General features: G+C 47.2%; 5 protein-coding genes across 6 annotated transcripts in view; 3 read left to right on the plus strand and 2 right to left on the minus strand.

The window, feature by feature from the left end:
- Nucleotides 1-22,167: 22,167 nt before the first annotated feature.
- On the plus strand, nt 22,168-23,129 carry LOC125545430 (putative glutathione S-transferase GSTU1). The gene has a single exon (XM_048709359.2). It carries the CDS (start codon nt 22,251-22,253, stop codon nt 22,926-22,928), a length of 678 nt encoding a protein of 225 aa, XP_048565316.1. The 5' UTR covers nt 22,168-22,250; the 3' UTR covers nt 22,929-23,129.
- An 11,235-nt stretch (nt 23,130-34,364) lies between these two features.
- LOC125545432 (protein EARLY RESPONSIVE TO DEHYDRATION 15) lies at nt 34,365-35,337 on the plus strand. Of its 2 annotated transcripts, none has more exons than XM_048709362.2 (2): nt 34,365-34,749; nt 34,858-35,337. In XM_048709362.2, exons 1-2 carry the CDS (start codon nt 34,488-34,490, stop codon nt 35,052-35,054), a joined length of 459 nt encoding a protein of 152 aa, XP_048565319.1. In that variant the 5' UTR covers nt 34,365-34,487; the 3' UTR covers nt 35,055-35,337. The 2 variants fall into 2 exon arrangements, with proteins under 2 accessions (XP_048565319.1, XP_048565320.1); XM_048709363.2 differs by having other exon boundaries at nt 34,367-34,749; nt 34,864-35,337.
- Nucleotides 34,937-41,937, minus strand: LOC125545431 (histone-lysine N-methyltransferase ASHR3). The gene is made up of 11 exons (XM_048709360.2): nt 41,261-41,937; nt 39,857-39,982; nt 39,498-39,653; nt 38,671-38,697; nt 38,375-38,489; nt 38,010-38,109; nt 37,630-37,723; nt 37,221-37,299; nt 36,757-36,928; nt 36,547-36,627; nt 34,937-35,763 (listed from the first exon to the last, which is right to left on the minus strand). Exons 1-11 carry the CDS (start codon nt 41,606-41,608, stop codon nt 35,694-35,696), a joined length of 1,368 nt encoding a protein of 455 aa, XP_048565317.1. The 5' UTR covers nt 41,609-41,937; the 3' UTR covers nt 34,937-35,693.
- Nucleotides 41,938-47,341: 5,404 nt separating this feature from the next.
- Nucleotides 47,342-51,499, plus strand: LOC147980771 (uncharacterized). Its single transcript, XM_087513555.1, has 3 exons — nt 47,342-48,146; nt 48,253-48,490; nt 48,660-51,499. The coding sequence occupies exon 3, from the start codon at nt 48,755-48,757 to the stop codon at nt 50,345-50,347; it is 1,593 nt and encodes a 530-aa protein (XP_087369681.1). The 5' UTR covers nt 47,342-48,146; nt 48,253-48,490; nt 48,660-48,754; the 3' UTR covers nt 50,348-51,499.
- Nucleotides 51,500-70,264: 18,765 nt separating this feature from the next.
- Nucleotides 70,265-71,656, minus strand: part of LOC125548884 (E3 ubiquitin-protein ligase PUB23) — a 1,733-nt gene continuing 341 nt past the window's right edge. The window contains exon 1 of the mRNA XM_048712408.2: nt 70,265-71,656. This exon is cut by the window's right edge and continues 341 nt beyond it. Within this exon, the coding sequence (XP_048568365.1) occupies nt 70,436-71,656 (1,221 nt within the window). The 3' untranslated portion in view covers nt 70,265-70,435.

Consider the following 71,656-nt stretch of genomic DNA (forward strand, 5'->3'; position numbering starts at 1 on the left):
TTTCTCTTCGTCTTCTCTTGTCATGAAGATCTGGTGGTAGCCGGAGTAGGCATCGAGGAATGACAGCAGATCACACCCAGCCGTGGAGTCAACAATCTGGTCGATGCGCGGCAACGGGAAGGGGTCTTTGGGACAAGCCTTATTGATATCTGTGTGTAATCGATACACAACCTCCACTTCCCATTTGCCTTGCGCACTACCACTGGATTGGCCAACCACGTTGGATGGAGCACTCCTCTTACCAAACCCGCTGCTTCTAGTTTCCGGATCTCCTCTGTGATGAACTCTTGCCGTTCCAAGGCTAGCTTTCTAACCTTCTGCTTGACGGGCCGCGCATGAGGACAGACAGCAAGGTGGTGCTCAATCACCTCCCTTGGAATGCCGGGGATGTCGGATGCTTGCCATGCAAACACATCGACATCCGCCCGCAGGAAGGTGACGAGCGCGTCTTCCTATTTGTCATCAAGGGTGGAGCTTATGGTGAAAGCCCCTCCTGTGCCGTCCTCCTTGACAGAAACCTTCTTGGTTCCTGGCGGTGTGGCCCTGGATTTCTTGTTTCTGCCGGTGGAGCTCTCTGGCACGTCCTCGATGGGAGCACTACACTCCGAAGAGGTGCGCGTGCCGGAGTGGGTGCCTGAGGTCTCACCGGTCTTCTTCTTTTTCTTTCCCGGGGCTCCAGCGGCAGGAGCAAGCGCCTTAGCAGTGGCGGCTGCTGCAACTGCTTGTTGGTAGAGTTGGTCAGCGCAAATTAGCGCATCCTTCTTGTCTGATGGGATGGTGATGATCGTCACAGGCCCCGGCATCTTCAGGGTGTTGTAGGCGTAATGTGACGCCGCCATGAACTTGGCCAGCGCTGGGCGGCCAAGGATCCCGTTGTAAGGCAAGGGGATCTTGGCAACGTCGAACACAATCCTTTTTGTCCTGTAGTTCAGATCACTCCCAAAAGTCACAGGCAACGTGACCTTTCCCTTTGGTTGACTTCTTCCCGGGTTGACCCCCTGAAACGTGTCCGTCTCTTCGAGGTCTTCATCAGGAATCTACAGTTTCTCGATCACGGCAGGCGAGATTAAGTTCAGACCGGCCCCGCCATCGACTAGCATCTTTGTCACCTTGAGGTTGCGTATTGTTGGTGAAACCAACAATGGCAAGCACCCGATTGTAGTAGTGCGATCAGGGTGATCCTCAGTGTCAAAAATGATAGGTGTGCCGGACCACTTCAGCGGCCTTTGGGCATCAAACGACGGCTCTGCCGCTGTAATCTCACGTGCCCACTGTTTAAGCTGGCGGTGAGAGGTATGCAGCGAGGTGCCGCCATCGACGCACATGGCCTCTGTAGCTTTCTGAAATTCTTGGTCACCAGACTCATCGTCCTCTTCGTGATCATCGTCTTCTGGCTTTTTGTCACGGCCCCGGGCGGGCCTCTCCTGCTGTTTATCTTTGCCGTGACGGCCCGCCTGGCCGTCATGCTTCTTCCCGAACCCTTCAGCACCATCCTGGCCTTTCTCCTTGTCCCGCCTCTCATATTTAGCCCTCTACTTCTCAGCAAGGAGCTCAACCTGTCGGCAGTTTTGGAGATCATGGCCTTTGGTGCGATGGATCTAGAAGTATTGGTTGTCGGAGTTTCCTGGCTTCTCGGCAGCCGCCAAGGCCCGGCAGGCGACACATCCGACAATTTCCTTGCCGGGGTCATCTGCCTTGGTTTTCTTGGTGGAGCCGGCATCGTCAGATCCCTCGACGGCAAGCACGGCTTTACCTGTTGTGGCGCCGGCCTTTCTTTGCCGGGGCGGCAGTATCCTCATCTGAGGAGTCGGTTTCCATGCCGGCATCTTCGCTGGGGTACTTCCTTCCCTCTTCAGCCCGGGCACATCTGTCAGCAAGAACATAGAGTTTTGCCACGTCTTTCACCTTGTTCATTGCCAGCTCTTCGCGCATCTTGCGGTTACGCACGTTCTGATGGAACGCGCTGATGATGGCGGCAGGGTGAACATCAGGGATATTGTACTGTACCTGGCTGAACCTCTGTATATACTTGCGCAGACTCTCGCCTCCCTTCTGGGGAATGACGTGCAGGTCGCTTGCTTGGCCATGGGCTTGGTGGCCTCCAGTAAAGGCGCCAACAAACTCATGGCACAAATCCGACCAGGAGGAAATAGAGTCTACCGGCAAGTGCATCAACCACGACATGGCGTTGGGTTTAAGAGCCAATGGAAAGTAATTCGCAAGCACCTTATCGTCGCGGGCTCCGGCAGCTTGCATCCCGATGGTGTAGATGCCGAGGAACTCAGACGGGTGGGTCTTGCCGTTGTACTTCTCGCCAACGTCAGGTTTGAAGGTGCAGCGAGTGGGCCACTGGAACTGCCGCAGCTCACGGGTAAAAGCCGGACAACCTACCTCGTAAGGTAGGCCTCCAGGGCTCTCCGGGGCCGGGTGGTTCGCAGCAGGCCCTGCTCGCCTGTCTGACTGGTGGCGCGCTCCGCGCCGGCGCTCAATAGTGGTTCGAGCGTCTTCATGGGCTTGTTCTCGAGGAACTTGGCGCTGGTCACAGTGGGTCCGTGGGTCAGACGATGCTATGGAGATGTCGTCGCTCGTGACTTCGCGACGAGCCGGCGTCCGCGGTACCGGATGGGGAAGAGGTGAATGCACCGTGGTCGCGGCGCCGCCGGCTTTTCCGCCACTGGTGCGTGGGACTCCATCGGAGCGTCGACCCGGGGGCCCCATCGGACTTGGTTCGTCTTTGTTGGTCACCGCAACAAGCTTTCGGATAGTGGCTCTCCATTCGTCGAGTTTCCCCGTAGTGGGAGGAAAGTCGAGGAGCAACTGCGCGCGCACCAGGGCCTCTGCTGGCGTCGGTGGCAGCGGAACCTGCACGGATCGCGACGCGCTTCGACTTCTGACCACGTCAGAAGGAGCTCTATCACGACCCCACGGTCGCAATGCCGTTTTCACCAGCACTTCGGCGAGCGGGCAGGTCTTCTATGTCCCGGGAGTGGCGCTCGGGGCTCTTCCTGCAGCGACGCCCGCGATCTTCGGCGTGATTACGCCGTTCGTCGCGCGCTGCCTGGGAGGAGCGTGCTGTTGGTGCCGGCGTGGGAGTCTTGGAGGCCCTTGCGTCGCCTTCGGGTGGGGCGGCGATGACCTTGGAAGGCCCCGCTCCGCCCGCGGAGGGCCCGGCTCCGCCTTTGGATTTGGCGATGTGTGGCCCATTACCAGGCACAGAAACATCGCCGCCTCCCAAACTTCGGCTGCTGGGATGGCGTTGGTGTTTGAAAGCAGCGCCCCGGGTCCTTTCTGCGACCGGTCCGTTGCTCGCCCGCGTCGGGACGGGCTGTCCGGCTTCCGACTGGCCAACCGCCACCGTCGTCTTCTTCTTGGGCGCCATGATGATGAAGAAGCGTCGAACTAACTGCTAAAGCCGATTCTCACAACTGCGCCCCTACCTGGCGCGCCAATGATGTCGGTGGGAACGACACCTATGGGATCACAAGAATCCCTACTACGGTTAGCAGGGCGCGGGGTCGTGAGAAGAGCGGATCAAACAGATAGTACATAGTTTGTTTATCCAGGTTCGGGCCATGAAGATGCGTAAAACCCTACTCCTAATTTGGTGGATGTATATTCCTGTTCTTGAGCTAGCTTTGGAGCATTAGGAGCTCCAAAAAAGCCGAATCCTCCTCCTGGTCACCTGGGCCTCCTTTTATAGAAAAAGGGGTTGCCACAGTGGCACGCAGGAGGTGGAAAGGATACAGTGATGCGAGGTTATCCCTCGCATTACATGACAAGGTGCATTTAATGTGTCTTGCTTAGGTGTCCTTGCTTTATCGGGGACGGGGGAGAAACCTGTCTCGTCCGTCGTCGCTCCTTCTTGTGTCGACACGCGCCCTGGCCAGCGATGCCTGTGATGCCATGTAGGTAGGCAGGCAGCTGAGGTGGCGCAGTGAAGGGTCTTCATGAAGATCTGCATGCCGCCACGTAGGTGCCTGCCCAGCTGGTTGGGTCGGCAGCCGCATGCGTACGGTGGTGGAGGTTTAGTCGGCGTGGGCCCGATGGTGGCCCTGCGGATGTCCTTGGCAAGGGCCTTGCTGGGGCCCCGGCAAGGGTCTTGCCGAGGCGCCTGCTGTCATCCCCGGCAAGGCGCTTGCCGGGGGTCTCGTGGTCTTCCCTGGCTGGTATCTCGCCAAAGGTCGTCGTCTTAGTGCGTATCTGATCTTGAATGTCTTCACAAAGATCTGCATGCCACCACGGGGATGTCCCCCAAATCCTTGCCCCTTGGGGGCAGTGGACTCAAGGGTAATTTGCTCCGTAGGCGTGGGGCGAGTCGCCGCGGCAAGGGTCTTGCCGGGGTTGCCAAAGCTGTCTCCCGGCAAGGATCTTGCCGGGGGAGTCCGCTTCGTCCCTTTTGCTCTTCGTGGTCTTGGCCTTGGCGTCGTCCTAGTTCCCTTGAGCTTCGGTCTTACCCTGGCTCACCTCCCTTGCCTTGCTTGGTGTGGTGGTGCCCGTGGCTCAGACTGTCCGTGCACAGTTATAGGGGTACAAAAAAGTGTACCCCTCTTTCTGTACACCGACAATGCCACTGTTGGGGATCGTTGCAGAAATTAAAAAAAATACGCATCACCAAGATCAATCTATGGAGTAACTAGCAACGAGAGGGGAGTGCATCTTCGTACCCTTGAAGATCGCGAGTCGGAAGCGTTGCAAGAACGCGGTTGGAGGAGTCGTACACGTAGCGATTCAGATCGCGGCCGAATCCGATCTAAGCACCGAACAACGGTGCCTCCGCGTTCAACACACGTGCAGCCTGGTGACGTCTCCCGCACCTTGATCCAGCAAGGAGGAGGGAGAGGTTGAGGAAGAAGGCTCCAACAGCAGCACGACGGCGTGGTGGTGATGGAGTGGCAGCTCTCCGGCAGGGCTTCGCCAAGCTCACGCGGAGGAGGAGAGGTGTTGGGGAGGGGAGGGGCTGCGCCTTGGATGTGGTGCTGCAGCCCTCCCCTCGCCCCTCTATTTATAGGGAGAAGGGGGAAGGGGGCCGCCCCTCTAGATGAGATCTAGAGGGGGGGCGGTGGCCAAGGGCGAGGGGACTTGCCCCCCCAAGTAAGGGGGGCGCCCCCCTTTAGGGTCCCCCCAAACCCTAGGCGCATGGGCCCTAGGGGGGAATGGCGCCCAGCCCACTAGGGGCTGGTTCCCTTCCACCTACAGCCCATAAGGCCCTCCGGGGCAGGTGGACCCTCCCGGTGGACCCCCGGAACCCCTCCGGTGGTCCCGGTACAATACCGGTATATCCCCGAATATTTCCTGTGACCGTATGATGACTTCCCATATATAAATCTTCACCTCCGGACTATTCCAGAACTCCTCGTGATGTCCGGGATCTCATCCGGGACTCCGAATAACATTCGGTAATCACATACAAATCTTCCTAATAACCCTAGCTTCATCGAACCTTAAGTGTGTAGACCCTACGGGTTCAGGAACCATGCAGACATGACCGAGACAACTCTCCGGCCAATAACTAACAGCGGGATCTGGATACCCATGTTGGCTCCCACATGTTCCACGATGATCTCATCGGATGAACCACGATGTCGAGAATTCAAGCAATCCCGTATACAATTCCCTTTGTCAATCGGTATGTTACTTGCCCGAGATTCGATCGTCGGTATCCCAATACCTTGTTCAATCTCGTTACCGGCAAGTCACTTTACTCGTTGCGTAACACATCATCCCGTGACCAACCCTTAGTCACATTGAGCTCATTACGATGATGTCTTACCGAGTGGGCCCAGAGATACCTCTTCGTCATACGGAGTGACAAATCCCAGTCTCGATTCGTGCCAACCCAGCAGACACTTTCAGAGATACCCGTAGTGCACTTTTATAGTCACCCAGTTACGTTGTGACGTTTAGCACACCTAAAGTATTCCTACCGTATCCGGGAGTTGCACAATCTCATGGTCTAAGGAAAAGATACTTGACATTAGAAAAGCTTTAGCAGACGAACTACACGATCTTGCGCTATGCTTAGGATTGGATCTTGTCCATCACATCATTCTCCTAATGATGTGATCCCGTTATCAATGGCATCCAATGTCCATGGTCAGGAAACCGTAACCATCTACTGATCAACGAGCTAGTCAACTAGAGGCTCACTATGGACATGTTGTGGTCTATTTATTCACACATGTATTACGATTTCTAGATAACACAATTATAGCATGAACAATAGACAATTATCATGAACAAGGAAATATAATAATAACCATTTTATTATTGCCTCTAGGGCATAATTTCCAACACTGACCTCCTCCCCAAGATGGTGTACTGGTATGCGACAGCTGGTGTCGAATGCCGTCGCGGACTGGCAGTGGCCATGGTGGCGGCGGTCTATTTCCCCATGAGCTGCACCTGACGTCTTCCAAGATCCAACCTAGCTGCGGCCAGTCGCAAATATGCCTCATGCATGGCGACCCTCGTTTCTGGTAGCGCCCACCTCCCTCGATCTATGATGGTCGCTCCAGCATGGCGGTCGTTGAGGCAACGGTGGTCTTGGCATTGCTCCGGCCACACGGTCTCTGGATTGTTGGGGCTGCGGTGATGTGCTCGATGGATGAGGTGATTTAGATCCGATTGGCCGGATGGTGGCGTATGTAGATTCTTCTGTAGTGACTTCATACGATCCACGACATCATCAAAAAGACTTCGGGAGGTTTTATCTCCTGATCCAGTGGATGACTTCAGTGGTGGGTTACAAATTATGGACAATGACTTGACGCAGAGGGTTGTTTCTGGAGTAGCGGCGATCCAATTGTAGCTGCTCGGATAGCGCGGTGGAGACAACACATGTGAGATTTGGATGGCGGTGCATGTGCACCCGGTCTCGAGCTACGGGGTGAAAGCCTAGGACAGACTTGAGTGGTTATTCCTGGCAATGGCGATGGTTTTTTACATTGTTACCTTGTTGGAGGCATTGCTCGGATATGTTCAGACTGATTCTTCAGGGTGAAAACTTTGATACTGACCTTTGTGGTTGGATCCGGTAACGGTGTCGCTTGAGTGTCGCTTCCTTCTTGAAGGCGTTGCTGTTGAAGATCCTTGTCATTCATGTGGTGTCAATGGTTGGTGCAGATATGGTCTTAGTTGTAGTTTGTCGATCGTTCATCTGATCGCTTTGGGGCTTATTTCTTGTTTCTTTTTCTTTTTTGCACACCTGCACATAGCTTTTGGTCTTATGACTTCGCTAGTTGCCGGTGTGTTTCTGTGTGTGTTGGATTGGCTGTGTGCATCTTAGTTATGCAGAGACCGGGTGTGTGCTCAGTGTGATGTATCATCTTGATGCTCCATTTAAGCTAAGAAAATCCACCATTTGTTGAAAAAAGAGTCCATATGACGTATGTCAAAGAGTAATACAGACCGTGAGCTAGGTACAACACCGTCCAGCCTGTCGCGGCCCCGACAGGAAGTTGGGGCCAAGTTTATAGGATTCTGTAAATTTATTTCACGTTTACGGGATTTGTTCGGAACATTTTTCACCAAAACTCGCCTTAAACGGTAGTTTTTTTTATGGATAGAGATCAGTTCGAGTTGCTCTTAATGATGTCCGACGTTGCCCCTCCCGCGCGGGGTGAGTCCACCTACCCTGGCATCGTCGTTGCCCTTCCGCCAAGCTGTTTCGCTTGCGCGGACGTTTGCCTGAGATTTTTGTCTGGCCGACTGGTCAACTGCTCTGCCCACATGCGTCGTCTCGAGCGGTCGTTCACGCGCGACGGGTGAAGCCGGGGTGCATTGTGTTAGCCCATGTGACGGTATGCCAATCGAAAATTACACCATGGCATACCATCGGAGGATGTCTGGCTCCTCACACGCAAGTTGCGTTCGTTAAAATCTATCTCATGAAGTCATCCTTGTTGGGGTAGTCCGTTAAGGTAACACCAAACCGGAGAAAGCAAGCAATAAGGCTTCGGCACGAACAAACTGACAACTAACCACCCCCCCCCCCCCCCCCCCCCCCCCACACACACACACACACAAGTGTTCAGAACCCAATCGAACAGCAATAAGAGCCGCTCGGAGTGTGTGGATCGGTGTCGAACTTCGTGGTGTGGGCTTGAACGCTTTGTAAGCTGTTTGGACGGGGGCAGTGCGTCGATGGATTCAGCGATATGGGACGCGCTCTCTTTTTTTTTTCCCTTTTTTCTCTCGTGTGTGTATTAGTAACTACTCCCTCCGGTCTTTTTTAGTTCGCATATAAGATTTGTTAGTCAAACCTCATAAAATTTGACCAACTTTATAAAAAAACGAACATTCACAATGTGAAATCAATATCATTAGATGCGTCATGACTTTAATTTTTATATCATATAATTTTAGCATGGTAGATGTTGATATCTTTTAATAACAATATGATCAAAGTTTATGATGTTTGACTTTAAACAATTCTTATATGTAGAATAAAAAAGACCAGAGAAAGTATTAAGATGCAGATGGTGGGGACAAGATGCTCCTGATTTGATGGTTGGCAGTAGGCGCGGTGGACGCGTGGGATGCGGCAGGAAATTTCGGCCGGCCGGTCGGCCTAGCGCGTGACCGAACTCACTAAGGCTGGTCACAATGGAAAATGATACTAGTATATGATTTTATCTTCACAATGCATAGCATAGTACTCCCTCCGTTTAGGTGTGTAAGTCATATAGGAGGAGCTCCGCAACCTAGGTGGCTAAGGATTGGACGAGACAAAAAAATCAACATGAAAACCATCCAATAGTTGTACCCCATGACCAGCCAAAAATTCAATAATTAATTCTTAATTGATAGGTATGCCCATGCAAGAATTAAATCCCTCGCATGCAAGCCGACTTGGTTCCTTTGACTATGCATGCATAAGTCGTTTATTTAGCAATTAATCCCTAATTAATAGCGAGAGAAGAGAAAGTGTGGGTGGTTAAATGAGGTGCGAAGAAAACAAGAAAACAATTAATGTTACGCATCTAGGTGATTTAGGAATACCTGGTTTTCGTAAGGGCATCTTCAATGGTTGTAAAATAGTTGTTGGTAGATTTTGCCACAGAATTTTTGATGATGTGTCATACAATAAATGAGGGAAGAGAGAAAGATTGTATGTACATGAACCAACACCCTTTGCAAAACTCCAATGTAGAATAAGAGAGCACCTTATTTATTATTTCACATCCTATTGGGCAAACTACATACAACCCATTGAAGTTGTTGTATGTTAAGGTGTTGGTTGATGACATGGCATATTTTACCAACAAGCTAACATACAAACTGTTGGAGATGCCCTAAAGTGACTTGGGGGTGTTTGTTTCCAGGGACTTCTTTGTGTAGGGACTAGAAAAAGTCCCTCTTAGAGATTTTTTTACCAAATGGGAGAGACTTTTTAGGGACTAAACTAGGCATTTGGGACTAAATGAAGAAGACTCTCAAGGAGAGTCTTTTTGGGACTTTTTCAACAATGCCCCTCCATGCATCCATCGGCCTGCCACCCCATGGTGTTGTTTGATTGTTATTTTTCTATATACTAGAGGCAACATGGTTATTTAATAACCTCTGGAAAGGGAGTAGGGACTTTTTAGTCTCTGGAACCAAACAGGGAGGGACTTTTTAGGGACTAAAAACTTTTTAGTTGGGACTAAAAAAGTCCTAGGACTAGAGAATCAAACACCACCTTACTCACCTAGACGAAAAGAGTAGTATCATATCTTGGTATCATAAAGACCTCATTTATTGATATGCATGACACAAACTAGTACGTTATTTAATATGATATGCTATCATATCATGATACTCAACCTCCTCTTACCTCATTTATTTATGTGACACCTGGGCAAAAATGCCTAGTTACCGGGAAACAATCGCTGCACCTGTGATACCTGCTGAAATGCTGATTCAGTGGCAAAGTACGTGGGCGCGTGCGTCCACGCGTAAACCGGAGGTTCGTCGCCGAAGGCTGCAACGCTTCATCAAATTCTCTCCCATCATTGATCCATGTAGCCGCCCGACATGTATGCAGATGGCACGCGCGATTCGGCATGACAATCAACAGGGATAGCTTTATAGAAGACAGAAAATCAATTACAAAATCACTAGCACTCGCCATAAACAACAAACGTAGCACACATCACACCCGAGTAAGGTCAAAGACAAGCATCACCGCAAAGCAAGCTACGACACAAAAATATGTATCCTAAGCTAATACATGGCATCGCGTCACAACCGACACCGGTCACCTTCGAAGACCACCAACTTCTGCAGAGCTTTTCTTACCAACGCACCTGCAGAGCTTTTCTTACCAACGCACCATCCACTCTAAACGTCTAAGAGGAAACAACAACTAGATGGTAGGACTCAATCCGATTCGAAGAAGACACTGTCTTGGAAACACCGGTGACGGCCGTACATAGCGCCGCCGAGGATCAAGAGAGGACAGCGGCGAGCACTAGAGGAGGACAAGGACACAACCGTGTCTCCAAACACTATGCTCCCAACGAAGGAACGATGTCGAGGACGCCATCATCGTGCCGATCCAACACCGAATCGAGGCTTTCGCTCCGAGACATGCACCAACTCCGATAGAGCAATGGAAATGACGAACGTGCCTCAACGCCTCCAAAGAGGGGAATGACAACCACAGGTGCCACCGCCGCCGGCCCGGCGATCGCCGTGCAAGACTTTCATCCACGCGTCGCACATCTTCACACCTCTATGGACTTGGCGACAAAGTCCAAGAAGCCTCACCCCGCCGTCACCGCAGCGCCAAGCCGATGAAGTCGCAAAGCCGAGGGCCGACGGCCGGCCACACCACCAACTCCAAGCCTTGACGAAGAACCGCAGCCACCCACTTATCCGGCAATGTCCAGGACCGCCCACGATAGCCATCGCCCACTCCAAGGGACGGCCTTGCGACGGTCCAGACCTGCCTCACCAAGACGAACTCCCCTGCCAGCACCACCAGAAGCGCAGCGCCGCTCGCCACACAGCACAGGACTGACCGGCCACTTGCTGCTCGCCAGAACTCCATTCTGGCCAAGCCGTAACAGCACCGTCACCCACCTGCCCGTAAGCTCACGCCGCTGCCTCCAGACAGCGCCGCCTCCACCAATTCGGACCACCGCACCGCTGCTGAACCCCACCAGATCCGCCGCTCTGCCACGCCTCTTGCCAAGCACTAGCCGCCTCCCTCGCACCCGGCCAGCTCGGATCTGGCACGACCCGATCTCGCGGCCGACCAGTGAGCTGCGCCGCCCCGGTCCGCCCTCCGCCTGCGCGCCCCGCCAGGCCACGGCGCGCCGGCCTTCGAAGTCCGCCGTCAGGTCGAGAAGAGGCCCCCCGCGGCCCCAAGCAGATCCCGCCGCCACCGGCACCACGCGGTCTTTGCCCGGCGCGGCGCCAGAGGGCATGAGGGGAGGAGGGAATCGAAGACTGCAGGCTAGGGTCCGTGCACCCGGGTCGTCGGTTGGGGGGGGGGGGGGGGGGGGGGGGGCTCGCGTTCCTTGAGCACATAAACTATGCTTGACGTGATACTGCCACGTAGCATCAAACGCGGCGGCCAGGCTATAGCCAGTTGACTATTTCGGACAACTCCAAACACAATCCACCTGTGTTGTTTCTTTTTCCCAAAAATCATGTGAATTATAGTCGACCATGTTAAACATCAAGAGCTATTGTAAACGGTCAGGTTGATTTCTTTTTTGACAAATGGAATATATTAATATTACGAAGATACACAATGACAAGTCATAATGATTGATTGTTATGAAGCTTCACGTTTCTCACGGACCAATCTTATAAAGCGAACATTGCAAAAATAAAATAAAAATACACACTGGTCTTTGAGAAAATCGACGTTGTCTTCCATCTGAACTTCTCGGCGTCACGTCGCGAGTAAAGCTCAATGCCACCTCCTGACTTCCAAGACATCACCGAGCTAGGGAAACATTATTGACACAACTCCCGGAAGTAAAGAGTTAGAGGATGACATTATGTTCCATGAGATAGGGAAAAGGTAAATCAAAATACAAAATATTTTTGGTTCTCCCTTTTTTATTGCAGTTCGGTGACAACATTTGGCAACCCCGATATAATTCCCCCTAATTTTGCTTCACAAAACGTGATACTCCACCCGTACTGGGAAAATATGGCCCCCCATTTGTTCGTTGGGGTCGACCCTCATTTGTCCGCCTCGCAACGACGCCCCCTATTTGTCCGCCCCCAAATCCTTACACGTTCATGCACGTAGATCACATATACGACATTCAATAGCAACCAATATACAACACGGCATACTTCATACGTATCATTGGGGAGTTCACAAATAGAATAGCATAGTTCATAGTATAGGACCCGACATACTACAACTATTAGTTCATCACTGCGTCATACTAGAAAGGGGAAGCAGAAATGTATCACAAAAGCAGGCCTTGCCCTTGCCCTTGGCTTCGCCACCGCCATAGTATACGTCGAAGATGGCGTAGAGATCGTCGGTGTCAGAGGAGGTGCCTCACATGGGGTCATCTTGTTGGGGATCGTAGCAGAATTTTAAATTTTCTACACATCACCAAAATCTATCTATGGAGTAATCTAGCAACGAGGGGAAGGAAAGAGCATCTACATACCCTTGTAGATCGCTAAGCGGAAGCTTTCAGGTGAACGGGGTTGATGGAGTCGTACTCGTCGTGATCCAAATCACCGATGATCCTAGTGCCGAACGGACGGCACCTCCGCATTCAACACACGTACAGCCCGGTGACGTCTCCTACGCCTTGATCCAGTAAGGGGAGAAGGAGAGGTTGGTGAAGACTCCATCCAGCAGCAGCACGACGGCGTGGTGGTGGTGGAGGAGCGCGGGACTCCAGCAGGGCTTCGCCAAGCACTACGAGAGACGACGAGGGAGAAGGGTAGGGCTGCGCCAACAGGGGAGGAACCTCATGTGTTGGGCTGCCCCTTTGCCTCCACTATATATAGGGGGAGAGGGAGGGTTGCGCCTCCACCTAGGGTTTCCTCCCTAGGGGTGGCGGCAGCCCTAGATCCCATCTAGGGTGGCGTCCACAAGGGGGAGAGGGGGAGGCGCACCTGAGGTGGGCCTTAGGGCCCATCTGCCCTAGGGTTTGCCCCCCTCCCCTCTTGGAGGCGCCTTGGGCCTTGGTGGGAGGCGCCCCAACCCACCTAGGGGCTGGTCCCTTCCCACTATTGGCCCATGTAGGCCTCCGGGGCTGGTGGCCCCACCTGGTGGACCCCCGGACCCCTCCGGTGGTCCCAGTACACTACAGGTGATGCCCGGAACACTTCCGGTGGCCAAAACCATACTTCCTATATATTAATCTTTACCTCCAAACCATTCCGGAACTCCTCGTGACGTCCGGGATCTCATCCGGGTCTTGTCCATCACATCATTCTCCTAATGATGTGATCTCGTTATCAACGACATCCAATGTCCATGGTCAGGAAACCGTAACCATCTATTGATCAACGAGCTAGTCAACTAGAGGCTTACTATGGACATGGTGTTGTCTATGTATCCACACATGTATCTGAGTTTCCTATCAATACAATTCTAGCATGGATAATAAACGATTATCATGAACAATGAAATATATACAATAATAACTAATTTATTATTGCCTCTAGGGCATATTTCCAACAGTCTCCCACTTGCACTAGAGTCAATAATCTAGTTCACATCGCCATGTGATTAACACTCACAGGTCACATCGTCATGTGACCAACATCCAAGAGTCTACTAGACTTAATGATCTAGTTCACATCACCATGTGATAAACACTCAAAGATTTCTGGGTTTGATCATGTTATGCTTGTGAGAGAGGTTGTAGTCAACGGGTCTTGCCATATTCAGATCCCTATGTATTTCGCAAAACTTTATGTCATATCGTAGATGCTGCTACCACGTTCCCCTTGGAGCTATTCCAAATTGTTGCTCCATTATACGTATCCGGTATCTCTACTCAGAGCTATCCGGATAGGTGTAAAGCTTGCATCGACGTAACTCTTTATGTCGAACTCTTTATCACCTCCATAACCGAGAAACATTTCCTTATTCCTCTAAGGATAATTTTGACTACTATCTGGTGATATACTCCTAGATCACCTTTGTACCCTCTTGCCAAACATGTGGCAAGGCACACATCAGGTGCGGTACTTCAGCATGGCATACCGTATAGAGCCTATGACAAAAGCATAGGGGACGACCTTCGTCCTTCCTCTTTCTTCTGCCGTGGTCAAGCTTTGAGTCTTACTCAACATCACACCTTACAACTCAGGCAAGAACCCTTTCTTTGACCGATCTATTTTGAACTCCTTCAAAAACATGTCAAGGTGTGCGTTTTTTGAAAGTATCATCAGGCGTCTTGATCTATTTCTATAGATCTTGATGCCCAATATGTAAGCAGCTTTATGCAGGTCTTTCTTTGAAAAAATAGTCTTCAAACAACCATTTATGCTTTTCAGAAATTCTACATTATTTCGGATCAACAATATGTCATCCATATATACTTATCAGAAATGTTGTAGTGCTCTCACTCACTTTCTTGTAAATACAAGTTTCTAGCAAACATTGTATAAACCTAAAAGCTTTGATCACTCCATCAAAACATATATTCCGATTCCGAGATGCTTGCTCTAGTCCATAGAAGGACTGCCGGAGCCAGCATACCTTTTAGTATCCTTAGGATCGACAAAACCTTTTATTGTATCACATACAACTTTATCTTACGAAAACTGGTAAGAAAACTTGCTTTGACATCCATCTGTAAGATTTCGTAATCGAAAAATACAGCTAATGCTAACATGATTCCGACGGACTTAAGCATCGCTATGGGTGAGAAATTCTCATCGTAGTCAACTTCTTGAACTTGTGAAAAGACTCTTTCCCACAAGTCGAGCTTCATAGATGGTAACATTACCGCCCACGTCCGTCTTGTTCTTAAAGACCCATTTATCTCAATGGATTGCCGATCATCGGGCAAGTCCACCAAAGTCCATACTTTGTTCTGATATATGGATCCTATCTCGGATTTCATGGCTTCTAACCATTTGTCGGAATACGGGCCCACCATCGCTTCTCCATAGCTCATAGGTTCATTGTTGTCTAACAACATGATATCTAAGACAGGATTACCGTACCACTCAGGAGTAGTACATATCCTTGTCAACCTACGATGTTCGATAGCAACTTGATCCGAAGCTTCATGATCACTATCATTAACTTCCTCTTCAACAGATGTAGGCGCCACAGAAAACATCTTTTTGTGTTGCATCACTCTCTGGTTGAAGTAAAGGTTCGACAACCTCATCAAGTTCTATCTTCCTCCCACTCAATTCTTTCGAGAGAAACTCCTTCTCGAGAAAGGACCCATTCTTAGCGACAAACATTTTGCCCTCGGATATGAGATAGAAGGTATACCCACCTGTCACCTTTGGGTATCCTATGAAGATGTGTTTGTCCGCTTTGGGTTCGAGCTTCTCCGGCTGATGCCTTAAGCATCGCATCCCCAAACATTAAGAAACGACAACTTTGGTTTCTTGCCAAACCAATGTTCATACGACGTCGTCTCAACGGACTTAGATGGTGTCCTATCTAAAGTGAATGCAGCTGTCTCTAACGCATAACCTCAAAATGAAAACGGTAGATTGGTAAGAGACATCAGAGATCGCACCATATCTCATAGGGTTCGATTATGACGTCCGGACACACCATTACCTTGTGGTGTTCCAGGTAGCTTCAACTGTGAAACAATTCCACAATGTCTTAAGTGATTGCCAAACTCATAACTCAGAAAATCCCCTTTTGATCAGATCGTAGGAACATGATATTATTGTTATGATGATTCTTAACTTCACTCTGAAATCGCTTGAACTTTTCAAACGTTTTAGACTTGTGCTTCATTAAGTAGATATACCTATATCTACCCAAATCGTCAGTGAAGATGAGAAAATAGCGATATCCACCGCACGCTTCAATTCTCATTGGATCACACGCATCAGCATGTATGATTTCCAACAAGTCACTTGCCTGTTTCATTGTATCTGAAAACGGGGTCTTAGTCATCCTGCCCATGAGGCATGGCTCGCATGTGTCAAGCGATTCAAAATCAAGTGACTCCAAACATCCATCGACATGGAGTTTCTTCATGCATCTTACGCCAATATGACCTAAGCGGCAGTGCCATGAGAAAGTGGTACTATCATTATTAACTCTACATCCTTTGGCCTGAACATGTGTATTATCACGACCGAGATTCAATGAACCATTCATATAGGGTGCATGACCATGAAAGGTATTATTCATGTAAACAGAATAACCATTATTCTCTAATTTAAATGAATAATCGTATTGCAACGAACATGATCTAATCATATTCATGCTCAACGTAGACACCTGATAACGTTTATCTAGGTTCAATACTAATCCCGAAGACAGATGGAGCGTGCGATGGTGATCTCAACAACTTTGGAAACACTTCCAACACACATCGTCACCTCGCCCTCAGCCAGTCTCCGTTTAGTCTGTAGCTTTTGCTTCAAGTTACCAATAATAGCAACTGAACCGGTATGCAATACCCAGGTGCTACCAGGAGTACTAGTGAGGTACACATTAATAACACGTATATACTTTGTTGAAGTTGCCAGCCTTCTTATCTACCATGCATTTGGGGTAATTCCGCTACCAGTGACCGTTCCCCTTACAATAGAAGCACTTAGTCTCAGGTTTGGGTTCAACCTTGGGTTCCTTTACTGGAGCGGCAACTGGTTTGCCATCCATGAAGTTTCCCTTCTAGCCCTTGCCCTTCTTGAAACCAGTGATCTTGTTAAACCATCAACACTTGATGCTCCTTCTTGATTTCTACCTTTTGCGGTCTTAAACACCGCGAACAGCTCCGGGATCAACTCCATCCCTTGCATGTCATAGTTCATCACGAAGATCTAGTAGCTTAGTGATAGTGGCTAGAGAACTCTATCAATCACTATCTTATCTGGAAGTTTAACTCCCACTTGATTTAAGTAATTGTAGCACCCAGACATTCTGAGCACATGCTCATTAGCTGAGCTATTCTCCTCCATCTTGTTGGCAAAAGAACTTGTCAGAGGTCTCACACCTCTCAACACGGGCATGAGCCTGAAATCCCAATTTCAGCTCTTGGAACATCTCATATGTCTCATGTCGTTCAAAACGTCATTGGAATCCCGATTCTAAGCCGTAAAGTATGGTGCACTAAACTATCAAGTAGTCATCAGGACGTGTCTGTTAGGTGTTCATAACATCCACAGACGACGTTGTATGGGTTTGCACATCGAGCGGTGCATCAAAGATGTAAGCCTTCTGTGTAGCAGTGAGGACACTCCTCGGACTACGGACCTAGTCCGCATCATTGCTTACAATATCTTTCAACTTGGTCTTTCTCTAGGAACGTATTGAAATAGAGAGCTACAACATGAGCTATTTATCTACAACATATTTGCAAAGACAATTTAGACTATGTTCATGATAATTGAGTTCATCTAATCAAATTATTTAATGAACTCCCACTTAGATAGACATCCCTCTAGTCATCTAAGTAAAACATGATCTGAATCGACTAGGCCGTGTCCGATCATCACGTGAGACGGACTAGTCATCAACGGTGAACATCTCATGTTGATCGTATCTTCTATACGACTCATGTTCGACCTTTCGGTCTTCCGTGTTCCGAGGCCATGTCTGTACATGCTAGGCTCGTCAAGTCAACCTAAGTGTATTGCGTGTGTAAATCTGACTTACACCCATTGTATTCGAAAGTTAGAATCTATCACACCCGATCATCATGTGGTGCTTCGGAACAACGAACCTTCGCAACGGTGCACAGTTAGGGGGAACACTTTCTTGAAATTATTATGAGGGATCATCTTATTTAAGCTACCGTCGTTCTAAGCAAATAAGATGTAAAACATGATAAACATCACATGCAATCAAATAGTGACATGATATGGCCAATATCATTTTGCTCCTTTTGATCTCCATCTTCGGGGCTCCATGATCATCGTTGTCACCAGCATGACACCATGATCTCCGTCATCATGATCTCCATCATCGTGTCTTCTTGAAGTTGTCTCGTCATCTATTACTTCTACTACTACGGCTAACGCTTTAGCAATAAAGTAAAGTAACTACATGACGTTTATGTTGACACGCATGTCATAAATAAATTAAGACAACTCCTATGGCTCCTGCCGGTTGTCATACTCATTGACATGCAAGTCGTGATTCCTATTACAAGAACATGATCAATCTCATACATCACATATATCATTCATCACATCCTTTTGGCCATATCACATCACAATGCATATGCTGCAAAAACAAGTTAGACGTCCTCTAATTGTTGTTGCAAGTTTTTACGTGGCTGCTATAGGTTTCTAGCAAGAACATTTCTTACCTACGCCAAAACCACAACGTGATATGCCAATTTCTATTTACCCTTCATAAGGACCCTTTTCATCGAATCTGATCCGACTAAAGTGGGAGAGACAGACACCCGCTGGCCACCTTATGCAACTAGTGCATGTCAGTCGGTGAAACCAGTCTCACGTAAGCGTACGTGTAAGGTCGGTTCGGGCCGCTTCATCCCACGATGCCGCCGAATCAAGATAAGACTAGTAACGGCAAGTAAATTGACAATATCGACGCCCACAACTGCTTTGTGTTCTACTCGTGCATAGAAACTACGCATAGACCTAGCTCTGATGCCACTGTTGGGGATCGTAGCAGAATTTTAAATTTTCTACGCATCATCAAGATCAATCTATGGAGTAATCTAGCAACGAGGGGAAGGAGAGAGCATCTACATACCCTTGTAGATCGCTAAGCGGAAGCGTTCAGGTGAACGGGGTTGATGGAGTCGTACTCGTCGTGATCCAAATCACCGATGATCCTAGTACCTAACGGACGGCACCTCCGCGTTCAACACACGTACAGCCCAGTGACGTCTCCTACGCCTTGATCTAGCAAGGGGAGAAGGAGAGGTTGGGGAAGACTCCATCCAGCAGCAGCACGACGGTGTGGTGGTGGTGGAGGAGCGCGGGACTCCAGCAGGGCTTTGCCAAGCACTACGAGAGACGAGGAGGGAGAGGGGTAGGGCTGCGCCAACAGGGGAGGAACCTCATGTGTTGGGCTGCCCCTTTGCCTCCACTATATATAGGGGGAGAGGGAGGGTTGCGCCTCCACCTAGGGTTTCCTCCCTAGGGGTGGCGGCAGCCCTAGATCCCATCTAGGGTGGCGGCCACAAGGGGGAGAGGGGGAGGCGCACCTGAGGTGGGCCTTAGGGCCCATCTGTCCTAGGGTTTGCCCCCCTCCCCTCTTGGAGGCGCCTTGGGCCTTGGTGGGAGGCGCCCCAGCCCACCTAGGGGCTGGTCCCTTCCCACTATTGGCCCATGTAGGCCTCCGGGGCTGGTGGCCCCACCTGGTGGACCCCCGGACCCCTCCGGTGGTCCCGGTACACTACCGGTGATGCCCGGAACACTTCCGGTGGCCAAAACCATACTTTCTATATATTAATATTTACCTCCGGACCATTCCAGAACTCCTCGTGATGTCCTGGATCTCATCCGGGACTCCGAACAACATTCGGTAACCGCATACATACTTTCCCTATAATCCTAGCGTCATCGAACCTTAAGTGTGTAGACCCTACGGGTTCGGGAGTCATGCAGACATGGCCGAGACAACTCTCCGGTCAATAACCAACAGCGGGATCTGGATACCCATGTTGGCTCCCACATGCTCCACGATGATCTCATCGGATGAACCATGATGTCAAGGATTTAATCAATCCCGTATACAATTCCCTTTGTCTAGCGGTACGATACTTGCCCGAGATTCGATCGTCGGTATCCCGATACCTTGTTCAATCTCGTTACGGGCAAGTCTCTTTACTCGTTCCGTAACACATCATCCCGTGATCAACTCCTTGATCACATTGTGCACATTATGATGATGCCCTACCGAGTGGGCCCAGAGATACCTCTCCGTTTACACGGAGTGACAAATCCCAGTCTCGATTCATGCCAACCCAACAGACACTTTCAGAGATACCTGTAGTGTACCTTGATAGCCACCCAGTTACGTTTTGACGTTTGGCACACCCAAAGCACTCCTACGGTATCCGGGAGTTGCACAATCTCATGGTATAAGGAAATAATACTTGACATTAGAAAAGCTTTAGCATACGAACTACACGATCTTTGTGCTAGGCTTAGGATTGGGTCTTGTCCATCACATCATTCTCCTAATGATGTGATCCCATTATCAACGACATCCAATGTCCATGGTCAGGAAACCGTAACCATCTATTGATCAACGAGCTAGTCAACTAGAGGCTTACTAGGGACATGGTGTTGTCTATGTGTCCACACATGTATCTGAGTTTCCTATCAATACAATTCTAGCATGGATAATAAACGATTATCATGAACAATGAAATATATACAATAATAACTAATTTATTATTGCCTCTAGGGCATATTTCCAACAGTCTCCCACTTGCACTAGAGTCAATAATCTAGTTCACATCGCCATGTGATTAACACTCACAGGTCACATCGTCATGTGACCAACATCCAAGAGTCTACTAGACTTAATGATCTAGTTCACATCACTATGTGATAAGCACTCAAAGAGTTCTGGGTTTGATCATGTTATGCTTGTGAGAGAGGTTGTAGTCAACGGGTCTTGCCATATTCAGATCCCTATGTATTTCGCAAAACTTTATGTCATATCGTAGATGCTGCTACCACGTTCCCCTTGGAGCTATTCCAAATTGTTGCTCCATTATACGTATCCGGTATCTCTACTCAGAGCTATCCAGATAGGTGTTAAGCTTGCATCAACGTAACTCTTTACGTCGAACTCTTTATCACCTCCATAACCGAGAAACATTTGCTTGTTCTTCTAAGGATAATTTTGACCGCTATCTGGTGATATACTCCTAGATCACCTTTGTACCCTCTTGCCAAACATGTGGCAAGGCACACATCAGGTGCGGTACTTCAGCATGGCATACCGTATCGAGCCTATGACAAAAGCATAGGGGACGACCTTCGTCCTTCCTCTTTCTTCTGCCGTGGTCAAGCTTTGAGTCTTACTCAACATCACACCTTACAACTCAGGCAAGAACCCTTTCTTTGACCGATCTATTTTGAACTCCTTCAAAAACATGTCAAGGTGTGCGTTTTTTGAAAGTATCATCAGGCGTCTTGATCTATTTCTATAGATCTTGATGCCCAATATGTAAGCAGCTTTATGCAGGTCTTTCTTTGAAAAAATAGTCTTCAAACAACCATTTATGCTTTTCAGAAATTCTACATTATTTCGGATCAACAATATGTCATCCACATATACTTATCAGAAATGTTGTAGTGCTCTCACTCACTTTCTTGTAAATACAAGTTTCTAGCAAACATTGTATAAACCTAAAAGCTTTGATCACTCCATCAAAACATATATTCCGAGAGGTGGTAAGATAATATGTTACGGTAACATAGCGTTTTCTAAGACAAGATGAGTCTACAAGATAATAAATGAAGACATCTAAGATACTACTCCCTCCGTTCCAAAATATAGTGCGCCCGCGCTTCCCGAGGTTCAACTTTGACCATAAATTTATCAACGAGACCAACTGCGGCGGGAGAAAAAATTATATAATTAAAAATTTCTTTCGAATACGAATTCACTGATATAATTTTTGCTTCCGCCGCAATCAGTCTTGGTAGTTAAATTTACGGTCAAAGTTGAAGCACGTGAATAGAGGAAGCACTACATTATGAAATGGAGGAAGTACTATTATGTTACTTTGCATTATGAAGGTAGTAACTTAGGCTAGTATCATATGCATAACACTAGTCTAATTACTCCCCACTATGACCAGCCTTAGCATCATATGATCATTGGATCGGAATATCATGATCCACGAGGCACGAGTTCCGCTACATATTAATATAACCTGCTCGCATTCCTTGAGCACATAAACTATTCTTGACGTGATACCCAGTCAGCGTCAAACACAGAGGCCAGATGTGAGATGCCGTCGTGTTCCGTGAGCTGGAAAAAATAAGTGTGAATGAAATATTTTGAATCTGCCTTTCTCCCTTTATAAAGCAAAGCCGTGAGAGCACACAATTACACCACAACACACACATACAGGGAAACAAACAGAGCTCCTGCATCTCCAAAGCAGCGGAAGGATAGGATAATGGCCGGCGAGAAGACGACGGGGCTGGTGCTGCTGGACTTCTGGGTGAGCCCGTTCGCGCAGCGCTGCCGCATTGCGCTGGCCGAGAAGGGCCTGGCCTGCGAGTCCCTCGAGCAGGAGCTGCTGGGCGCCAAGAGCGACCTCCTCCTCGGCTCCAACCCCGTCCACAAGAAGGTCCCCGTGCTCCTCCACGACGGCCGCGCCGTCTGCGAGTCCCTCGTCATCCTCGAGTACATCGAGGACGCCTTCGCGGCCGCCGCCCCGCGGCTCCTCCCCGCCGACCCGCACGCGCGCGCGCAGGCGCGCTTCTGGGCCGACTACGTTGACAAGCGGGTGTACAGCTGCGGGACGCGGCTGTGGAAGCTCAAGGGGGAGGGGCGCGCGGCGGCGCGGGTCGAGATGCTGGAGACGCTCCGGACGCTGGACGCCGAGCTCGGGGGCAGGGCGTTCTTCGGCGGTGAGGCGCTCGGGTTCGTGGACGTCGCGCTCATACCGCTCACGTCGTGGTTCTACAGCTACGAGAAGCACGGCGGGTTCAGCGTCGAGGAAGAGTGCCCGGGGCTGGCGGAGTGGGCGCGGCGGTGCGGGGAGAGGGAGAGCGTCGCCAAGGTCCTGACGCCGCCGGAGGAGGTGCACGACTTCATCTGCCTGCTCAAGAAGCACTACGGCGTCGAGTAAAGCCGATCGACCAGCCGGCTGGTGGATGCGTGGCGAACTGTTTGCTTTCATGGAGTTTGGCTCGAGTCTGCTCTTGTTTGTGTTTAATTTGAGTCTTTAATGCCATTTGTCTCGTGTTCTACTTTCAAGATGTTGTCCAATGTATTTGCCTATTTGCGACCCCATATATGTGAGGTACTTCAATATATTTTGCTCAAGAAACTTGTGCGCATTTTGCACCTAGTGTCCCACGACGATTCCTATTTGGCGAATGGGTCGATAGATAGCGACCCAGCGCATCCTCTCGCCATGCGCCACATCCTCGGTATGAGCCGCTCATACTGTTTTCTTTCATTTTTCTTTTATTTTTTGCCTGGTTTTTCTTTCTTTTTCGTCATTTTTTATTCTTTTCTTTTCTTTTCCTTATATCCTTTCTTCCTTATAAAAAATTAGTGAACATTTATTTAAAATTTTGAACATTTTCAAACCAGTGATTTTTTTGGATTCATGAACATTCGTGAACAATTTTTGAATTAACGAACATATTTTTCCAAGTATATGATATTTTCTTAATTTGCGGACATTTTTTAATTCACATTTTTTTGAGTTCATGATCATTTTTTAGAATTCAATAATACTTTTTGAAATTTTGGATTTTTTTTACAAAGCCGCGAACATTATTTTAAAGTCGTGTACATTTTTTGAACTCACGAACATTTTTGGAAATTCATGAATATTTTTCGAAATCATGAACATTTACTGGAATCTTGTACATTTTTTAGATACGCAATCTAAATCTTTTTTTTAAATGCAATTATTTAATACACAAACATTTAATACCTTTTCAAACATTTTTTAATATCAGAAATATTTTACGAATTCATGAACAATTTTTAAAATTTATTAATATTTTTTGGATGCACAATTTTTTCATGATTCACAATTCATTTTGAACTTTGAAACTTTTTAAAGTCCTGAATTATTTTAAAGAAGGAAAAATGAAAACATAAAAAGAAAAAAAGAAAAAGCAAAGGGCAAAAAATAAAATGAAAACAAAAGCACATGGGATTGGCCCAAAAGCGCACTAGGGCGCGAGGACTGCGTGTTTGCTCATCACCCAGCAGCGCGCCAAATAGAAGCTCCGCGTCCCGCGCACGAGCAAGTTATTGTGAGGCTGTTTTTAATGTTGTATAAACATGCCATCTATCTAGATGGGCTTGGTCGTTCATCCTAAGCCCATGTAACTAACGCACATGATCAATCTATCGACATATTCTACTTAAAAGAAAAAGAATCTACCCAGCTTATCGCAATAGGTGGATGAGGGTTCGTCTTCCCTGCCACTTTGTCTTCCGCTGCACGCCGCCACGCCCACCCCATGAAACAGCAGCCATAACTCCACATTAAACGGCATCATTCACCTCATCTCATTACCTCCACTACACTACAAACAACGAAGAAAGTGCTAGATTTTGTCCAGTCATCGCATCACATCTCATATTTACAACAATTCTTAACTACAGCCATCAGGATCAAGCTCTGAACCACACGACCCGTCATCACAGCAAGATTGGGCTCCATGTTGCGCCACCATGCCATGCTAGATGGAACCGACACACGATTGCAACGGTTGTCGGTGCCCCGCATCGGCTTCGCTCGGCAAATCGTCAGCAAGGCCTTCACCTCGTCGAGGCTGCCATCGACACTCCACGTCACCCCACCGTGGCACCACAAGGAACCTTGTCGTTGTCCGTCATACAACCCCTCAGACCCTCCTTCCTTTCTTCCTGCCTAGGGCGCGGCGAGGCAGTCGACATGCAGTTTTGTGCGAGAGGAACAAGAGGGGATTTTTGCAGTTGGGCTATTGCTTTTTATAGGATGCTTTTTTATACGGACTGCCAAGGATTATGAAAAATTGTAACATTGAGCCACATGTTACAAGTATTCGAACCACTTTTGTATATGGATACTTAATTCATTTCCTTTGTATTTGAGGCTTCTTATGCATGACATTCATTGTGCACATACGACAATCAACGAGGAACCTACCAAACGATTTTGTTTATATTATACTCCCTTCGTCCCGTAATACAAGAGTGGTTTTTTATACTAGTGTAGTGTAAAAAACGCTCTTATATTAGTGTCAAAACGCTCTTATATTATGGGATGAAGGGAGTACTATGTTACTCAATAGTAATTTTTTTGTATGGATATGTATCTTTGCATTCCGGCAGCAATACGCAGGGTATCATCTAGTTTCTAGAATAATAGAGGTTTTGGTGACCAAGTAAGCATCATCATGTGGTTTATTAGCAGAGGAGCACAATTTTTATTTGTCACTGCTATTGTGAAGAAGTAAATAAGTTATTCTAATTTCTAGGGTACTAGTGCTGACCCATCATATGGCTATACCGACCTTGTTCTTGACCCCTCATGTTGGCTACAATGTGCGCGACAAAAGGTCATGATCTCAAACCCCCATTTAGCAAAGCCCACTCTAAATATAATACCGACGATGGATGCCACTACCTCCTCCTAGATTAGTCGTGCAATGCATACATTGTAGCGTTGGCACCCTACATCTAACATATGAGTCTCCCAACCCTCATACGGCAAAGATCGTGATGAACATGACCATTATGATTTTCTCTAGTATCGCTCTCAACTAACTCTCCTCATTTAGTCGTCTCTCTCACAACACGCATCACATCCATTGCATGTACTCCCACAACTGCATGGGGTGGAAGACCATGGAGTCGAGGCTGGATGGGCACGGGGCCTAAAAATAAAGGCCACATTATTAATAGCCATCCTTTCTATCCATCTAGCATGGACATGGTTGATGGTCCAACCATTCGTAGGCCATCTTCTTATTGTTGACCCACATTGATAGGTATAAGGGACCCAATCTTTTGATTAGATGTTATTGATTTTGGTTGGAGGGCACTTTGATGACTTGACAACGTACATTGTACACTCGACGACGGGGCTTAAACAATTTCTATACCAACTCTGGTGTGGTTACTGACGGTATTGGAAACACCGTCAACTTGATTACGAAGAATCAATCCATGAATGCAACCGAAGACCAAAAAAGAGTTTAGGACGTGCAATGTGAATTGCAGATTTAATATGAAGTACTTAATTAACACACTGGGGTTCCGGTGATGTGTAATACACGAGGTCTCTCCGACTCTCGTGTCTATGGCAAAGAGTAGAAAACGTCAAAACTCAATCAAACAAAACACAAACACTAATTTAACGCCCTAAGGGGGTATTTAAGGAGGTACAAAAGGGGGATTTGACTAGGTGAAGGAGAGGGTGGAGGTAGAATCGAACCTTAAGTCGGTCTCCTTCCTAAATACACTCAAAGGAACTACACATAGTCTCCTTACTCCAAAAATATGTGGACCTAGCCAAAAAATGAATTGGTGCAGCGCCTATACAAGGCTATGTATGATATTATAAAGTGTCATATTGTATATTTTTCCCATGCATTTACTTATCATCATGGTGGCTTCAAAGTCCTGAAATCTCCACGTTGAAAGGATCGATATAGTTGACTAGAGGGGGGGGTGAATAGGCAACTAACAATTTTTAGCTTTTCTTGACCAAATTAAACTTTGCATCAATGTAGGGGCCAGTTCTTTTCGGCGATTCTCCCAGAATCGCCCCCTCCTCAGCTTCTCCCAGAATCGACATTCCATTTTTTTATAATCCCATCTAGTTAAGGTCTAATTAGCTAGGATTGTAAAAAAAACATATGGAGTGGTGATTCTGGGAGAAGCTGGGGAGGGGGGCGATTCTGGTAGAATCGCCCAAAAAAACTGGCCCTAGGTTGACTAGATAAGCAACTAAGTGAGCAACCTATATGATGCAACAACAACCAACACAAGAGTAAGCAAGGGATACAACACAATATAGCTTGCACAAGTAAAGGTGAGAGATAACCAAGAGTGGAGCCGGTGGAGACGAGGGTGTGTTACCGAAGTTCCTTCCCTTTGAGAGGAAGTACATCTCCGTTGGAGGGCCTCGGTCTCTCTGGACACTGCGTCCGAAGGACCCTTGTGGCGGGGGCCACCTATGGCCTCCTTGCCCTTCTTCTTCTTCACCTTCTTCTTTGGTGCCTGATAGGGCGCCGGGACCAGTATCTCTGTCAGCTGGGGTATGGCTGAGTCTTCGGGCAGCGATGCCGGACACTTGAACCGCTCCGCCTTTGTCGTCCAGCCCTATACGAAGGACATGTAATACATTATATCTAAACTTATTCACCGAATAGGTACTCGGGAAAATCATGCTTACCATCGAGGCCGGATTCTCGATGTCGAGACCGATGTCTTCGGCAACGTTTTTTGGGCCTTGAAAAGCAACTTCCAAATGTCTTTGTGCGTCGTGCCGAAGAAGTGCTTCAAGGTCCGTGGCTCCTCCGGACTAAACTCCCACATGTGAGAGGCCCGGAGTTGGCAAGGGAGAGTCCGGCGGAAGAGCATCACCTGAATCACGTTTGTGAGACCGATGTTTTTACCTATCATGTTGGTGATGCGCTTTTGCAGCATCTGCACCTCCGCCGTGGATCCCCAGTCAAGGCCCTTAGCGGTCCAGGAGGTGAGCCTGGTAGGGGGTCTGGATCTGAAGTCGGGCTGGCTCCCCAGTTGGCATTGCGGGGTTCGGTGATGTAGAACCACTCCTGCTGCCATGTAACACCCTCGATGCGACTACATCTCCCACGTGTCGAGGCACGACTTAGAGGCATAATCGCATTGAAGGCATGTGTCGCAAGTAAGGCAATCTTCACAACATCCCATGTAATATAAATAATAAAGGGGAGATAACATAGTTGGCTTACACTCGCCACGTCAATCAAGATACATAAATAACATTACATCAACCAAACACTCATGGCCCGACTACGGCGCCAAAATAAAAGATAACCCAACATGCGACACGGTCCCGATCACCCCCAACTGGGCACCACTACTGATCATCAGAAAAGGAAACATAGTATTGTTGAGAGTCCTTGTCGAACTCCCACTTGAGCTCAAGCGCGTCACCTGGAGCGGAATCATCAGGCCCTGCATCTGGTGTAATAGTAATCTGTGACTGTGAGCCACATGGACTCAGCAATCTCGCACCCTCGCGATCAAGACTATTTAAGCTTATAGGTAAGGCAAGGTAAAAATATATGTGGAGCTGCAGCAAGCGACTAGCAAAAAATGGTGGCTATCCTGTTCGCAAAAGAGAGCGAGAAGAGGAGGCAAAGCGCGAGCGAGAAACTAGAGAGCAACCTGCGCAAACATTACTCCAACACCGTGTCCACTTCCCGGACTCCGCCGAGAAGAGGCCATCTTGGTAACACACTCAGTTGATTCATTTTAATTAAGTTAAGGTTCAATTTATCTACAACCGGACATTAACAAATTCCCATCTGCCCATAACCGCGGGCACGGCTTTCGAAAGTTCAAATCCCTGCAGGGGAGTCCCAACTTAGCCCATGACAAGCTCCCATGGTCAACGAAGGAATAGACCTCCTCCCGAGATGTTCCGATCAGACTCGGTACCTCGGTTCTTCAAGACACTTCGACAGGTTAAAACTAATCCAGCAACACCGCCCGAATGTGCCGACAAATCCCGATAGGAGCTGCACATATCTCTTTCTCAGGGCACACTCAGATTGTCCTAGGTACGGGTAGGCCAGCCCAGAGTTGCCCCTGGTGGCCACCGGCAGCTGACAGGTGGACCAACACTCAGAGGAGCACTGGCCCGGGGGGGTTTAAAATAAGATGACCCTCGGGCTCCGGAAACCCAAGGGAAAAAAGAGGCTAGGTGGCAAATGGTAAAACCAATGTCGGGCATTGCTGGAAAAGCTTTAATCAAGGCGAACTATCAAGGGGTTCCCATTATAACCCAACCGCGTAAGGAACGCAAAATTCGGGAACATAACACCGATATGACGGAAACTAGGGCGGCAAGAGTGGAACAAAACACTAGGCGAGAGGCCGAGCCTTCCACCCTTTACCAAGTATATAGATGCATTAAGATAACAAGATAATATAATGATATCCCAACAAGTAAATAAATGTTCCGACAAGGAACGGCCTCCAATCTTCACCTGCAACTAGCAACGCTATAAGAGGGGCTGAGCAAAGCGGTAACATAGCCAATCAACGGTTTGCTAGGACATGGTGAGTTAGAGGTTTGACATGGCAATTTGGGAGGCTTGAGATCAAGTGGTAGGCATCGTAGTATTGGCATAGCAAAAGAGCGAGTAATCTAGCATAGCAAAGATAGTAGTGATTTCGAGGGTATGATCATCTTGCCTGCAAAGTTGTCAGAGTTGACTGGATCCTCGAAAGCAAACTCAACGGGCTCCTCGTTAGCGAACTCGTCTCCCGGCTCTACCCAAACAAGACAAACAACCAACAAGGACACAATCAACCACGTGCAAAGCTCAAACAATATGATGCAAAGATGGTATGCTATGCGGGATGCAATATGTGATGCATATGCAAGATTTGACAAGGAATGCATGAACCTGGCCTCAACTTGGAAATCCAAGTATACCACTGGAAAGATGAGATGAAATCGCTTGAAAACGATATAAAGAATGCCGGAATCGGAGTTACGGTTTGGAAATGGCAAGCAAATCAAATATGACACCAGTCTGCGATTTACAGCAAGTAGCCATCTAAATGCAAAGAGATGAACAAGCTACAGCACCCAAACATGACAACAAAATACATGGCAGGGATGAATTCAAGATTCTTAACAAAAGTCTAGCACTGAGCTACGGCCAATTCATCCATTAACAGGTTCAAACAAGCATGGCAAAAATGCATATGGTAAACAGATTTCAGACTTAGTGAAATTAACACTTGTCTGGAATCTCAGATCAGATAGCACTCTTCGGAGCAACAAAACTACATGCTACAGAACCTGAACATGGCAAAGTAAAGCATGGCATGGAGCTACTCAAAGGGCTTAACAAAAATCCCTTAGTGACCTTGAGCCAAAAGGGATCAGAAAATACAATTGCAAGCATGTGAACATGGCAAAAACATAATCAGTTCTCAGACTTGGTGAAAACTGAAGCATGCTGAAAACAGATATCAAGTAGGCATGTTTACGAGCTAGATGCACTCACTACAGAGCAAGTCATGACAAACTAAGCATACACCCATTAAGAATACACAAAATGTAAGCTGGACATGGCAAGAACAATAGCATATCATGCACGGATCAACTACAACATCCTCGGCAAAATCGCTAACAAGTAGACAATCTGCCCAGATTCATGAAGTAGCAAAAGTAGAGCTCGATTGACTCAAGCTAGGGTGCTCCATAAATGCAAACAAAAACATGGATGGATAGAGCACTACAAAATTAGCAAAACATCCTTACTGATCATCCTCAAAAGAGGCACGGATCACTAGGAAACAACATGAACATATGGCATCATGAGAAAAACAGATCAAAGACTTAGTGGAAATGCTAAGTCCCTGAAAACAGAATTACCAAGTGCTTCACTTTTCAAGCTTGTGCTAGTCACCACACACATCACAAAAATACATGGGATGCACCTCTGGAAAGATGGCAAAACCCTTAACAAAACATATGTAGAGCTCATGGGCATATCATGCACACAATAATCATGGCAAAAATGACAAATATCTAAATGGAGTAGCAGATCTGACAAATATCTCAAGTAGCCCTCTTCTAACAGCATTTCGGGCATCAAGATGAACTCAAATGAAAATGATGCAATGGAATGAAATGATGTGTTCTCTGAGACGAACATTTTGATATGCTATATGCCCAAAACAGAGTTACGGATGCAAAGTTACGATGCGATGAACATGGCAAGATAATTAAGGTTTAGGGGCAAAAAGTCAACCGAGAGAAAATATCCCAGATCTAGATCTGGCCGGGCGCGCTTTACGAGGATCGCCGGATTTACTGTAGCTCGCCGGAGACGGAGGGGGCCGGCCGGAGAGGGGCTTGGGGCGTGGAGGAGGACGCCGGAGAGAGGCGGAGCCGGCGGGCGCGGAGGTCGGGCGCGGCGCCTGCGCGTCGGGCGAGGCGGCGGCGGCCGGCGTCGAAGGGCGGCGAGGTGGCGGCGCCGGCGTCGGGCTTCCGGGGCGGCGGGGCGATGACCCAGGCGGCGGGGCGGAGGTAGGCGAAGCCCCGGGCGGCGGCGGCGGATCCCGGGCCGCGGGGGCCGGCCACGGGCCTCCCGGGCCGGAGCGGCGGCGGCGGGGACGATGCCACGTGTCACGCTGCTAGTGGTTTCGGGCGGCGGCGGACGAAACGTCCGGCGCGGCGCGATGCGGATTTTTAGGGTTTCGGGGGAGGAGACCTGGGATTTGGAATGGGGGTTCTTTATATAGACATAGAGGGAGCTAGGAGAGTCCAAACAAGGTGCGGTTTTCGGCCACGCGATCGTGATCGAACGCTCTAGATGATGGTGAGGGTTTTGGTGGGTTTTGGGCCAAATTGGAGGGGTGTTGGGCTGCAACACACACGAGGCCCTTTCGGTCCCTCGGTTAACCGTTGGAGCATCAAACGAAGTCCAAATGGTACGAGACCTGACAGGCGGTCTACCGGTAGTAAACCAAGGCCGCTTGGCAAGTCTCGGTCCAATCCGGAAATGTTTAATCCCCACACACGAAAGAAAGCTAGAAATGACCACCGGAGGAGAACGAAGCGCCGGAATGCAAAACGGACAACGGGGAAAATGCTCGAATGCATGAGATGAACACGTATGCAAATGCAATGCACATGATGACATGATATGAGATGCATGACAACGACAACAACACACGGAAACAAAGACCCGAACCCGAGAAAATAAAATAATTTAACGCTGGAAACGGCAAGAGTTGGAGTACAAATTGGGAAAGTCATATCCGGGGTGTTACATGCCACACCTTGACCGTCTCCACAAATGCCCCTTCGGGCCAGACGGTGTCGGGAAGCTTGCTCACCGTGGCCCCGCCGCAGTCCACGTACTGTCCTTCGACCACCTTCGGCTTTAGATTGAAAACCTTGAGCCATAGGTCAAAGTGTGGTGGGAGCGGAGGAGAGCCTCGCACACGACGATGAACGCCGATATGTGGGGGAAGGAGTTTGGGGCTAGATCATGGAAATCTAGCCCGTAATAGAACATGAGGCCGCGGACGAAGGGGTGGAGGGGAAACCCTAGTCCGCGGAGGAAGTGGGGAATGAGCACTACTCTCTCGCCGGGCTTCGGGGTAGGCGTGACCTGACCCTTGTTGGGGAGCCTATGCGTGATGTTCGCGGACAGATAGCTCGTGCCCCGGAGCTCCTTGACGTCCTTCTCGGTGACGGAGGAGGCCTCCCACTTGCCCTTGGAACCGGATCCAGACATGGCTAGGGAGGTTGGTGGCGGTGGGAAAGATTGAAGTTTTGGGGCGCTGGAGCTTAGAGGTGGGAAGGCAAGAGCTAGAAGAAGGCGTGGGGAAGAAAGGAGGGATTTTCTACCCTCTTATAGGCAGTGAAATACCAAACGCCCCCCACTCAAGCCTTAAAACCCGCCTGTTCCCAAAGAGATCGTGTGAATGGCGCGGTTGGATTATCCAAAACCGTATTGATAAGAATCCCACAATGGGCGGGCACGATCTCTATTTTGACAAGACGTGCCAATGGGGCTATGCCTCGAAACGCGAAACGGGAGGCGTGCAAATGGTTCGAAATATTAAAGAGCCAAATGTGACGCTTCGCAGTAAAAAGTTGTCAGTAAAAGAAACTGCTTTATTTGGATATCTTGCCTTCCTGGCTAAGGGTTGTATCAATTATACAGAGCCGGATACAGTTCCTTTGTATAGAGAATTGTCCTAAAAGTGTTCAGGAGAAGGAACCCGTCTTGCAATGCCGAAGACAATCCGCGTGCCGAACACAACGCCACCGAAGACTGGTTCAGGGGCTACTGAGGGAGTCCTGGATTAGGGGGTCCTCGAGTGTCCGGATTACTTGATATGGGCCGGACTGATGGACCGTGAGGATAAAAGCAGAAGACTTTCCTCCGTGTCTGAGTAGGACTCCTATATGCGTGGACAGCAAGATTGGTGTCCGGATATGTTATTTCCTTCCTCTACAAACCGACTTTGTACAACCCTAGGCCCCTCCGGTGTGTATATAAACCGGAGGGTTTAGTCCGTAGAGGCTATCTGAATTCTCATAGGCTAGACTGGTAGGGTTTAGCCATTACGATCTCGAGGTAGATCAACTCTTGTAACCCCTATACTCATCGAATACAATCAAGCAGGACGTAGGGTTTTACCTCCATTAAGAGGGCCCGAACCTGGGTAAACATTGTGTCCCACTTGTCCCTTGTTACCATCAATCCTCAGACGCATAGTTCAGAACCCCCTACCCGAGATCTGCCGGTTTTGACACCGACAGGCACGAATGTTGTGTTGGGGCTTACTGAATTTGCTTGCCTATTTAGAGGGCACGTAACTCTGGAGACTGACTGCGCGGAGATCGGACGGGAACTTCAAACTGTACGAGAGTGCAGGAATGCCTGCCGAGCAGTTCTATCGGATATGAGGAGACAACTCTCCTTGTTCACCAGCGTGGAGATCAGCATCGTCAGCCGTAAGAAAAACATGTTGGCTCATGAGTTAGCGGCCATTGCAAGGAAGGTGTGAGACTTCAAAATTATAGTTGATGTACCCGAGGGCGCGAGGCTGGTAATGCAGAATGAGAATGTAACCACCATGGCGTAAGTCTTAACCATGGTTCTAAAAAAACAAAAAGAAAACAACATAAGCAAGAAATGATACTTGATAGGTGCAAACGATGGGCTTCCCAGGGTTACCAACCAAACTTGCATCTTGTAAATCATTAAAAACAACATGAAAATGGTCAAATGTATATCCAATGATTTGTTATAAATCAGTATAGCATGAAATTAGAATTCCACAAATCATCTAGTGAAAGCACGTAAAACCTTGTTCATCAAAATCATAAAAGTATTAGGTGCATTGTTAATCAAACAGACATAACTAACCACTCATATAACCTGGATATAATTTTTGATTTTGTTTTCTACCCATTTCCCAATTTCACAATACTTTAATAGTATCCACTGCGCAAATCAACTTAAAAAAACATATTCTCTAACCTACAAATAATATGACAATATCCAACATAGTAATTATTGATGGCTCTGCAATCAACACAGATAAGTGACGGTCCATCCTTTTTGACACTAAGATGACAAAAACGATCCATCAACTAAGGGATTTGTGAACATAACCCTTGTCGAGTAGCTCGTGTACTTGACACTGAATCTGGAACCAGCACGCCGCCGATAGGGAAACAGCGGGCCGTACGCATCGCGCAACGTGGTAATATCCACCGCAACGGATAAGAACGCCAGAACGGATAAGACCGGCCAGCCCAAAAGATCCAAGAAGCGCACTATAATATCGTCATCACCCCACGCCGTACCTGTCACCGTCCATTCCCATCCCACCCCACTCCACCAGTCCACACCGCAGCAGCACTCCAGTGAGCTCGAAACCGAGAGGAGGAAGCGATACAGTACTACAGGCAACCATGGAGGTGGTGACCGGCAGCAACGGCGGGAGGCTGAACCCGTGGGCGGAGCCCTTCGTGCCGGGGAGCTGGTGCCGCCCCGCCCCCGTGCAGGCGGCCGCGGCGGAGGTCGAGGACTTCTCCCCCGAGTGGTGGCGCCTCGTCGCCTCCTCGCCGTCCTTCCGCGACAGCTGGCTCCGCGACTACGGCGACCTGGGGCTCCTCGACGCCGACGAAGGCCCGGACGACAGCGACGCCTTCTTCCCTCCGCCGCGCCACAACGGTACGTGACCAGACCGGCCCAGATCTACTTTCCTTCAACCCTCAAACAAAAAAAAGGTTCTACTTTCCTTCACGGTTGTTACCTTGTTAAACCTACCACCGTGGTTAGGAGCAGATGGAGAGGAGAGGAAGGGAGAAGCCGCCGTCAAGAAGAGCGGAGGCGAGGTGGCGCCCTGGGGGATCGAGAAGTGGTGGCGGGCGCACGTCGCCTCGCCGCCGGAGGTCCCGAAGTACGCGGAGAAGGCGCCTGCTAAGGTCCTGGGCGGCGGCAGGTTCAGCCCCCGCACCATCCAGCAGCCTCGCTAAGGGACCGACCAGCCTCACCGCGTTCCGCGTCGATCCATCGATCTTGGCATAAATTAAAAAAAAGATAGAAAAAAATACTAGTAGTTTGCGAGCTCTTCTGCTCTTAATTAGCTTTGCTTATGCTTAATTTCATCGTGTCTCGTTTTCGTTCTAGTTTCCAGCTCAAGATCGATTGGAGGTTCAATTCACTGCGCTGTGTATGTACATACGTCTGTAAATGATGTACTAGTGTGTAATAAGATGCAGTGATGCAATGACTCCATTCGGTGCAAATGGTTTTCCAGTTTTCGTTGCCTGAACCACAATGCTGCATGTAGATTTCTGATGGATCCCACGGAGAGAAGCACAGGTTGCTCTCGGCATCTGTAGAGGTTCAGCATCGCAATCCAGAACGACTAAACTGAACTATTTGAGATAAAAAGCAACTAGACAGTTTGCTCTCGGCATCTGTTGAAAGAACTAGCTAAACACTTCTTACAGAGTTAAAACCTGCACACTTGGAAGATGAGTGGGTAATGCTGCTCTCAGCATCAATCTTCACTATACATTCCATTTCCTGCTATGTACTTTTGCATTGAGCCACAGCTTCCCTCGGTCAGAGCTGTTATATGTACCCCCCTTTGGTCAGTCTTTTACCTATCACAGCTTCCCTCGGCAGTTTTCAGCGCCACAGAAACACTCTGTCTGTGGACCAAAATGTTGTACGAAGCTACGAGATAGACCAAAAACTGAGATGAGAGTGCATCATAAAACATACTTCTGTGTACTTGCAACACTAATTCAAAAGTGAAGCAATACAGGAAATGATCTTTTAGTGCTTCCCAAAGGCTAAATATTTTACTCAGGTGCAGTGCTATATGTCAAAGATAAATCCAGAGTCTAGGGCTGTTAATCTAGGTCGTGATTATGTCTCAGCCTAATTTTTTTTCAACAATCAATGAACCATTATTATGTTAAGAAATGCTGTCAAAAACGAGAACTAAACTATAGTACAGTAACAATTATGAGTTGATGCCTCTGGAGAATTAATATTAATATAGAGTGGCGGTGCCACACACAAATTGCCACTTTGTTGAACTTATATTGCATCAGAATACTTGGAAGTTTGGAAGATTTCAGAAAGGTTGATACTTGACACCGAGGGGTATTGGATCTAGCATCACCACTGCTGACATATCCTTTCCATGTAAACCTAGTATTGTCACTAGGACTTTATTTTTATTCATCTATGGTGTCAGCTTTTATTGACTATGTAGAACATAAAACGGAATCCAGAATTTTCTTATTACAGTGGAGCACCAGAAAAGGCAAAATGATAGTATGATTTAGTCAGGATAAAGATCCAGCTAAGCATCTGTACGGCTACGCAAATTAACGTTGTAAACAATTTGTTGGTTGTAGAATGCATACAAATTATACCAAACGTCAATGTGAGTGTACATCACGGAAGAACGGTATACAAAGTGCTAGGCTGATTGAGTCTCTCATGTACCTGTAATTATAGGTCAAGGGCTCACCCACTCGTATACCCTGTAAAGAAAACACACCTAGCCTTGTCTTGCCGTTAACTTGCCTGCCAACAAACAACTCAGTTAAGCCATAAAAACTCTTTTAGAGAATAAAGGAACAGCAAGCCACTGAATAAACAAACACATAGGTTAAAGAAATCCATACGCCAAGCTTCTGCAAATAAGACAATTACCAATTCTCCAACCGACAGTTAGGACTGCAGCTGTGGTTAAAAAAGCGACAGTCATTTCCTCTGAATGTTGCATCAATTATAAAGTTGTTGTTGACTTTACACATGTAGAAATTTTGATCTCGGCGCTGTTTCATGTCTTGAAGCCTTTCTTCAAATCTCGCGCCATCTATAACTGGAATGGGGCATTATAATTATAAAATAATATATGATCTAACAAAAATGGAGAGTATACCAAGGTGAGCATCAATGATTATCTTTTGTAGTAGCTATTCTAGAAATGAAACTAGCTTTTGATTTTAACAGACATGAACTCAGGTTAACAGCAATATGTTCAGCACAATAGCAGAATAGCTCACACAACATCATTAGGAAGGTAATCACAAGCCATAGTCTCCTGTAGAAGTAGGGGTTTAAACGAACTACAATCAGATTATAAAGCAAACCAAAGAACGAATCTCAAATACCTTCTCCAACAAACTCTATCACAAAATCACCTTCCTCAATGGTTTCCAATGCTATGGCACCCCATCCGCAATGTTGTGTCTACAGAAAAAACCCACCAGGGAGTTATTTGTCACACAAAAATCTCTTAATCATAACTATATTATTATTACCAAAGAAAGTTAATAACAAGATGCAAAAATAAAAGGAAACAAAAATATATTTATATAATTGGCGCACCAGATGAAGTTTAGGCATGAAACCCCAAATAGGAAAACAAAATACTTTATAGAAACTGGAGAAGGAAGAGAAGTCATGAAATTAAGGAGTATGTTAACATTGTAAAAAACATTATAAGTTGTGAAAGTTAAAACCTTTAATTATTTTTTGTCTTCTGAAAACATGAAAAAAGAAGTCCAATGAATTCCTTACCTTAACAACCCCGATCCTTTTCTCTCTGCGAAATGGTCTGTTAGTGCACTTATTTGAGCACTTGCAAGCCTGAGAGCAGCTAATGGACACAGACCTGTAGGAATTATCATAACTTTCTATAAAAATTTGTAGATGCATTTATATAAAATGAACGCATAAAGCATTTTATAGAATATAATCACTCTAAACTCTAAGATACAGCATTACAGTATACATTGGAAAAACCGTTTGCTGTTCAATTGGAGTATAATAATCTGGAAAATCATTCTCTAGTTATAAGCACTTCGAATTCTGATGAGAATCATCTCATAAAAAACAACGTTACACAGAGAATAAGGATCCCCCAAAGCATGCACGCAAGAAATTAAGTTGGTTCGTACCTGCACGAGCATCTTATTTGACAGGTCAGAGGAGGATCACAATCACTGCATTTAGCTTCAATGGCATCACCATCACATTTCTTCTTGACGAAATATACATCTTAGCTCATTGAGGAACGAAAGATTCCAAAGTTAAAAGATAAAAATGAAAATATATACTCCCTCCGTTCCTTAATACAAGTCTTTTTAGAGATTTCAATATAGACTACATATGGAGCAAAATGAGTGAATCTACACTCTAAAATATGTCTATATACATCCGTATGTAGTCCGTATTGAAATATATAAAAGACTTATATTTAGGAACGGAGGGAGTAAAAGGGAAACTGGTCAACTAGTTTAAATTGCAATCATATAAAGGATACTATGCTTCAAACGTACATATGGAGGTGGTTTTGTCACACTTTCCAACTCCTCCTTAATATGGTCAATATTGAACTCTTGATCAGCATATGGGAGAGGTAATCGCTGGAAGGCTTCCTGTAAATGAATCAATACTCAACAATGAATACAGATCAAAGAAAAACTATAAGAACAAAACCGTTAATAGTCCACCAACATCACATATTTACGAAGGCAATATGACAGAGAAACAAAATTGGATAAGTTCTGTGTGTTCAGCAATACAGAGAATCAAATGTGAAGTGGAACTATTAACCACCTCAATGTTATATGCTGGACCTGCACCCTGTAAGAAGCACATATCACACCGTCAGCAACATTAACAACAACAGAAACAACCAAAGCCTATAGAAATAAAGAGATCAAATAAAATGCATTCAACCATATTAAAGCAAATGGTATGGAACAAATTGTTGAATGTTCTTTCTTTTCATGATTTAAGTAGTCAACAAAGAGAATATTTTGGAATGCATATTGGAGGCATTTACAATTGGAGGATGCCGTTTGCAGACCAACTTATCCGAAGAGGCCCTCCGTGGTTGATACACTAATACTAGTTAATAAATTGAAACCAGAGTACAAAATCATCAAGCTTATGTTTCATAATAAGACCTTCAGAATTGGTGATACGAAATAAGAACATATGCTTGATATGGTAAAAGGCTGTCGGTATGTGAGCATATAAGGTTATTGCTTCAGGCAACCTGCTCAATAGTCTGTATTTCAAATTGAGAATCGTGGGGCTGCAGGTTATGGTCAGGAAGAAAGTTATAATTCAAATTTGCATCCCTGTGCATCATTACACTTAAGGCTTTAATTTATACTATTCTCTCATCAGCCAATATTGAACAATCATATCAACCCAATACTAAATAAGCTTACCATGTTTTTATTGTAATTCTCGGCTCTTGCTATTAAGTAGAAAACTGTAAACACTCAGTCGCAATTATCTAGGAGAAACTGCCATGATGCCGGTTAAAAACCCAATTGTCCACACTGCTATATTATTGTAGGCACTGAAGATACGGTTTATATAAGGAACTGACAGAGAAGCACCAAATAGGGTGGATGAAGCATAGCATCAACCTCACTAGTTGATGACCAAATACTCCAACTTATCATTAGCTTTGAAGGATCAACAGGCTCAGCCATTCTGTTCTGATGCAGCGAACATTGCGTACATGCAGGCATTACATGTTTCAGCCGGTGCCAAGTTGTTCTCCTTTTGCAGTGAAAACATAACTGCACAGTTAACAAACATATGAGGGGATAAATAATCGTAAATTGTTGAAACTAACAAAGGCTTCAACGAAACAAAATACTCGTAATTATTTCTCATTGGTTGCACAGATAGGCATTTATATCTATAGTATATATCATTGTTTGTAATCTTGGAAAAAAATATAATTGCTTTTTAGATATGTAACTTTGTTTCAGCAACTTACATGTCGAGGGCAGCTTCCATCACTTTTTTCAGAACAAACCTTATGCAAGGTTACTTCACAGTGATGACCTGAACATCGCGTCCTTTCATCGGGCAGGATACTCCTCGAGCAAATTGGGCACTCAACCTAAATCCAAAGGATTTAAAAGATTCCTTCTTTTAGAGAATCAGTAGGGAATCACACTCACACTACCTTATGTAACATCCGGAGTACACATTAAAATACTGTGTGAGCAGAATCACTTGATGTTGGTATCCTATATTCAGAATCTTTAAAGTGGATCAGAATCCTATAGGAAGTGTTACTTGGCATCCTTCCTTCATTTCTTGACCAAGCTTTCACCTAATATTTAATTAACTTATAAGAGTCTGACTGTGTTTCTATGCAGAAGATTGCATACCCTGATCACCTTGATGTCCCTTATAACAAGATTTATAGCATATTCCAGGATTGTTGTTCCCTTATTATCAGCAACCAGAGCTACAGAGAATGAATACAAGCAACGGCACAACACTTGTGTTTAATTGAACTCTCAATATTACAGCCTTCTTCTGTCAGTTCTATCAGAGTTGGGCGATCACATATGCAGCAACTTTTTATACAGGTTACCAAAGCATCTTTGTCCAAAGAACATTCCAGGAACATATACTTTGGAAGGCATCCGTATTTCCTAAGAATATCTACCCACTTCAAAAATTCAGTTTCTTCAGGTTATCTTCAGATCAACACTCCATTCTTGCATGCACTTGGGTGATGTCGTTGAGCTCAAGAGTTTTGAGTCTCATCTCCTACCTTAACTGAAAAGACACATAGTTCCTCCTGTGCGCTCTAGCTTCTTTTTCTTGCATAGAGCTAAATTCTTCCATATGTGCTCTGCATACATAACTTGAGATGCCACTATTCGTCCAGTTCATATGGTTAATGTTATAGAACTCAATTCAACATTTTGTAACATGTTTCTGAAGTACTCCATGTTCTTTAGTTGTGAGCAACTATCGGAAACAGTGTGTGCCCTCAGTCCAATTGTCCTATAAAATGAATAACCACCTCACATTTTCTAGTGTGGTGATGTCCTTGTTCAGATACAACCCTTATTGCACCGATTTCCACATCTCTATCACAGTTCTAGTTTTCTCTCCAATTTCTGTGGTGACATCCAAATCCATCTAGTGTATCATTTGCTCTCAGTGTGGAGTACTAATAACCGCATTGAGACTCATTGTTCTTTGTTCCAAACCATGTTCCCCTTTCGGTCTCTATCCCGAGTTCCGTGCCACCAGACAATCACCCCCATTTACCACTTCATCCCGTTTCTAGCAAACCTAACATTTTAGTTGTCAGAGTCCTGATTGACACACAAGCTGCTAACTGAATTGCAGGCCTGGCAGTGGTACCGGCACGTACCTTCCTCGGCGCGCCTTTCTGGAGGAAAGGGAGGACGCACTCCTCCGCCGGGGCGCCTGACGCGGCCTTCGCTGCCCCCCACTCCTCCGCGCATGCCTGTACAGTCCGCCGCAGAGGCGCCGCGGGGGACTTGCGCCGTATCCGCGAGGACGACGGCGCCGCCGAGGGGAGGCCACGGACGCGGGTCCGGACGCTGATGCGCACCGACCGGCGGGGGTCGGTTCCTCCTGGAGACTCCGCCGCGGCCGGCGGGGACGGTGGCGGGGGAGAGCAGGGGGGCTGCTGGGGCGCCTGTGGGCCGAGGCGGGCGGAGCGGCGGACGGGCGCTGGGCGGGGAGGCCCCGCCATTGGTGGTGACACGGCGATAGGACGGGACAGGATTAGGGTTTCCGTGCGACGCGCGGCGCGGTGTTGGGGGGATTTGGGGAGGTTGCGGGGGCGGAGAGGAGCGGAGGGCGGGAAGAAGAAGAGGAGAAGTGCGGGTGCGGTTTGGGTAGTTCCTTGGCGGAGTGGGGTCGTGGGGAGTGGTGATGTGTAACGCTTAAACAACGCTCGTTGTGACCGTTAAGGCAAATCGGCCACTGCATCCGCAAATGGTCCGGCAGGGGTGCGGCCCATAAAAGTAGTAGCTGCAGTTTCCTTTATTTTACGAAATTGTCACTAAAAGCATGTGCTGCTCTAGAGAAACTAAAAATTATATACATTATTAACAACTACAGTGTACATTATAATGAAAGTAAACATATCTGCGTGTTATAAAATGTTTGCATAAATTTAAAAGTAAAGTATTCATGTACTCCTAAAATTGTTTTATATAATGTAACAATAATGTTTCCCACAATTTGAGAAAATGTTCATGTAATTAAGTAAAGAATTTCATACTAAAAATATGTTAATGTAATAAAAGATGTTTTGTATTCTGAAAATCTTCATGTGGTTAAAATACATGTTCATGCATTAAGCATCTATGTAATCATATTTGTTTTTGCGGGGAATGCAATCATATATATTAAAAACTTGTGTGGCTTTAAAATGTGTTCATGTCTCAAAAATATGTTTGTGTAATTTTCAAAAAATATTTACTCATTTATAAAAATTTCATGTAAAATGGTACTCCCTCCGTCTCAAAATTCTTGTCTTAGATTTGTCTAGATATGGATGTATCTAATACTAAAACGTGACTTGATACATCCGTATTTAGACAAATCTAAGACAAGAATTTTGAGACGGGGGAATACCTAATTGGAAAAATATTCATGTAGTTAAAATTGTTCAGGGAAGAAACATGCAATTAAGAAGTGTTAGGTTTTCTTAAAAATGTGTTCATATAATTTTGAAAATTGTTCTGCCTTCTCAGAAACATTCACATATACATATAATTTGAAAAATGTTCACGTAAAATATATTTATTTTAGACAAACATAAAAATATTAAACCAAAAGAGAAACGGCAAAAGGTAAAATAAGGAAAAATAAAACAAAACCGAAAAAAGAAAGATAACAAGGAAAAAAACTTAAAAGAAAAAACCAAGGAACCTCTACCCAAATGGGCGTGACCCAGTGATCCACCTTATAGCATTCACAGTCATGAGAGAGACGCCTATTGTTTCTTGTCATGAAGTAGTGCTAGCAATTTGGTCGGACTTGGTCTGCTTCCTCTAATCTAAAAAGTTTTTGGGGCCCCAACTGTGATGGTTTGTGGGCAAGCAGCTAATTCTCTCAAATGGTTGACCTTAAAGTTTATCTAAGAACTTTGAGCTCGCAGCTGCTTCGAAGAATACAAAAATGTTGACCATGCAGATGGACGAGTTGGATCTCAATGGGTCCGATGATCGTACACACCGGTCCTTTGTTTGGATGTTGAAGCATTGGCGGCCGAGATGGAGGCGGTTGATGGGGAGGAGCTGGCCGCGAAGTGAGTGAGGAGACACAGGCGGCCGGTCTAGGAGGCAAAATGCCATTTTGCATGGCCTATGGGAACTTTTGTGATAGGGTGCATGTAAAAACTATGGAGACACACCTCTTTTTGGTGGTGATTAGACGCTATGAAACATCGCATTTTAATTTACTCATATTGCTATGCATTTGGAATGAAAGAGGTCAGATCTGGACGGACTTTTGGAAAATATGCTTGGATGGCCGGCTCCCGTATCCATGTCCGCAGAGGAGTCCGTTGACAGATAGTGTGTCCCGTTTTAGATGACGGTGTTGGATATGCCCGGATAATCATATGGTCAATCCACCCGGCTTCAAAATCTAGACTTGGCATGGGTGTCTGTAATTTTTTGGATTTATTTCAGTCTTCTCAACGTTCATTTCTTCCACGGAGACAAGTTCGTCAATCTTAAGATTTATCGGCTTAGTCTTCACAATGGGGAGTAACTTAGGGTAGTAACATATGTGTTGTCATGCATCACTTTATTTATTAAGTTATAGACTCATATTTTCTTGATATGTGTGATGTTATAGTAACTAGTTATGTTACCACATGTCTTTCTTTCTTCATTAATTATATGCCGCATCATTTATTTTCTATATCTATATCTATATCTATATCTATATCAATATAAAAAGATCAAAGGGGCAGATGCAATACATCTTGACCATCTATTTGCGTTAATCCAACGGCCTTAATTCTCCCGATGGTGAGCGATTAAACACGTTTAGCACTAGCGTTGGACATTCCTTTCTCTCCTTGATCCCTTTCCTTTCTCATCTAACGATAGAAAGGAAATACTAAACTGCCTCCCTACACCGCCTGGACGCCGCCGCCTTGCTCCGCCCCAATCCCCTCCGTAAGCCGCGCCTTCACGCCGTCCGCGACGACGCCGCCTCGCTCCCTTCACGCCGTCGGCGACGACGCCGCCCCGCTCCTCTCCGTCGCGGTGCCTTCACGACGCCGCTCCGCTCCGCCCTGATCCCCTCCGTATGCCGCGCCCTTCCTTGCTCCGCCCCAATCCCCTCCGTACGCTGCGCCTTCACGCCGTCCGCGACGACGCCGCCTCGCTCCCTTCACGCCGTCGGCGACGACACCGCCCCGCTCCTCTCCGTCGCGGTGCCTTCACGACGCCGCTCCGCTCCGCCCCAATCCTCTCCGTCGCCGCACTGTCACGGCCTCGCCCCCATCACACCGAGCCGCAGCACCTCCCCGACGTCGCCCGCACCCACCACCTCCTACAACACCTGCTCGGGCCGCACTCGGGGACGACGCCTACTCCTAGGCCAGGCGGGGACGGCGCCTTCTACATCGCCTCGACGACCGTCTGGTACGCTGCCTCCTACATAACCTGAAAGGCGTCCATTCACATCTCCGCCTTCAAACACGCAGCAGGTCTTTCATCTCTGCGTTCTTTCATCTCTATAAGTACAGGAATCCAGATATACATGTAACATGTTTGCACTTTTTTTGTCGAGTGTCATAACAAATAGGGCTGGTCTAATAATTTATTAAGGGAAATAATGCATACTAACCAAGGCCTCTATCTTGTAAGAATATCCATGTGATTAGGATCGTCATGCTGTACGCAATATTGGCCTCTTGCACTTTATTAGCATAACATTTTGTGGGTGTTCCATAATCTATACCCAAACAAATTAGCATTATTAGTTTAGAAAGCAGACTCGGTGAATTAGTACAACTATATATGGACTACATGATTCATCTCCGCCGAAAAGCCAGTTTAAAAACATCTTCCATCGGTGATTTGCATTGATCACGTTATACTGATTTTGTTCTTCCTCACACCTCAAGCATCTATGCAAAATAGTTATTCCTCACGTTATACTGATTTTGTTCTTCTCCCTCGCAATCAGCTAATCGTGGCCACTTTGGGCATCTTACAAGAGCCGCCTCGCTCCCTTTGGGCAGAGCTGACCGGGGATAATAATCACATGGATGATGATAAGAAGGCGCAGGGCAATCAAGGCAAACAAGGATGGTATGCACGGATGTCTGACGATAAAAAGGCTGAATACCTCGAGAAGCGGCGTCAGGCACGTGCTGACAAGAAGGCTGCAACTCTTATTGCTGTGAAATGTCAGCAACTATCTCAAGACCATCCTTCTATTCTGTCTCCGGAACGTACACCATTCAGCAATATAACCAACACACACAAATATGGTACATTCCTTACCTCCGGAACTTTACTTCTTCATTGCTTCATGGAGGATGTAGTCATGATTGTTCTGTTTCCTTCACTCTTTTTTGCCATGTATAGTGAGTACACCTGCAAGCTCTGGGAGTACTGCTCATCAACCTGCAGATAGCAATGTTCAATGCAAAAAACAAGGTGGGGGTGGTATGCCCGTATGTCCCAAGAGAAGAAATCAGAGCACCTGGAGAAGCTCCGTATGGCCCGACTAGAAAAGAAAGCTATAGAAAAAAGTGTGAATGTTGATGTACCTCAATCCCCTGCCACTCAGTTTTCCACAGGTAACATTCCCCTATCTGCTATATATTCATTGCCTTGGCTGTCAGACGATGTAATCATATATTTTGTCTCTTTCATTCCTCAATTTTGCCATATGGAAAGTAAGTACAGCAGCAGCCTCCGGTACTACTGATCATCAACCTATAGAGACATGCAAAAATCAAAGTGGACATGGGTGGTATTCCCGTCTGTCCCAAGAGAAGAAAGCGGAACACCTAGAGAAGCTCTGGATAGCCCGACTAGAAAAGAAAGCTGCAACAAAAAGTTTGGGTGTTGATGTATCTCAATTCCCTGCTCCTCAAGTTTCCACACGTAATATCTCATATCTGTGTTATTCATTGCCTTCGAGTGTGTCTGCACCAATCGAAAATGTAATCTATGTGATCTCTCACTGATTTTCTTATCTTCAAGTTGCAGCTTGTACGGTGGGACACAAGAAACAAAGTGGTCATGGTTGGTTTGCTAGACTATCTGAAGATAAAAAAGAAGAATACCGGAAGAAGCGTAGGATGTCCCGGCAGGAAAAACAAAATGCGACTCTCCATGACGATGTTTCGCTTGGTAATATTACTAAATACGATGGTGGTATGCTAAACACGGAGGATGATGATGATAATGATTGGATGCACACTAATCTGAATTACCAATGAGCTAATCTGAATTGCCAGCAAGGTACAGTGCACGTTCAACATATACATGACATGCAAGGACAAGAAAGATTTCTGCCCAGAAGTTTTATATCTGGACAGTCCAGTGAAACGAAAGGTGTGTACTCACCCAAACTAATTTCGTCGTATATGTTGATTGCATGTCCTTTCCGAGTACATCTACCTAATTTCCCTGTACATGTATCTTGCCAGATGCATCTTCTGAGAAAAAACGACGTCGTATGAGGGAACAATATGCAAACATGCCAACGCATGACAAAGAGGTTGTGTTGTGTCGGAATCGTGCATATAAGATAGCACGATGGCATACTGGACCATTACACAACCAATCTAACACTACTGATGCCGCCGATGGATCAAAAACACACTCACCAAGTACACCTTCCATACCGATGACATGCATGCCTTCTGGTAATTCATCGTATATATGCCTTCTGGTATAGACTTAAGGTTGTTGACCCAAACCATTTAAACCACTTTCATTGTACCGCTTTATATGTATCCCAGATGCCATCCACACCGAGGAAGAGTTCGAAGTATCTGGAATTTTTGAGCCAATTCAACCCACTACTGAAATGGAAGGTATAATGTTCATATTTGTTTGTCCAGTATTACTTAATATGACTTCCGTTCATTCGCCATTATGCTCCTAGACTGCTTCGACGACATGCATGGGGAAGATATACTATACGATGATGATGACGAAGAATGCAGGATATTTACTGCACAGGGTGGGTTGTACAACAAATTTCAGTTACATTTCTGTTGCATACTCTTATTACTTTGCACATCACTGTCATTCTTGTCCATGACTTTGTAGGTCATCACTTCGAGTCATATAGAGTGACAGCTACTGCTGATTTGGGTATACAGAATGATGACCCTTATGACAATATCTACAAAAAACTACCGAAGAGGCATCATGTTTTGAAGACAGTGAGTGACTGCGACTACTGTGGAGCAATGAGATTCCAATATGAGGGTCCAGCCTTCTGTTGCAGAAAAGGAAAGGTCAAATTATTTATCCCAGATGTTCCTCAAGAGTTGCAACGGTTGTTTACAAGTCAAGATGATGATGATGCAAAATATTTTAGACAACACATTCGGTATTTTAACTCACACTTCTCCTTCACAAGTCTTGGAGTCACCCTTGACCATCAGGTTAGCAGCGCGGCCAGGACTGGGATATACACATTCCGTGCGCATGGTCAGTTGTATCACCGTCTAGACCATTTGGTACCTGCTGGTCAAGGACCTAGGCATTTGTAGTTGTACATTTTTGATACAGATGACACCTTGGAGCATAGGGTGAAGCGGTCTCCAGATCTTGATATCAATCTCATACGAAAGATTTTGCGGATACTAGCCAACAATCCCTATGTGGACATATTTAAGAGCATCGGTTCTGTTCCAAACCTGGCAGAGTATAGGATTTCTTTAAACACAGATATAAAACTGGATCAGCGAAGGTACAATGCTCCTACAACTTCTCAGGTGGCTGCGATGTGGGTTGAAGGGAGTGACCCACAGAACACCTTTGATAGAAGTGTTATTGTGTATGGAAAAGGGGACCGTCCTGTATATATCAGAGCATACTATGGATGCTATGATCCTTTGGCGTATCCATTATTTTTTCCCCGCGGGGAGACAGGATGGAACCGTTTCATGCCGTATGATGGACTAGCTACTGTTCAAACAAACCGTGAGGATGACACCGGTGAGGTACCGCCTTCTCTTCCTCAGGCTAACGAGGATGACACACATGATGAAGGATGTGAGGTTCCAGCAGGTAATTATAGGGTTGTTGTAATATCAGAAGTAGTGTGTTAATGGTTTTCTTTGATCTTTCATTTTCAGCCTTTGCTAATCGTTTGTTTTCACCAACCATCTTGTAGATGACAACGAGAGCCAGGATGAAGATGGGGTTGTGGAGTCCAGGAAATTTGTCAGCGCACGCGAGTACTATTGTTTTTCAAGCTACAGGTTAGGAAAGGACTTTTTAACATCATCTTGTTCGGTCATCGCCTTCTCCAGCAGTGGGCTGTTGATATGTACATAAAGATGGAGACTATGAGGCTTGATTTCTATTCAAAACCTCAGAATCAGAAGCTCATATGCGCTGAACTCTATCAGGTAATGTTTGCCATTGTGCTATCAACAATAACTTGATAATATGATTGTTTGAACAATTTTTGCCATAGTGATATTTTTAATAATTGATGTTGCCTCGACATTATGTGTTTTTGATATATGGTTTACTAGACCTGCATAGAAACATGTTTTTATTCATTTACTTCTTAAGGTGTTGTTGATGTCATTGAGGTTGGCGAGACACGTGCTTCTCATGTTGGCAAGAGAATCATTCTTCCACGTACTTTTCCTGGAGGTGATAGAGATATGCAACGGCGATTCCTTGATGCGATGGCTATTGTGCAACGATTTGGGAAACCAGATTACTTCGTCACGATGACTTGCAACCCGTACTGGGAGGAAATAACTTCCAACCTTGCACCCGGGCAGACACCGCAAGACCGCCCAGACCTGGTGGCTAGGGTATACAGGGCCAAGTTGAGAGATATGAAAGATCTTTTGATCAAGAAAAAATACTTTGGCACGGTTGCTGCTTATGTTCATGTTACCGAGTTTCAGAAAAGGGGGCTACCACATGAGCACTTCCTTTTGATCATGGACACAGATAGTAAGCTAACAAACCCTGATGGTTATGACAGAGTCATATCGGCTGAGATTCCTGACAAGGACAAGTACCCTATACTGCATGCTCTGGTGATCAAACATATGCTCCATGGACCATGTGGTACTCTCAAGAAAAATTGTCCTTGCATGATAGATGGAGAATGTCGTTTTCACTATCCTCGACAGTTTTGTGCCGCTACGCAACAAGGAAAGGACTCATATCCGATCTATAGGAGGAGAGATGATGGCCGACGCGTAAAAGTCAGGGGTGCTGTGTTGGATAATAGATGGGTGGTCCCTTACAACCCTGGTCTACTTATGCGGTATAACTGTCACATCAACGTTGAAGCTTGCTCAAGCATCAAAGCTGTTAAATATCTTTTCAAATACATCTACAAAGGACATGATCGTGCATCCTTCTCAGTTGATTCTGCAGGAAATGATGATAGTGTAATAAATGAGATTCGGCAATATAGAGATGCAAGGTTCATATCACCACCGGAGGCTATCTATAGGATTTGTGCTTTCCCGATGTTTGGTGTTTCGCCAGCTGTTCTTCAACTCCAGCTCCACTTACCCAATATGCATACTGTTGCATTCAAAGGGTCTGATAACCTAGAGGATGTCATCACACGCCCGTCTTCTAAAACTATGCTGACGCAATATTTCAAGATGAACCAGGAGGACCCTTATGCACGGAATTTCTTGTACAAAGAGTTCCCGGAATACTTTAGATGGATTAAAGGTAAAAAGAAGTGGCAAAGAAGAAAACAGAGGGGACGCGGACAAGTTGGTAGAATTGTGTATGCGAACCCTGCTGAAGGTGAGAGGTACTACTTGAGGGTGCTACTAAATCATGTTAGAGGTGCAATTTCATATGAGGATTTGAAAACTGTAAATGGAAAGATTTGCTTGACCTTTAGAGAAGCGTGTGAGCAGAGAGGCCTTATAGAGACTGACAAATCCCTTGACGACTGCCTGATTGAGGCTGCTACTTTCCAGATGCCTTCTGCTCTAAGAAGGCTTTTTGCGACTATTTTGGTGTTCTGCGAGGCGACCAACATCAAGGAACTATGGGACAAACATCTGGAGGTGATGACTGAGGATTATCGTCGTATCCAGCCCAACCAAGCAACATTAGAGCAGATGGTGCTTAGAGACATCAGGGATTTGATTCATTCGATGGGTAAGGATATTAAAAGTTACGGCCTTCCAGAGGTGGTTGAAACAGACGGCGATCATTCTAGCGACAACTTGAGAGAGGTTCGGGAGGAATTGTCAGTCGGTGTGGACTAAGATCATCTAGATTTGTTTACTTCTTTGAACACTGAGCAGCGAGCTGGATTTGATGAAATATTGGATCACGTGGTCAACAATAGGAGCCAAATATTCTTTGTTGATGGTCCAGGTGGCACGGGGAAAACTTATCTGTATAAAGCACTTCTTGCTAGGGTACGTTCGCTTGGACAAATAGCTATTGCAACTGCTACATCTGGTATAGCTGCATCGATCATGCCCGGTGGACGAACCGCCCATTCCAGGTTCAAAATACCGATTAGGCTCACAGACAACAGCATGTGCAGTTTCACCAAGCAGAGTGGTACTGCGGAGCTGCTTCGTAGGGCATCGTTGATAATATGGGATGAAGTTGCCATGACAAAGCGTCAAGCAGTAGAGGCACTTGATAGGTCACTACAAGATATCATGGGAAGTGATTTGCCTTTTGGGGGGAAGGTTGTTGTGTTTGGAGGAGATTTTAGGCAGGTCCTTCCTGTGGTGACACGTGGGACAAGAGCACAGATCACTGACGCAACACTACTGAGATCTTATCTATGGGAGAAGATTAAGAAAATACGACTGATGCGTAATATGAGAGCACAAACTGACCCCTGGTTCTCCAAATATCTCCTAAGAATTGGGAATGGAACGGAGGAGACGATTGGTGATGATTATGTGCGTCTTCCTGATGACATTGTGATAGGGTACACTTCCACAGAAGAATCGATAAAGAAGCTTATCGAAGAAGTCTTCCCATCACTGCATGAGAATGCTGCATCTGGAGCCTATATGAGCACACGTGCTATCCTTTCTAACAAGAATGAGCATGTGGACGACTTGAACGAAAAGATGATTGACAAATTTCCTGGCCAAGAAAAGGTATACTATAGCTTTGACTCCGTCGATGATGATGCACACAATAACTATCCAATTGACTATCTAAACTCGATCACCCCAAATGGCTTGCCCCGGCATGTTCTGAAAATCAAGGTCAATTGTCCTGTCATTTTGCTCCGAAATCTCGATCCTCACAATGGGCTATGTAACGGAACAAGATTGATGATTAGAGCGTTCCAAGACAATGCAATAGATGCCGAGATTGTTGGTGGACAACATGCTGGAAAGAGAGTGTTCATACCTAGGATTCCTTTGGCACCCTCCGAAGACATATCACTTCCTTTCAAGTTGAAGAGGAAACAATTCCCGATTCGCTTGAGTTTTGCAATGACCATAAACAAAGCCCAGGGGCAAACTCTACCAACTATTGGTATTTACCTTCCTCCCGTCTTCTCACATGGCCAGCTATATGTTGCACTGTCAAGGGGAGTTTCAAGGCAGACCACTAGGATTTTGGCCAAGCCAAATAAGGACATAGATCCCACAGGGAAAAGCACCAAAAACATTGTGTATAGAGATGTTTTGGAGGGATGAATCAGGTTTGTCATCCATAAATATTGTTGTCGATTTCTACTATTGGGCGTGTATTTGTAATACTTTTTAGAACTAACATCATATATGTGTTTCTAGATGCATATTTTCGTCATTACACATCATGTTGGCAGGATACATAAGCCATCTTCTGTAAGCTGCATTGCGAAACATCTTATCGTTCAAATTTAGCTCTTAAGTATTTGTTGGTGAGCCGAGCAGTCCCATTTATTCATGGTTGAAAACCTTTGTTGTGATCACACATGCTCCATCCTACATGATTATGATTCCTGAATTAATCACTAATTATCCTGTTATGACCAACACTTATCTCAGTAACACTTATTATTTGCTGTAGCAGCATTGCCACGTTGGTTTTCTTTTAGGCAAATTCGTACTTCCGCTCTTGTCAGTCCAACATTTTTTAAATCTACCTCTACATACAAATTTAAAAGGTCCATCTTATCTTATGTCCAGTTTGCAATATACAGAGCAGTTGCACACATGACTCCTTAGGGAAGTTTAGAATTTTTGAATTCATATTGCTGAAGTGTGGATGCAAGTTTCAGTGTGATATGGTGCTTCTAATTACTGTATTGGACTGACAAGACCTGTCGATCTGTGTTGCGACTAATGAAGATGTACATCATGCAGTGGGGAGATGCACAAGAGTTCAAGCATTCTGTATGGATATTATAGATTTCTCGGCACTACCAGATCTGCAGCATTTTACCTATTCTGGTCCTCATTGGCTTCTTTGTAATGACATCATTTTTTAGAAGGCCCAGGCTTCTATTGATTCCTCTGTTCAGTTCCTTTTTATAGGAGAAGGTTGATTTTTCAGATTTGTCCCTGCTTGCATGCAGGGGACTTTGTTTTCTTATTTAAGAATTATGGTTAATATATATTTTCTCCTTCAATAGAAACTTTGTTATATAAATGTACATGTATCGATGTAGTAAGTATTGGAATGTTGGCCATTTCCTCTGTCAGAAGTGAATAACCAAAAATAAAGAAGATTACTCCCAGCACGACATTTGTATCTACATATTTTACATATATTGTTCGAGCATGATTTTGAGGCTCTGGCTAGCATCCTGATTGCCAATTTTGATACACAAGCTTGGATTTCGAAAATTGTTAATCAAACCTTTCATTCGATCAATTGTCCGAACGGTTTCGCACACATGGTCGTGTTATGATGTGCATTTTGCAAAATTTTCTGGACCTGAAAAAAGCTCGCTAAGCAGTCGTGCCAGAACTTGAAGACAGCTTGCTGGATGTACATTACTACAGACCAAAAAATAGAAATTCAGAATCCACTGTATTTTTCACTTACGCTGCTCGCCAGGTCCACTCCCCACTCATATCAGGAGTAGAGAACCTGGGAGTCACAAACATCCTTTCTTCAACCAATTCTAAATAGCCAAATATCCTTCTGTTGGTCGTTGCGTTGCTTCGGGTGTCAACAGCGGACGCTGATGCTGCCGCTCCGTCTTCATCAACTGGGTGCAACTCCTTCTGTTATCCTCATGCGCAGAAGAAAATCAACAACAAAGCGGCATGGCCTTAAACTGGATGTGCAAAGCATTGATAAGAGGAAAGGATTACTGGTAGTATTTTGCATCAAATAGACGATAATTGTTGGTTGGATACACCATGCAACTAGCGCCCTTTCTTTTATATAATATATAATAATAATAACAAACAGCTGGCCCTTTCTTTTATGGCTTTATGTAGTTGGGCCAGGTCCACTTTGGCCCCATCGGGTGTTACGAGATCGTTCGTCCGCTGCCGTAATGTTCGTGTAAGAATCAAGAATCAGTCAGCCGCCGCAGTCACCGGGATTGCATGCCCTCGAGCGAGGCCACGCTTTCGCCAAGCTCTCCTGCCATATAAGCGCGCAAGGGATCTGAGCGCGTCCCTTCAACACATCCATCTTCTCGAACAAATTAGACAAGATTACAAGATTTCTCTTCCTCTTCTTAATTCCCTTGTCCCTTCGGTTTTCCCCAAAGACATGGCTGACTTCTCTCATCGATGTGAGTATATGATTACATAGATGCGATTTTCTGTATTGCCATTGAACCAATGTTTGTGCAAGACATGTTCTCTGGTGTTGAATTTGCAGTTTGATCCCATGCTTTACTGCTACGCAATTTACTTATTACTTTTTATTGGATATCATCTTTCTCACAACACGAAGGCAATTATAAAATGCCTTGTCAAATCTTGGTTCTCAATTCTTCTATCTGATATATGTGTAGGGTCTAGCCCGTTGACACAAGCATTTTCTATCCTGGTTCCATCTCCCACAGGTATAGAAGCGCATCCTTGTTCCTAGAGAACAACTCATACGTTGTTCTTCAGTTATGTCTCTATGTATATAAATGGACATGTTTGTCCATCTTTGTTTTTGCTTTTGAAATTGTACATCGAAACGAAAAATGGTCCAAAGCATCCTGGCCTAAGGAAGTTTTGTGTTTAGGCCAGAATTTTTTAATTTTTTTCTATCTCACCATGCTATTATTCTTGCATTTTAGTATATTTGTTTTTTCTTACTTTACGCATACTTTCCCGTTGCATTGCCAGTTGTGGATGACGTGTTCAAGAACTCGCATGGCTCAAACACTGGTAAGCTCATATAATCAATATATATATATATATATATATATATATATATATATATATATATATATATATATATACCCCAGTTCCTTCGGAAATGGTAAGATCTTTGGCGCAAGAAGAAGGGGCGACCCATATCATCTTGACTTGGTTCTGCTTCCCCTCTTTTTTTAAAAATATATATATATATATATATATATATATATATATATATATATATATATATATATATATATATATATATGGCAACGTATCGTGTGAAAACGCTTCTTCTGTGAAAATCTGAAAACTTTCCATCCTATCCATCAGATGTAAAATGAACAGATTATATGAGAGGTGGGATTCCCTTAGCCCCACTTAAACGTGTTTGACAGATAACCCCCTGCCAAGTCTTAATCTTGTTGTACAACTACATCTCCTACCTCCGAACCGATCTAATCCATATCAAAAAAAAAAATCACCGCCGGAGTTCCATAAAAAAATCACCGCCGAAGCTCGCCGGAGACCCGGCGCTCATGGACGTCGATGACCATCGGGCTGGACGCTGGAGACCCCTGTGATTTTCTGTACATACTAGGAGAAGCTATGCATGACCTCCGGTAGCTGCGCACAAATGCTCCGGCGTGAGACTCAGCCGAGGCGTGAAGCTGATTTGGACTTTGCAACAATGGTCAGTTGGAAGCGGGATTGGATCACTAATGCCTCTCAGAGTTGCAGATGATACTTTGTCACGCAATCAGCTTCTTCCAATCAATCTGAATCCTCAACAAACTTCTTGTAATCAATTTCAGATTCAATGAAATTAGGGGCTGCGAGATCCTGTGTAATGGAACTTGTAGGTCAGTTGTAACAAAATTCAGATTCACGATACAATTTGTTTACACTTGCCGAGCGGACTATAGACCAAATAAATACTACGTAGTAAACAAGCGGGAAATTGAGCAGAGATATGAACTCTAGGTGCAGATCTCAACTAACTAAAGAAAGCAACTAAGCTAATTTTCTGTAGAGAAGTTCCTGAGCCCTCTCGTGCCCTGCGACATGTGAGCCAGGGGCCTGTTGTGGTCTCCCTCGGAAGCAGCGAGGGCGTGTCTCAGTCGCCGTTTAGAACAGCCCGCCATGTAGCACTTGCTCGCCGGCCACCGCCGTTTTCAGAAATTGCCGTTCTACAAGTTGGTCGGCTGTGACGCCCCAGATTTAATCGTACACTAATCATACACGCAAACGTGTACGATCAAGATCAGGGACTCACGGGAAGATATCACAACACAACTCTACAAATAAAAAAAAGTCATACAAGCATCATATTACAAGCCAGGGGCCTCGAGGGCTCGAATACAAGAGCTCGATCATAGACGAGTCAGCGGAAGCATCCATATCTGAGTACAGACATAAGTTAAACAAGTTTGCCTTAAGAAGGCTAGCACAAACTGGGATACAGATCGAAAGAGGCGCAGGCCTCCTGCCTGGGATCCTCCTAACTACTCCTGGTCGTCGTCAGCGGGCATCACGTAGTAGTAGGCACCTCCGGTGTAGTAGGAGTCGTCGTCGAAGGTGGCGTCTGGCTCCTGGGCTCCAACATCTGGTTGCGACAACCAGGTAGAAGGGATAGGGGAAAAAGAGGGAGAAAGCAACCGTGAGTACTCATCCAAAGTACTCGCAAGCAAGGAGCTACACTACATATGTATGCATTGGTATCAACTGGAATAAGGCTATCATATGTGGTCTGAACTGCAGAATGCCGGAATAAGAGGGGGATAGCTAGTACTTTCGAAGACTACGCTTCTGGCAGCCTCCATCTTGCAGCATGTAGAAGAGAGTAGACTGAAGTCCTCCAAGTATCATCACGTAGCATAATCCTAACGGATGATCCTCCCCTCGTCGCCCTGTGAGAGAGCGACCATCGGTTGTATCTGGCACTTGGAAGGGTGTGTTTTATTAAGTATCCGGTTCTAGTTGTCATAAGGTCAAGGTACAACTCCAAATCGTCCTGTTACCGAAGATCACGGCTATTCGAATAGATTAACTTCCCTGCAGGGGTGCACCACATAACCCAACACGCTCGATCCCATTTGGCCGGACACACTTTCCTGGGTCATGCCCGGCCTCGGAAGATCAACACGTCGCAGCCCCACCTAGACCAACAGAGAGGTCAGCACGCCGGTCTAAACCTAAGCGCCCAAGGGTCTGGGCCCATCGCCCTTAGCACACCTGCACGTTGCGTGGGCGGCCGGAAGCAGACCTAGCCTAGTGGCGTTCCAGTCCAATCCGGCGCGCGCCGCTCCGTTGCTGACGTCATGAAGGCTTCGGCTGATACCACGACGTCGAGTGCCCATAACTGTCCTTGCGTAGATGGTTAGTGCGTATAGGCCAGTAGCCAGACTCAGATCAAATACCAAGATCTCGTTAAACGTGTTAAGTATCTGCGAACGCCGACCAGGGCTAGGCCCACCTCTCTCCTAGGTGGTCGGAACCTGCCCTGTCGCTCCGCCTCAAAGATCCACTCGCGGGTGCTCCTACGAGCCGACCCGTCTTTAATCACCACATGTATCATGTATAAAGTAAATAGTATATACCCGTGATCACCTCCCGAGTGATCACGGACCGATAGTATAGCACATCAGATGGACAAGAATGTAGGGCCACAGATGGAAATACTAGCATTTTCCCCGGTGTTTCGCGTTTTCGCACAGATGAAACAGAGGGGGAAAGTTGCGTGTTCGCTATGCTAGGGATGCGTGGCGGATAAACAGGCTGCGTATTCAAATTCGTCTCGTCGTTCTGAGCAACTTTAATGTATAAAGTATTTTCATCCGAATTACGGATTAAAAGATATGATTTTTTTAAAGATTTTACTAATTTCTAGAATTCAATTAATTATTTAATTTAATTGAAACAGGATTAATGACATCAGCATGATGTCATGTTGATATCAGCAGTCAACAGGGGTTGACTAAGTCAAACTGACATGTGGGTCCAGTGGGACCCACCTGTCATACTCTGTTTTAGGTTAACTAGGATTTAGCTAAACTAATTACCATTTAATTAATCTAACTAGTTAATTAAATTAATTAAACAGGATTAATTAACTTAATTAATTAATTAATTAATAATTAATTTTATTTATTTATTTTCTTCTTCTTCTTATTTTTTTTATATAAAAAAAACGTTCTGGGCAGGGCCCATGTGTCATAGGCCCACGGGGTCTATGCGGGTTAGCGGGCGCGCAAGCGTGCGGGTGCGGACGAGGGGGCGCTGGAGGTGCCCGACCCGGACGAGGGCCAGCGGGCACGGAGGGGCGCCGGGCGCCGGAGATGGCACCGGCGAGGCCATGGCGGGGCAGCACCGGGGCTGGGCGGCGCAGGCTGGGGGGGTGGTGCGACCGGGCCAGCGCGGGGCAGCACGACGATGCGGGACCCGAACAGCGCGGACGCGCGGTGAGCGGCGCCCGCTGCGGAGCAGCAGCAGCAGCAGCAGGGCTGCACAGCGGAGGGAGAGCGGCGGCAGGTGAGCGGGACGAGCCGGGCGGGGCTTGGCACACACCCGGACGGCGACGGACGTTGCGGGGCACGAGCGGGGCGGCAGTGTCCGCGAGCACGGGCGAGCACGGCGGCGCCACGACGAGCTAGCAGGCGGGTGAGGAAGGCAGAGAGGAGAAGGGGGAGGGACGAACGGCGAAGCTCACAGGGGGGGTTCGTGGGGTGGGCAGCGGGGGTGCGAGGTGGAGGTCGGGGACGTCGCAGTGGAGAGGAGGCAGGCCGGCGATGGCGTCCGGCGTCTTGGTGCGGGGCGGGGTCGGCGAGCTCCGAGGCACCCGCGTGTGGTCGTCGCGGCGAGCGAGGGTGACGGGGTCGGAAACGGGTGGCGCCGGCTTCAGGTGGGGGGTCGCGCGAGGAAAGGAGAAGGGGGGGGGCGAGAAGGCAACGGCGATGGTGATCCGGGGCGGTGGCGTCGCGAGGTGGGGGGGAGCGGGCTCGTCCCTGATCCAGATCGGATCGGGAAGGGAAGAGGAGAGGCGTGGGGAGGGGGGGAGTGATGCGTGGGCTAGGGTTTCCAGGGGGAAGTGGATAAGAGGGAGTGGGGGAGTGGCCGGCTGGGCCTGGTGGTGGCCCAATTGGGCCTGGGGTCAGCTGGGCCAAAGCCTGGGGGGTTCTCTTCTATTTTTATTTTTTTGTCTTTTGTTTTTTTCTGTTTTATTTCTTTTCTTTTATTTATTTTCCTTTTCTATTTTAATTCAACTTAGGGCATTTAAGTATTTTATAAATTTGTGTTTTCTTTACAATAATTACCGATGCAATATTAGACATAGCCAGAACATTTTATTTTAATATTTGAAAACTTTTGTTGTTGACTTTAAATTTAAGTTTGAATTTGACACGATTTCGAATTATCCCGAGATTAGTAATAGTAATCGCAGATGTCATGGCATCATTAGGAGAGTTTTACTGTAGCCAAATTATCCGGGCGTTACAAATCTCCTCCACTACAAGAAATCTCGTCCCGAGATTTAGGAGGTAGAAGGAAACAGTGCAGGGTATTCATCGCGAAGACGATCCTCGCGTTCCCAGGTGGCTTCGTCTTCAGAGTGATTCGACCACTGGACTTTGAGGAATTTGATCGCCTTCTGACGTGTGCGGCGTTCAGCTTGGTCAAGAATGCGGACCGGACGCTCTTTATAAGAGAGGTCCTGTTGTAATTCGAGCACTTCATGATCCACCGCTCGGATTGGATCCTTGAAGCAACGGCGGAGTTGTGACACATGGAACACATCGTGAACCTGAGAAAGGTTCGGCGGAAGCTCCAGTTGATATGCCACCTTTCCACGCCTTTCGAGAATAGTGAAGGGACCGATATAGCGAGGAGCTAGCTTGCCCTTGATCCCGAAGCGGTGAGCACCCTTCATTGGCGTAACTCGAAGATAAGCCTTTTCGCCAGGTTGATAGACCATGTCTTGGTGATGACGGTCATACTGACTTTTCTGACGTGACTGAGCAGTCTTGAGATTCTCGCGAATAATGCGAACTTGTTCTTCGGCCTGTTGGATAATATCCGGACCGAAGAGTGGATGTTCCCCAGTTTCTGACCAGTTCAGAGGGGTTCGACACTTTCGTCCATATAGCACTTCGAAGGGGGACATCTTCAGACTAGCTTGATAGCTATTATTATAAGAGAACTCGGCATATGGAAGAGATTCCTCCCATTTCTTGCTGAATGATATTACACAAGCTCGAAGCATGTCTTCGAGAACTTGGTTGACACGTTCAACCTGTCCTTGCGACTGAGGATGAAATGCAGTACTGAACGACAGATGAGTTCCCATAGCTTCTTGGAAACTCGCCCAAAACCTTGAAGTGAATAAGCTGCCACGGTCTGAACTGATAACCAGTGGGATACCGTGAAGTGAAACAATTCTGGCCATGTAGAGAGTAGCAAGCTGACTAGCAGTGATTGTCTCTTTGACCGCCAGAAAATGGGAAACTTTGGAAAGCCGGTCAATGACAACAAGAATAGCATCATTACCTTTCTGCGATTTGGGAAATCCAGTGACGAAGTCCATTTCAACATGGTCCCATTTCCATTGAGGAATAGAGATAGGTTGCAGAGTTCCGGCAGGCCTTTGATGCTCTGCTTTGATTCGGCGACAAACGTCACACTCAGCAACATAACGAGCAATGTCCTGCTTCATATTAGACCACCAGAATCTTTGACGAATATCCTGGTACATCTTTGTACTGCCAGGATGGATGGACAGAGGCGTATCATGAGCTTCTTGCATAACCCTTTTAGTCTTATCCAGGTTTTTCTTCGAACATGGTACCACTAGGCGGCCTTTGAAATACAAGGCGCCATCATCGGCGATAGAGAAGAATGAGGGCTTTCCTTCTGCTAGAGGGCGTTTAATCTTATGGACTTCAGAGTCATAACCTTGTATAGTCTTTATACCAGCTACGAGATCTGGTACGACAGCCGGGGTATTTAGAGAACCCTTAGTAACAACAAGAAGATTCATCTTGCGGAACTCCGGGGGAGGGGGAGCGAGTGCTCCAGGAGGAACAATATGGAGGTTCAGCTTTCTAAATTCTTCGACAAGCGAGGGATGAACTTTATGAACCTGGAGGTGGTTGCAGTAAGACTTGCGGCTCAAGGCATCGGCCATTACATTAGCCTTGCCGGGGGTATAAGATATACCCACGTCAAAGTCTGCAACAGTCTCCATCCATCTTTGCTGACGTAGGTTCAAATCTGGCTGAGTAAACAGATACTTCAGACTTTGATGGTCGGTGAAGATCTCGCAACGATTACCGAGAAGGTAATGTCGCCACTGCTTCAGTGCATGAATGACAGCAGCAAGCTCGAGGTCGTGAACTGGGTAGTTTTCTTCGTGAGGGCGCAATTGACGAGAGGCATAAGCAATCACTCTGCGCTCCTGCATTAGGACACAGCCTAATCCTTGGCGGGAAGCGTCGCAGTAAATGACGAAGACCTTCTTAGTATCAGGTGGTGCAAGCACGGGGGCAGAAGTCAACTTGTCTTTGAGCGCCTGGAAACTTTCCTGACACTTGTCTGTCCAGTCAAACTTGACACCCTTATGCAACAAATTAGTCAGAGGCCTGGCAATCTTGGAGAAGTTCTCGACGAATCGACGGCAATAGCTGGCGAGACCAAGAAAACTTCGGACTTGCTTCACATTCTTCGGAGGAGTCCAATCGAGAATAGCCTGAACTCGTTCAGGGTTGACGGCAATACCATCTTTGGAGATGACATGCCCAAGATAGGTTACTTTGGGGAGCCAGAATTCACACTTGGAATACTTAGCATACAGCTGATGCTCCCGAAGCTTTTCCAGCACAAGACGAAGATGTTCAGCATGTTCCGCCTTGTTCTTGGAAAATACAAGGATATCGTCCAAATAAACCACGACGAACTTGTCGAGGTAATCCATGAATATATAATTCATCAGACGAGAGAAGGTGGCTGGAGCATTCGTTAAGCCGAATGACATGACGGTGTACTCGTATGATCCATACCGAGTCACGAAGGCGGTTTTTGGGATGTCCTCTTCACGAACACGGATCTGGTGGTAACCCAACCTCAAGTCGAGTTTGGAGAACACTGATGAGCCAGCCAGTTGATCATAAAGATCATTGATCCGAGGAAGAGGGTATTTATTCTGAATGGTAGCTTGGTTTATAGGACGGTAGTCTTGGACCAATCGGTTTGTCCCATCCTTCTTCCTAACAAAGAGAGAAGGTGCTCCCCAAGGAGAGCAACTTGGGCGAATGAAACCTTTGACAAGAGATTTGTCGATTTCCTCCTTAAGCTCAAGGAGTTCATGCGGCGGCATCTTGTAGGGTTGTTTAGCTATAGGGGTAGTGCCGGGTTTCAAGTCGATGATGAATTCGACAGCTCTAGCAGGGGGAATCCCTGGAAGTTCTTCTGGGAAGACATCTTGGAATTCACGAACGACGGGAATGTTTTCAATGCCCTCGAGTGGTGCAGCGTTCAACGCATTCAAGGCATAAAGTCGTGCCTCGGCGTTCTGAACTAGATGAGCTTGGTAAGCTATTATTTCATCAGAAGGGTGTAGCAGATGGACGACCTTAGTGGCGCAAACTATAGAAGCAGTATGCGCTTTTAACCAATTCATTCCCAGAATGAGATCAATGCTACAGGACTTCAGTACGATGGGAGAGACAAGGAATTCCAGTCCTTCGATTTCTACAGGGACGCCGTTGCAAATCATGGAGGTTCGACACTGGCCCGCAGGGGTGTGTACTAATAGTGAAGCATTCATGTCCTCACATTTAATGTCGTGCAAGCATGCAAAACCTTCTGACATGAATGAATGCGATGCACCTGTATCAAATAAAACGGATGCTGGTACTGAATTTACGAGGAGGGTACCCATCACAGTAGTAGGCTGGTCTTGAGCTTCGCTCAGATCAACGTGGTTGGCATGAACACGACCATAAGACTTGGCATTGTTGCTGCGGGGCTGGTTGCTTCCACGGCCAGTTGCTAGAAGGGCCAGTTGATTCTGGTTCTGGTTGCATTCCCTAGCACGATGCCCTGGTTGTCCACACCTGAAGCACAACCCATTATTGGGAGTGGGAACAGGAGCTTGTGGTGGTGGAGCTGGGAGTCTTGGCTGCCTAGTCGGAGGAGCAGGCAGACGAGGTGCAGCATAGGTCTGCCTTGGAGTAGGTGCATCCGGCTGGTACAAGCTATTGGGAATCCATATCTTGCGCTTCTGCGAGGACGGGCCCGAAGAAGAGCCCGTGTCACGGTTGCGCCTGTGAGAGCTCTGGTATTCCTGCAGATCAGTTTCGACATTGATGGCTTTGTTCACCAGAGTGGCGAAATCAGCAAAGTCATGCACTAGTAGTGCGAGCTTGATGTCAGCTTGAAGGCCATCATGGAACTTCTCCTGTCTGCGTGCATCAGTTGCAATGTCTTCTTCAGCATAGCGGGACAAGTCAAGAAACTCCCGCTGGTAAGCTTCCACAGTTTTGTTGCCTTGGGTGAGGTTGTTGAACTCACGCTTCTTCCGGTCCATGACTCCCTGAGGAATGAAACGAGCACGGAAGGCAGCTTGGAAGTCTGGCCAGGTGATGATTGTTCCAGCTGGCAGTGTACGCCTGTGGCTGTCCCACCATTGAGCTGCGGGTTCCTTCAGGAAGAAGGAAGCAAAGGTGACATAGCTGGCAGGGGCTACCTCAGCAGACTCCATCTCATAGGTGATGTCACGGAGCCAGTCATCAGCATCCAGAGGCTGAGTTGAGCTGCGGTACACAGTTGGGTTCAGGCGCATGAAATCCTGCAGAGTTACTGGGGTTGGCTGCTGGTTCATATTGGGGCGAGGAAACTGAGCCATCATATTCTCCATGAACTGGCGATTCATCTCAAGCTGTTGGACCATACCAGCCATGTACTCAGGCGGTGGTGGGGCGTTGCCACCACGACCACGACCACCTGGTCTAACCATCCTGCTAATATTTAACAGGGGTAGTTCAGCATTGAGAAATTTGCAAAAAAAACAAGAGTCATTCATGATGAAACATGCACAACGAAAGCAGCACGATAGATACTACATAGTAGTCGGCATATCTTACAAAAGAGATCATGCATAGAGTTTGTTACACAGTGTTCAGTACATAGGCTAAGATATCATAGGCGGCACACAGGCTCGCGGCGAATGCATCTAACCCTAATAAGTAAGTCTACGTCAGTCCCATGCGGTACTGCGGAGGTAGGTGTAGCCCGACAGCTGGTAATGACGCGAAGGGAAGACCTCCACGCGAGTAGCCTGGGGTCCGCGGATACTCTGGTGCGGAACCCGATGCACAGGTGGCAGGAGAGGACCAAGTGCAGGAGAGTAGCCTCCCACATCTGTCCAGCCGACGCCCTGGGGCATCACGGTCCTGGCAGGGTAGACCGCAGAACGCGACAGATCACCAGTTCGGACAGAGGGGTGCAACAGCGTCAGAGCACGGTACAGGTGCTGACGGGTGGTGTACAACTCGTGGCGAAGAGCTCGGTTAGCTCTATCCAGCCCATCAGCATGCAGAACCAGGTTCTGATGGTAGAAGGGCTCTCGGGTGACAGTGGAGTAGGCAGCAGTGTAGTATCCCTCCGCACCAACATCGGATGCGATAGCAATGTGCCTGAAGGGGGAGGTGTCCAACTCCTGATACTCTCCACGGAGACGTGTCAGAGCAGCATAAGCAGCATCGTGGACCGCCATATCGATAGTCACTCCAACACCATGAGCAGTGTGCAGCACGGTAGTGGAGTCATACTCCCGAGAGTAGAGGTGGACGATGGCACGGTACTGCTCCTGGTTGAAGTCCTGATACTCCTCATAGACGGTGTACTCAGGATGCCAGCGATAACCCACATAGGTCATCATCTCAACCAACACAGCAGGTGATCCTGAGGCACCAATGGCCGTCGTGTGGCGCACGACCTGCCTCGTGGGTTCCATCTGAAAACAAAGATGTTTTCACAGGAGTCAAATGACCATGTGGATAATGTTCAAGTACTACTCTAAAGAATAACTAGGGCTTATCCAACTTTGGGGTGAACGTGGTCACGGGATCCTAGTGTTAGAGTTAGTAAAATCGTTTAACCCGAGTAGGAGAGAGTTCGTAGTCCCAGAGTAAGGATCGAGGAGTAAAAGATCCTAATACCACCCAGATGGCGACGTGGGCCCATAAGGCACACAACCATGTTAGTAAAAGTTTTTGTAATGTCTAGACTCAACTTCGGCCAAGGAGTGTGGAAGGGGGATTCCTACAGGCAGTCGGCTCTGATACCAACTTGTGACGCCCCAGATTTAAACGTACACTAATCATACACGCAAACGTGTACGATCAAGATCAGGGACTCACGGGAAGATATCACAACACAACTCTACAAATAAAAAAAAGTCATACAAGCATCATATTACAAGCCAGGGGCCTCGAGGGCTCGAATACAAGAGCTCGATCATAGACGAGTCAGCGGAAGCATCCATATCTGAGTACAGACATAAGTTAAACAAGTTTGCCTTAAGAAGGCTAGCACAAACTGGGATACAGATCGAAAGAGGCGCAGGCCTCCTGCCTGGGATCCTCCTAACTACTCCTGGTCGTCGTCAGCGGGCATCACGTAGTAGTAGGCACCTCCGGTGTAGTAGGAGTCGTCGTCGAAGGTGGCGTCTGGCTCCTGGGCTCCAACATCTGGTTGCGACAACCAGGTAGAAGGGATAGGGGGAAAAGAGGGAGAAAGCAACCGTGAGTACTCATCCAAAGTACTCGCAAGCAAGGAGCTACACTACATATGTATGCATTGGTATCGACTGGAATAAGGCTATCATATGTGGTCTGAACTGCAGAATGCCGGAATAAGAGGGGGATAGCTAGTACTTTCGAAGACTACGCTTCTGGCAGCCTCCGTCTTGCAGCATGTAGAAGAGAGTAGACTGAAGTCCTCCAAGTATCATCACGTAGCATAATCCTAACCGATGATCCTCCCCTCGTCGCCCTGTGAGAGAGCGACCACCGGTTGTATCTGGCACTTGGAAGGGTGTGTTTTATTAAGTATCACGTCCTGTTATCGAAGATCACAGCTATTCGAATAGATTAACTTCCCTGCAGGGGTGCACCACATAACCCAACACGCTCGATCCCATTTGGCCGGACACACTTTCCTGGGTCATGCCCGGCCTCGGAAGATCAACACGTCGCAGCCCCACCTAGACCAACAGAGAGGTCAGCACGCCGGTCTAAACCTAAGCGCCCAGGGGTCTGGGCCCATCGCCCTTAGCACACCTGCACGTTGCGTGGGCGGCCGGAAGCAGACCTAGCCTAGTGGCGTTCCAGTCCAATCTGGCGCGCGCCGCTCCCTTGCTGACGTCATGAAGGCTTCGGCTGATACCACGACGTCGAGTGCCCATAACTGTCCCCGCGTAGATGGTTAGTGCGTATAGGCCAGTAGCCAGACTCAGATCAAATACCAAGATCTCGTTAAACGTGTTAAGTATCCGCGAACGCCGACCAGGGCCAGGCCCACCTCTCTCCTAGGTGGTCGGAACCTGCCCTGTCACTCCGCCTCAAAGATCCACTCGCGGGTGCTCCTACGAGCCGACCCGTCTTTAATCACCACATGTATCATGTATAAAGTAAATAGTATATACCCGTGATCACCTCCCGAGTGATCACGGACCGATAGTATAGCACAACAGATGGACAAGAATGTAGGGCCACAGATGGAAATACTAGCATCCTATACTAAGCAAGTAGGATTGCAGGTAAAGGTATCAACAGTAGTAGCAAGGACAGGCTATGCATCAGGATAGGAATAACGAAAACAGTAACATGCTACACTACTCTAATGCAAGCAGTATAGAGGAGAGTAGGCGATATCTGGTGATCAAAGGGGGGGACTTGCCTGGTTGCTCTGGTAAGAGAGAGGGGTCGTCAACTCCGTAGTCGTACTGGGTAGCAGCGGCGTCGGTCTCGGTGTCTAGCGAGAGAAGAGGGGGAAGAAACAATAAATATAATGCAAGCATATGCATAGTGATGCATGACATGACAAGTAACGGCGTTAGAGGTGCCCTAACGCGGTAGTAGGTGATACCGGTGAAGGGGGATGACATCCGGGAAAGTATCCCCGGTGTTTCGCGTTTTCGCACAGATGAAACAGAGGGGGAAAGTTGCGTGTTCGCTATGCTAGGGATGCGTGGCGGATAAACGGGCTGCGTATTCAAATTCGTCTCGTCGTTCTGAGCAACTTTCATGTATAAAGTATTTTCATTCGAATTACGGATTAAAAGATATGATTTTTTTAAAGATTTTACTAATTTCTAGAATTCAATTAATTATTTAATTTAATTGAAACAGGATTAATGACATCAGCATGATGTCATGTTGATATCAGCAGTCAACAGGGGTTGACTAAGTCAAACTAACATGTGGGTCCAGTGGGACCCACCTGTCATACTCTGTTTTAGGTTAACTAGGATTTAGCTAAACTAATTACCATTTAATTAATCTAACTAGTTAATTAAATTAATTAAACAGGATTAATTAACTTAATTAATTAATTAATTAATAATTAATTTTATTTATTTATTTTCTTCTTCTTCTTATTTTTATATAAAAAAACGTTCTGGGCAGGGCCCATGTGTCATAGGCCCACGGGGTCTATGCGGGTTAGCGGGCGCGCAAGCGTGCGGGTGCGGACGAGGGGGCGCTGGAGGTGCCCGACCCGGACGAGGGCCAGCGGGCACGGAGGGGCGCCGGGCGCCGGAGATGGCACCGGCGAGGCCATGGCGGGGCAGCACCGGGGCTGGGCGGCGCAGGCTGGGGGGGGGGGTGGTGCGACCGGGCCAGCGCGGGGCAGCACGGCGATGCGGGACCCGAACAGCGCGGACGCGCGATGAGCGGCGCCCGCTGCGGAGCAGCAGCAGCAGGGCTGCACAGCGGAGGGAGAGCGGCGGCAGGTGAGCGGGACGAGCCGGGCGGGGCTTGGCACACGCCCGGACGGCGACGGACGTGGCGGGGCACGAGCGGGGCGGCAGTGTCCGCGAGCACGGGCGAGCACGGCGGCGCCACGACGAGCTAGCAGGCGGGTGAGGAAGGCAGAGAGGAGAAGGGGGAGGGACGAACGGCGAAGCTCACAGGGGGGGGGGGTTCGTGGGGAACTGGGCAGCGGGGGTGCGAGGTGGAGGTCGGGGACGTCGCAGTGGAGAGGAGGCAGGCCGGCGATGGCGTCCGGCGTCTTGGTGCGGGGCGGGGTCGGCGAGCTCCGAGGCACCCGCGTGCGGTCGTCGCGGCGAGCGAGGGTGACGGGGTCGGAGACGGGTGGCGCCGGCTTCAGGTGGGGGGTCGCGCGAGGAGAGGAGAAGGGGGGGGCGAGAAGGCAACGGCGATGGTGATCCGGGGCGGTGGCGTCGCGAGGTGGGGGGGGAGCGGGCTCGTCCCTGATCCAGATCGGATCGGGAAGGGAAGAGGAGAGGCATGGGGAGGGAGGGAGTGATGCGTGGGCTAGGGTTTCGAGGGGGAAGTGGATAAGAGGGAGTGGGGGAGTGGCCGGCTGGGCCTGGTGGTGGCCCAGTTGGGCCTGGGGTCAGCTGGGCCAAAGCCCGGGGGGTTCTCTTCTATTTTTATTTTTTTGTCTTTTGTTTTTTTTTGTTTTATTTCTTTTCTTTTATTTATTTTCCTTTTCTATTTTAATTCAACTTAGGGCATTTAAGTATTTTATAAATTGTGTTTTCTTTACTATAATTACCGATGCAATATTAGACATAGCCCGAACATTTTATTTTAATATTTGAAAACTTTTGTTGTTGACTTTAAATTTAAGTTTGAATTTGACACGGTTTCGAATTATCCCGAGATTAGTAATAGTAATCGCAGATGTCATGGCATCATTAGGAGAGTTTTACTGTAGCCAAATTATCCGGGCGTTACATCGGCATCGAGGCGGAGCCTCAAAAGCAGGACAGGAAAGTTGCAGGCTCGAGCACATTGCCCGGTGTCACGGGCGTTGGGTTTCCGGGGCGTTCCTGCGGTGATTTGTTTTGACAGGCATTAGATCAGATCGGAGGTAGGAGATGAAGTTGTACAATGAGATTAAGACATCGCAGGGGTAATCTGTCAAACACATTTAAGTGGCTAAGAGGAATCCCACCTCTCATATAATCCGTTCGTTTTAGATCTGACGAATAGGAGGGAAAGTTTTCAGATTTTCACTAAACAAGCGTTTTCACCCGATACGTTGCCATATATATATATATATATATATATATATATATATATATAGGGTCGCGCTATTCGTCACCCTGGTTGAGGAATAGTTATTCTTCACCCCCCTCTATTTTACCATCACTGCATCGTAATTTTACGTTCCGTAAGTTTTGTCTTATTTCCGACGTAAAAAGAGACCGTAAGAAAATATATAATCGCCGTAAAAAATATTGTATATTATGTAAAAGGACAAACGTAAAAATATAGTCTAAAATACACATAAACTACAAATTTTCTTGTCTTATGACCTATATTTTTGTTTTTTTATGTCAAATTTTACGTAGTGAATCAATATGAATGTAACTATTTGAATTCTAAACGTAATTTAATTATGAAATGATTGTAAGATTACCTTGGGTGAAGAAATACTTATTCTGCACCCCGGATGATGAATAGTAACACTATAGGGTCGCGCTATTCGTCATCCTGGGTGAGGAATAGTTATTCTTCACTCCCTCTCTATTTTGACATCAAGGCACCGTATTTTTACGTTTCGTTAAATTTGTCTTATTTCGTCCATAAAAAGAGAACGTAAGAAAATATGTACTCGCCGTAAAAAATATTTTATGTTACGTAAAATTATGAATGTAAAAACATAGTGTAAAACATACATAAAATGTGATTTTTCTGATCTTATAACCTATATTTTTGCTTTTTTATACCAAATGTTACATATTGAATCAATATGCATGTAACTATTTATATTCTAAACGTAATTTATTTAGGAAGCGATCGTAAGATTACCGGGTGAAGAATAACTTATTCTGCACACTGCGTGATGAATAAGTTACACTAACTGATTTCTTATTTCTTATTCTATATTGTGTTAATTGTAGATATTGCTGGTGTAGTCATGTATGTGGGCCTAGTTGGCCATGACATAGATTCCCCCCTAGGCATGAGGGAAGTAGCAGTCATCGACGCTGGCATGCGAATTATCTTCCTACACATTTCCAAAGAACTAGCTGAACGTCATTGGAATGAACTTCTTTCTGCTGAAGCAAATGTTGGCTTAATCATGGCAACCTCTATGGAGGTTGATTAACTATCCAGTAAGTTTTTTCTTAAGAAGTATTGTACCCTTTCTGTGTCATGTTATTACTAACTTGAGAGTTGATAACAGAAACTCTTCTTAGCACGGGGACAACAACTTTATGCATACATAGCCTTTTCTTTCTGTTGTTGGACATTGAGATTTGCTTAATGACTTGTTTGGTGATCGAGTGTGTTACCTTTATTTTGATTACTGGTTTATATATTTATTGCGTATGGCTACACGTGCATTGCACGTGCATGCTTACTAGTGATTAGATAAGTATGATGTTACCATCTATATTACTCTCATTGTGGGTAGTCTCCGAGTGCTCATCGGGGCAAGACCCGTTTGCATACTATCATAAAGTGAGTGTTCCTACATTTATACGAGTGTCTGCGTTTGCACATTTTTTTTTCTAAGAAAAAAGGCTTATGGTCACTCCACACCATCAGATTACTAGTCACCAGCAAAAAAAAAAATCCACTAAGCATGAAACATGGCAAAATCATTTATCTATGATGAAAGAAATGGGATCATCCTCCAAATAATAAGTAAGCAACCAAAAATGCTCGGTGTCGATGTATTTCTCTTTTGTAGGCACGAACCAGTGCCCTCCGGATCCAAAAAAAAATTAAAAGAAAAAGGTAACAACAACACAGGGAAAGAATGAATCAACAGCCGAGCATTCCGACGAACGGGACGGGAGTCGGGAGGCATTGATCGTCACGAAGGGTAGAGCGCCAAGAACTTGGGCGACAAGCACGGCGAGCTCCTCCAGATCCTGGAGTGCAGCTTGAGCACCTCGTGCGCCTTCTCTTTGGTCTTGACCCCGCACAGCTCGGACCGCAGCGCCAGGCACAGCTTGCCCACGACGCCGGCGTGCGCCATCTCCTGCAGCACGGCCGGCGTCGCTGCGTGCCGCGCGACGGACCTCAGCACGCGCACCGCCCGCTCGCTGGCCGCATCCGACACCCGCAGCACCTTCTTGCCCACCACGGCCACCCCCGCCGCGTGCGCCACCAGCTCCGCGCGCCCCTCGGCGCACGTGCACAGCCGGTCCAGCACGGCCAGCGCGAGCTCGCAGACCCGCCGCTCGGGCTCGTCCAGCAGCAGCTCCACGAGCGCCGGCACCGCGCCCGCGCCGACGATCTTGACGCGGTTCCGGCCGTACGGGCAGAGCGCGGAGAGCGCGTGGAGCGCCGCCTTGGTGGCGCGCGTCGAGACGCGGTCGCGGACCACGCGGATCACCTCGGCGAGGAGCTCCTGGTTCAGCCCGATCACCCAGGCCGGCACGGAGACGTCGGCCAGGGACCTCACGAGCCGCACGGCCTGCGCCCTCGACTGCAGGTTGGACGAGCGGAGCACGGCCGTCAGGGACTCCGCCAGGTTGCCGTGCCTGGACACAACGCGGACCAGCTCCTGCTCCGGGATCCGGAGCGACGCGAGGACCCCGACGGCCTCCTCCCGCGCCGTGGAGCAAGCGCTGGCGCCGGTGAGGACACGAGACAGCGCGTCGAAGACGCCATCCTGGGACTCCAGCATTGCCCTGGTGTCCTCGCACTCGGCCACCAACTCCCCCAGCTTCCTGAGCGCGCCGACCTGGGCCGCGGCGGCGTCGGAGAGCAGCGACGCGAGCTCGTCGCGGCGCACGGGCCTGAGCGCGGCCACCTCCCCCTCGACGTCGGAGCCGGGGGAGACGGACGCGACCCAGGAGCCGATGAGGCGGCGGAGGGTGTGGTTGGGCGTGAGCTGGAGCTCCGGCTCGAGCGGCTGGCGCGTGACGGGGCAGGTGCGCTGGCTGGCGCTGCACGCGGCCGGCGCAGCGGACGCGGCGAGCCAGCGCGAGATGGCGGCGCGGTCGTAGGAGATGCCGGTGGGCAGTGTCACCGGGTCGCGCATGAGCTGCAGCGAGATCGGGCAGAGGAAGTAGGACGGCACCTCGGC

This window comes from Triticum urartu, chromosome 3A (assembly GCF_056163025.1).
Source record: "Triticum urartu cultivar PI428250 chromosome 3A, HENAU_Tu73, whole genome shotgun sequence".
Lineage (NCBI taxonomy): Eukaryota > Viridiplantae > Streptophyta > Magnoliopsida > Poales > Poaceae > Triticum > Triticum urartu.

Coding starts and splice junctions, on each gene's coding strand:
- LOC125545430 (XM_048709359.2), top strand. CDS start 22,251: ATGGCCGGCGAGAAGACGACGGGGCTGGTGCTGCTGGACTTCTGGGTG.
- LOC125545432 (XM_048709362.2), top strand. CDS start 34,488: ATGGAGGTGGTGACCGGCAGCAACGGCGGGAGGCTGAACCCGTGGGCG. Junction 34,750..34,857: donor CCCTCCGCCGCGCCACAACG/GTACGTGACCAG, acceptor CACCGTGGTTAG/GAGCAGATGGAGAGGAGAGG.
- LOC125545431 (XM_048709360.2), bottom strand. CDS start 41,608: ATGGCGGGGCCTCCCCGCCCAGCGCCCGTCCGCCGCTCCGCCCGCCTC. Junction 38,110..38,374: donor ATATGTACGTTTGAAGCATA/GTATCCTTTATA, acceptor CAATGAGCTAAG/ATGTATATTTCGTCAAGAAG. Junction 36,628..36,756: donor AACTGTCGGTTGGAGAATTG/GTAATTGTCTTA, acceptor GTTTGTTGGCAG/GCAAGTTAACGGCAAGACAA.
- LOC147980771 (XM_087513555.1), top strand. CDS start 48,755: ATGCAACGGCGATTCCTTGATGCGATGGCTATTGTGCAACGATTTGGG.